The sequence below is a fragment of the Marmota flaviventris genome, chromosome 13, assembly GCF_047511675.1.
Source record: "Marmota flaviventris isolate mMarFla1 chromosome 13, mMarFla1.hap1, whole genome shotgun sequence".
NCBI lineage: Eukaryota > Metazoa > Chordata > Mammalia > Rodentia > Sciuridae > Marmota > Marmota flaviventris.
The window spans coordinates 76532433-76604521 of NC_092510.1; the positions used below are offsets into that span (position 1 = coordinate 76532433).

Genomic DNA, 72089 nt, shown 5'->3' on the forward strand with positions numbered 1-72089 from the left:
TTCTTTAAAAGTTTGTCAGGTTATTTTTGAAGAACCAAAGGTCAGACAACATGGTAGTAGAAATGAAATATTCAAAATGTGCTAATCATTTCACTTTAAAAATATGAACTTTCTATCATTTAGCAATTCGTCCCCTTGAATTTAAATATTCTCTCCACAAATGCAGCAACCTTTCCTTTTTCTGCAAGTCCTTTCATTTTTTTTCTTCTGTGTTAAGTTTCAGGGGGAGAGGATTGACTCCTGACCGTATAAGAGCTACTTCGGCACTCTGAAATTATAAAAACGTATTCAGGGAAGAAGGGAATCCCTCCTAATGCCCTAGAGTAGAAGACCAAATTTTTCTCTGAGGTCCTGATTTATAGCTTTATCCAAGTCCTTGTTATTGCTGCTGACTCCCACATAACTAAGGCTCCACTAGCTGCCCAGATTTCTTGACAGTTTAGCTACTTCCTGCCAGTGTTGAGGCTTCCAAAACATTTTATCCATGATAATGAAACAAGAACTGCATTTATTTTAGTCTGTTTCTAATGTCACTCCAGCAGGTAGCACTGGCTTTGTGCCTTTGTGTCCTTTACTTACCTGTAGATATCTGAGGATCCAGTCATAAGTCAGCTATTAGTGATTTCCTCAAGTACCTCTGTACCACATTTAGCAGAAATTCCTTAGCATATCTAGCATGTACTATATGTAAAACAAATAGATATCTCTTTATTTTAAGCAATTTTAATAGTTTTGATGGGAGCATTTAGATGTGTGCATTCTTAAAATACACAAAAGTCCTTATCCAGCAAAAGTGCATTTCAGTATAAATCTTCATCCATTTGACTTAAGGAGATCAGTTACTATTAATCTATCAAAATAGTTGTAAAGGCTAATAATGTTTGTCTTGATTTATATTTTTATCCCAAAGGATAGTTTATTTCACAATATTAAAATCTACATTAGGATATGCTAGTAGGTTTAAATTCTTTATTCAGAAAAGTAATGAAAAGGTACAGAGCTGAAAGTAGATGTATAAGATTCAATAGAGCCAATATAAGTGAATAGGTGTGGAGATGCAAGAATCAGGGAGGACAAAGTGTATTAAATTGATATTAGGCCACTATCCATCGTTGACATTCTAGCACAAGTGGGTAGTACATCAAATTACATAAACGAGTTCTTTCTTTTTATTTTTTTTGTAGTTGTTGGTGCATAAAATGCCTTTGTTTTATTTGTTTATTTTCATATGGTGCTAGGGATGGAATCCAGCGCCTCACACATTGGTAGGCAAGTGCTCTGCCACGGAGGCCCCAGTTCCATAAGTTCTTTTTTAAACAAAACAAAACAAAAAAATCATAAAAATCTAATTTTACTTCTTTAAACTGAAAAACAATTTCAAAACATAGGCTTGTTTTGGGTAGTTTGAAACTGGTTGAGATTATTGCAAAGCCATTTCAGGGCTGAGAAGGCAATTTAATTCATGTTCTAAAATACATGGTCTAAATAAATGTGTTATCCCTCCCCCCACAAGTCCATATATTGAAATTCTGACTTCCAAAATAACAGTGGAAAGTGCACCAGTAAAAAAGACTGGAAAGCATTCCCCACCACACACTGACAACAAGCTCCTAGTTCTTGACTTCCCAAGCTTCCAGAACTGTGGGGAAATCAATTTCTGTTGTTCATAAAGTAGCTAATTTTGTTATACCAGCTCAAAAGAACTAAGGCACTCAAAAATAGTATGTTGGCCATTTTTCTGTACCTTGCCTTGAATAGCACCATAACCATTTTTAATCTAAGCCCTTTCTAATTCGTTAGCATCAATGTGCTCAAGTGAGTACAGCTGAAAACCATGCTTTTTGTTTTTAGTAAAGAACAGTATACACTTGTAACAGTATCATTTACCAGTAGTACTGGATTCTGTAAATATTTAAGAACACTTGCTCTGCAGCTAGACTGCCTGGGAACAAATCCATTTCTCGGTTAACAGTTGACTAACCATTCTGCGACTGTTTACACATCTGCAAAATGAGAACAATGTCAAGCTGGCATTGTGGTGCAGGCCTCTAATCCTAGCCATAGCGTCAGGTGCAGCAGGACGATCACAAGTTTCAGGCCAGCCGCAACAATTGAGACCCTCAGCATCTTAGCGAAATACTGTCGAAAATGCGCCCTGGGGTTCAATTAAAACAGTTTCAGGAATTGCATAGAGTCGCTAATTCGTGTTTTTAAACGCGGACACAGCCTGACACACTGAACTCAGAAAGCGCCAGCTGTACTGAAGGACCTCCAATAAAACTTCCTGAAATGTTAGGCCTTCCATTGTTTATGATGACATAGTTTTTCAGGGTAAGGAGTTGAACAGTAGGCCTAGCACCTACTACCACCTCATACAATTTTTCCGGGCTCAGATCGAGTCCGTGAGCACTGGATTCCCCAGGAGACATGGAAACTTCAGGTGACAAGGCTCGCCATTCAGAAGTCAACCAGGGGCGGAGCCAGAGGCCCGAAAAGACCAGCGCCTCCGTGGCCCAACAAAGTACAGCTTCCATCTTCCCAAAAGCTGAGCAATCCGAGGAGAAACTAAGGCTTCTAACATAGAATGACAACAGACGATTCACTCCCCTGCGCCGCAGCTCTCAGACTTAAGCACTACAGAATCCCGCTAAACTCCGCTCGCAGAAGGCGGAGTCTGCAGGAGGCAACTTTGGGGCGGAAGGGGCCTGAGGCGGGGCGGGGCGGGGCGGGAGAAGCATGAGGCCCCCAGGCAGAGGCTTGGGGCTGCCCAGAGTGCGCCGGACGCCGGTGAGAATATACACCTCCTTGTCCTGTAATTCCCGGGCTCAACGACTTTAACACGCCATAAATTCCACTGTCGAGATTATCTTTCCTATCGCCCTGTCACTTTGATCATTCGAGTGGAGGGAAAAGGTGAAACTCCAAATTCAGGCAGATCCTAGCCGCCAGCAGAGGAAATAAGCCGCAGAGATGGGGTCCTTTGCTCGCGCCGAAATTCAAAGGCTTAAATAGTTCCGGCGCGGGTGCTGTAAAAGGCTTTGGGATAGTACCTGCTATGGTAGAGTTTGCCTCATAGCACCCAAAGCCTGGTGCGGTTATCCCCTTTCTTCGTCTTCGTGACCCGAGGGAGTTTTGGTGGCGCCCCAAGCACAGGCGGCCTGAGGCAGTGCCGAGGTAGGTGCGTATGCGCGGCCGGTTGGGCCCGGCCTGGTATCCTGGGGGAGATGGAGCAGGAGGAGGGCGAGTGGCCAGAAGGGACCACAGCGATAATTAGGAGTAAAGACTGGTTCCTATCTAGGCTTGGAATGGGGCTAGGAGGTGCAGAAAAAAGCTGTCGGGAGGAGAGGAAACAATCTGAGTAAAAGCAAGAAGCTAGAAGATGCGAGATTTATCTACCCTGTTAAATACTTGCTGATTTTCCCGACCCTCAGAGTCAGACACTATTCGGGTATGCAGTGATGGACTTAGGTGAACATGCTACAGAACCTTGAATTGTGATTAGTTGGGTAAACAAATGCTGTTTTAAGTGTTAACTGTAAGTGCTATGAAGGAAAAAGAAAGCCTAAACAGGATGGGTAGAGGTGCTCTTTTACATAGGAAGGACTCCACCCCAGTAAAGGGCAGAGTGAACCATGCCACCATCAGAGAAGTATGTTGTGGGTAAAGAGAATGGGATGTGAAGGATGTGAATCAGTAGTCTTTGTTAGAAAGAATATGATGAAAGTTGAAGGCAAACTGTAAAAGAAAGTACTAGTGGTCATTAACAGCTTAAATGGTTTAATTTCCAAGTAGAGACTAACTATCTTTTAAAGTAGGAGAATGATACCTTTATCAGATAGGGTGGTTTGACAGCTGTTTTATTTCTGTTACCCTGTCATACCTGTTTTAGTTTCTCTTACACATTATAATTTTAGGTTTGCAGTTCACTTAAGTGGTGTTATTTCTGTTTTGTACAGACCTGGTTTTGTGGTTTGTTTGATGCATCACAGAGGTTTACTGGCACAAGACGGTATTGAAAATGCATATTAAATCAATCATTCTCGAGGGATTTAAATCCTATGCTCAGAGGACTGAAGTTAATGGTTTTGACCCCCTCTTCAATGCTATCACTGGTTTAAATGGTAGTGGTAAGTCCAACATATTGGACTCCATCTGCTTTTTGCTGGGAATCTCCAACCTGTCTCAGGTAAAGTGCAAACTTTCTGATTTATGTGAATTTAAGTTTGGCAAGGGAATCCTCACGCAGCTTTGGAGACTCTTGCCAATGTTTTCTTCATTTGCATTGTTTTACTTAATGTGAATTATATCATATGTTAGTGAAGCCCCTTCAGGAAAGCATTATTACTCTGTTGGAAGAGAAAATGGAAACTCAGGCGTTGCTTAATGTGTTTGGTAGTAATACCCAAACTCAGGCATTTTGACTTTAAGGCAGTATCACTCCAAAATCTCTGTTTGTCCCCTCTAGTATTATAATGCCTTTTAAGGACATACTAATGGATTGAATGACAAGTGAAATTCATAGGCACTGTCTTCCCTTCAATCTTGCAAGTTAACTTTTGTTAAGAATGAATTAGAAAGTTCAAAGAGTTCAATCAGGAAAGGCACTCATTGAGTTGTTGTCCATTGTCCTTCCTTTCCTTGCCAGTGTATGCTACTGCCTATCCTTATTCATGAGTGGGTTTTCCAACTGTAGGGAACCCATTTTTAGTGCTGCTTTATACAATATAGAGATTTGTAGTTGATACACTTTTTTTCTTTTGTTACAGGTTCGGGCTTCTAATTTACAAGATTTAGTTTACAAAAATGGGCAGGCTGGAATTACCAAAGCCTCAGTGTCGATCACCTTTGATAATTCTGACAAAAAACAAAGTCCTTTAGGATTTGAAATTCATGATGAAATCACAGTAACAAGGCAGGTGAGTGATTATTAAATATTTGGATACCGTAAGAACTCTGGTGGTCTGATGCATTACTTGTCAATATAACTTTGCAAAAAGTGCTGGAGACAAGCCAGGTGCCGAAACGCATGCTTGGAGTCTTGGGAGGCTAAGGCAAGAGGATCGCAAGTTCAAGACCAGCCTCAGCAACTTAGTGAGGCCCCAAGCAGCTTAGCAAGACCCTGTCTCAAAGTAAAAAAAAGGGTTGAGGATGTGGTTTAGAGGTAAAATGCCCCTGGGTTCAATCCCCATACCAGAGAAATTGTTGGAGACAAGGTTTATGAGCAAAACTGATGCATCAATACTGAATCAAGTCCTTAAGAGTAGTTTCCTTATAAGGTCATGTACTGCATAATGTCAAGTCAGTCAGTGATGAACTGCATATGTGATGGTGGTTCCATAAGATTATATCACCTAGTGATGATGTAGCTGACTTAGTTTAGTACACTCTGAAGTTTGCACAGTGATGAAATTGTCTAATGATGCATTTCTCAGAAAGTATCCCCAGTCATGTGATTCTTAACGGTATTAAAATTTTGATCATGCAAGTTCCACCATTAACTAAGAGGATTGAAAGAGATCTGGAAAGTCTTTCATCCATTATAAGAATTTAACCATATCTGAATTGTAAACCATACTTCAATCCTTTCTGGCTATATACTTAAATACTCCAAAAACCTGATCTTGCTATCTTCTAAAATAACCCATTCTGGTTTTGGACCAGTCTTGTTAAAAAAAAAGTTATTTAAAAATCTGATGGAAATGTGAAACTGTCTTATAGTTGTGTACTTTAATCTTGGTGCTTAAAAACAAAAGTTTTGTTTTTTAAAATTCCATTAACTCATTTTCTGTCTTCATACTATGTCACTGGTAGATCTCTTCTCTATTTTGATAAATACTTATGATTTTTAAAAAAATGGCTACATCTTTAAAAAATGGCTACATTTGGACAGAATCTTACTCTGTTATTAGAATAAACTAGGTTTATTCTATTTTAAATATTTTCTATATTTAAGTGATCTGCCAATCAAATGTTTTCTTAGGAAAACCTCACCAGGTCTTTCACTTGATGTTTGTTTCTACTTCCTTCACTTGCCTGATCCCATCAAATATTAATTAGTCTCCCTCTCTCCTCAATCTTTCTTTTTGTTTTTATTATATATTTTAATGCATGATACCTCCAGATCAGTGTGCCAGAATTGGTCTAGTAAGAGCAGAATTAAGACTTCTTCCATTTCAATACTCTACCTCTGTTTTTCCCATTTGACATTGCAATGTTCGTAATAAATTGTGGATTCATAAAATTTACTTGAAATCACTGTAAAATTTTTTATGTGTGCTATGTTACTGCCATTTCTGCATATATGCAGGGTTTTTTTTTTAAGACTAATAAGAACCTTACATTTGACCCTTATTTTATTTTTTTTTTAAGATGGTCAATGTTTTCAGCTTGTCAAAGTTTTGTTTTTTTAAAATTCCATTAATTCACACTTATTCTCTATATTAGAACTATGTCACTGGTAGATACTCTCCTCTATTTTGATAAATGCCTATGATTTAAAAAAAAATTGACTACATTGGGACAGAATCTTACTTTGTTATTGGGCATTCATCAAATAATATCCCTTTTGGAATTGTTCTTAATACTAATCTACCTAATTTTAACTGTCCTCATTCAGATGTCTTTATCAAAATTTACCTAAAGTCCTTGCCAAATTACTTAGGAGCAAGCATACTCAGTTTGTTGTTCAGATATATTAATATATGTACTATCAATCTAACAATCCTGTCAGGAAAGACATTTATTTAATATTTATTAACATTTATTCAGTATTTATTAATTTCTTGATGTATACTGAATGTTCTTGAATACATTGGAGTATACATACAGAAAGAAATATGAGATAAAGATCTTGAATAAAGGCCTCAGTATCTAGGGGGTGATCATATCCAACATAACAATTTAAATGCTACGGTAAAGTATGAGCAAGCCAGTTTCTGGCATGCCTTGTTCTTAATGAAGCCATGTTGAAGCTCCATGGCTGTCTTTAAGTGGCCAAAATACATGTCTTAATTCCTTTAAAAATTTTGTCAGAAAATGATGCCAAACCACTTGTATAGCTTTTAAAAGTATCTGACTTCTTTTCCCTTTGAAAAGTGGAGGAAGAGGAGTTCACCTTTGAGTGTGGAAAAATTGCAGAAGAAAGACCAGGAAAAGAAAGCATGTTTTATACTTTCATGGAAGCATAAAGGTAGAAGTGATCTTAGAGACAGTTCAATGCAGGGGAGGTTAAGAGAATTGTGCATGATTACATAGGTAGTTAGCAAAATTCCCCGAATTAGAATCTAGTTGTTCTGAATATAGTTAGTAATTGTTTTGACCATGACACACTTTTCTACCATTTACTTGGGATTGATTTTGTTTATTATTAATTGGATAGAACAAATAAATGTAAGGTAATATATGTAATTTATCATTTTAGAAGAAGTTGGGTATATACACTTATGTTTTTAAAAATGCTTCCTTTTTAGGTGGTTATTGGTGGCAGAAATAAATATTTAATCAATGGAGTAAATGCAAACAACACCAGAGTACAGGATCTCTTCTGTTCTGTTGGTTTGAATGTTAATAACCCTCACTTTCTCATCATGCAGGTATTTTGTTTGTGGTCCTTATGTCTTTCGTAATGGTTTTACTATTTTTAACTTATTGCAACAGATGTGCCATTCTTTTTGGATTTATTTTTTATTTGTGTTTATTGTTTTTATTTCCATTTTTAGGCACCTTTTAAGAAATGCAGTTAGTTAATTGTTTGGGCACCTTTTTAAGAAATGCAGTTAGTTAATTGTTAGTAATGTTTTCTACCATACTATGGACATTTGAATTTTAAAGAATGTCTAGGAATTATTTTTCTTGACTTATTTTATTACTCTAAGGACAATAGCTCTAATGGTAGAAATGCTATCATTGTATATTTTTAAGTTATTGGGTTAAAGCATCTTAACATTTATGGTATAAAAATCTGAATAATTTTTCTGTTTAGAAACTCATGTAAATGAAAAATAAGGCTGATACTAAGTTGCACTTAACATATCACTTGAAATCTAGCTGTCTTTTGAGAGCGTCCTAGCAAGGTCACTGGCAGGATCCTAATGGAACCATGTGTTTGTCCATTTTATGTTGCTATACCAATACTATAGACTGGATAATTTATAAACAATAGAAATTTATTTGGGAAGTCCAAGAGCATGGCACAGGCCTCTGGTGAGGGCTGTGCCATCCTCCCAACATCATTTATTCCTTCATAAGAGTAGAACATAGTAGAACATAAAGTATGACATAATTATTTCTTAATACATCCTACCTCTAAACACTGGGTTGCTTAAGGGAATAAGTTTCCAACACACAAACTTTGGGGAATATATACAAACTGTAGACCAAAATAAAAATATTTTCATTACATATTAGCTTCAAGGCTGAAAATTTACTTCTAGTGAATATGTATCCTAACAAATTCAATTCTGGGAGAACTGGATGTGCAGATTTTTGTTTTGTTTGCTTTCAGTAATGAACAAATTTAATGTTCTGGCATTGAAATAAAATATTCTATTTGAGTTGTACAGGTTTGTTGTATATTTAGTGAGGGCTATCAAAAAATGTAGAAACGTTCACAACTCTGCTAAAATCTATATACATACTTAATCTGTTGTAGAATTGTATACTCCTACAATTTTAATATTAACTATCTCAGAAATGAATTAACTGTGAAACTGAAACTGAATTAACTGTGTTTCAATTATTTAGTTGTATCATTTAATAACTCAGGTAATTTGTATCACTGATAATATAATATTCCACAATAGCACATTTCTAAAATTCTAGAATTATAAAGTTCCTTTAGTGTCATGCCTAACAAAAGTAACATCTTTTCATGAAAAAATACCTCCTCAATTGGTATATTGAGATATAAGAAGCCCCCCTACAGATAAATATTGAATGCCATTAGTTCACATTTTATAATTTGTTAGTATTGTAGTAATTTTGTCATTTTATTTTCAGGGTCGAATTACAAAAGTATTGAATATGAAGCCTCCTGAGGTAAAAGTACCATTTGTGGGTAGTAATTAATTATAGCTATTGTTTCAATCTTCTAGGAAACAAAATTTAAAAATAATTTTATGCATTAAAATTCTTGGAAACATTGTTTAGTGATTATAAAGGAAGTTGTTTGTTGAATATTTAGCACTGTACTCAATATTAAAAGAGTTTTGACAGCATAAAGCAACCTTGCTCAATTCATCTTCCATGTCAGGATTAATACTATAGAAAAGCTTAAGAAAGAGCCAGACATGGTGGTGCATGGCTGTCATCCTAGCGACTTAGGAGGAGGCTGAGGTAGGAAGATCACGAGTTCAAAGCCAGCCTCAGCAGTGGCAAGGTGCTTAGTAACTCATTGAGACCCTGTCTCTGAATAAAATACAAAATAGGGCTGGGGATGTGGCTCAGTGGTTGAGTGTCCCTGAATTTAATCCCTGATAACCACCCCCACCCCCTGCCAAAAAAAAGAAAAGCTTAAGAAAAAAGATTAATTTGCAATTAGTTCATTTTGTAGAATAGGTTATTTAGGACACTGAGACTTAATTTTCTCTTGGAACCACCTTGAAACAGTTGGTGTGAAGGAATGAATATTATATATATGAACAAAGGCTTTTCAAATTTTTTTTTTTTTTTTAATTGAGAAGAGCCAGTAAGATGGATAATTGATAATACTAGTCTGTTTGAGTACAGGGCATGCTTATTTTCCATAGATAACAGCTGAGGGGAAAAACTGCTAATTTGAAATCTACGAAATATATGTTACGTAGCATGTTCCAGGAAAATTGCCATCTTATAAAATTATGATTGATTCATATTTTCCTTTTTCACTGTGCTTTTCACAGCATTGTTTTGTTTAATTCTCAATGCTGCTGTGAGACATTGTCAGTACTCTGGAGGCAAGAACTGAAGCACAGAGGAAATTAAGTTATATGTAGTAGTCGTTAACACATGTGCCACAATTGGAAGGCTAATGTTGTGCCATACTTCAGGCTTGTTGGCAAAGTGGCTGAAGTCTGACTTGAAAGAATTTTCAATAGAAACTTCCTAAAATGAAAGAAGAAAGGGGTGTTCTTTTTATTTTTTTACTTTTTTTAAAGTGTGTAATTGAAGGGAAAAGGAGGAATTATTGGCTTCAATTTCAAAAGAGAGAAACCTTGGAAACTTAGTGTATAGCAGGTTTGACTTTAGAATAGGAGTGAGGTCAGAAATGTTTCTTGAATAGAAGAGTTGTGGTTAATAGCTACATTTTTATCTGATAGCTTATGATCTTTTTAAGCTCTTATTTTGGTAAGATGCTTAGGGAGGTCAGTCTGCAAATGATATAAGTAATGTAAGTTCCAGTGAGATGCATTGTTTGGGGCTCTTATGATATTATTATAATTGTCATTCCAGATTTTATCTATGATTGAAGAAGCAGCTGGAACCAGAATGTATGAATACAAAAAAATAGCTGCCCAGAAAACTATAGAAAAAAAGGAGGCTAAGCTGAAAGAAATTAAGACGGTAATTAAATTTGTATAAAACATTTTTGGAAAAGAGTACCCTTTTGCATTTGGAGTTTCTGCTGTAAAGAGGGAAATATTTTTTTCTAATCAGTTTTCCAGTGTTCCAGTCTACTTTTCTTTTTAAAGTTTTGTTAAATGGTATTTGACATACTGAAAATACTGATATTCCTCCATTTTTCAGATACTCGAAGAAGAGATTACTCCAACCATTCAAAAATTAAAAGAGGTATGTATTTTGTATATAAGGAGAGCCAGTTAGAATGTCTCTTACAATTGGTGATGTATCCAAAATTAGGCAAATAGGGATGAAGTGTATACTGTTTCTTGGGGATTTTCCTTGAGAAGAAATAAGGAATTTAAGTACTCCATAATAGCCTCTGCTTGTAGAAAGTATGTATTCTGCATCTCTTAAGTCATGATTTTGGACAATAATCTTCCATTGCCTTGGAAAATGATATGCTAGATTTTAATGTTTTATTAAAGAGGAGCAAGTGTGATTTTCCTGGATAATTAAATGTAGTACTATAGTACTGTAAAGTAGAACTTACATAATTGATACTGGAAAAACTGAAAAATTATGATCTTGAAGGTATCCCCTTGATATGGATAATCTTTCTATATCTGTTAGTATGAACAGGCCATTTAACCACTCAGAATTTGTTTCTTCATCTGCACATTAGATACTTAACTATGTATCACTTGATGAATTTCTGGATTGTGTATAGAATTCTTATTACTGCCAGTTTTTGAACCATATATCCATATTTCCTTGTTAATTCCAATTGCCTCATGTTATATTAGAAAAATAGGTCACACGGAATTCATTAGAAATGGTATAAAGCTATCTAAAAAGTCAAGAGTTTTGATATTATTTAAAATTTCCTAAAACTAAAATGCCATGATCATTTAAGACAAAAATTTATCATATCATGTAATGGGAAATTTGAAACATGATGCTGTAGTTTGATTCTTTCCAAGTTTGTTTTGAAAAGTATGAATTTTGAATTATTTATTCTGATTTCTCTTTCAGGAAAGATCTTCCTATTTGGAATATCAAAAAGTAATAAGAGAAATAGAACATTTGAGTCGTTTATACATTGCTTATCAGTTTTTACTGGCTGAAGATACTAAAGAGCGCTCAGCTGAGGAGTTAAAAGAAATGCAGGATAAAGTTGTAAAACTTCAAGAAGCATTGTCTGAAAATGATAAAAAAATAAATGCACTTAATCATGAAATAGAAGAATTGGAGAAAAGAAAAGATAAGGTTGGAACATATAAATTGTTAAATTACTCTGAAAAATATGTACAATAACTATTTAAGATTTTTTTTTTTTTTTTTAATATACTATGGATTGAACCAGGGTATTTAACCACTGACCCAGATCTGCACCTCTTTTTATTTTTTATTCTGAAACAGGGTCTAACTATTAGTGGCTATTTAGGATTTATTAGGCATTGTTCTTAATGTAGGATAATAAAATGGCTTATATAATAAATATTTTATATAGAAATACAAGAAAATTAAAGCATGAATATATTTTAAGTAATTTCAGTTGTGTTTATTTGATTATAGGAAGTTGGAGGTGTACTCCGATCTTTAGAAGATGCTCTTGCAGAGGCTCAACGGGTTAATACTAAATCTCAAAGTGCATTTGACCTCAAGAAGAAAAATCTGGCAAGTGAAGAAAACAAACACAAGGAGCTAGAAAAAAATATGATTGAGGTAAGCAAAAAAAAAAACTTTAATATAATTCTAATGTATATTTATTAATATTGTGTTAATATTTAGTGTCTCTACTGTGAGCTAAAAATAATTGTTTGAACTGGAGATATACTAGTGATAAAAATGGTTAAAATTCTCAGCCTTGTGGGTCCATTTGGGAAAATGATTATAATGAAATAAGTAAAATATATAGCACGTTATGTAGCAGTAACTGATGTGGAAAAAATATCAAAGTAGAGGAGAAAGTTTGGAGTTCAGGGGAAGGAGGACATAATGTGGTATTTTAAATTGGCTAGCTATTAAAGTATGAACTTGCCATTAGCCACGGTGGAGAACAGAAAGAACAGGTTTACATGAGGAAAATAAGTGAGCATAAAAGGCTTGAGATTTCCTGTTAGATATCTTGAGTGGTGATGTTGATTAGGTAGTAAAATATATGAATATTAATCCAGACTAAAATACAGATTTGGGCATCATTAGTATCTAAGTGATATTTAATTTCATAAGACAGGATAAAACTATCAAAGGTATGCGTATAGATAAGAAGAAGTTTAAACTTCAGGCAGTGCACTAATTAACCATGTAAGTTAGGGTACATGAGGAAGAGTGAGCAAAGAATAGAGAAGATACAAAGAAAATCATGCCAGTCCATAAGTTGACCTACAGCCCAAGTGAAAAAATATTTCAAGGAGAAATGGCCCTGAGATCCTGATAGAGTGTGTTCATACTCCCACAAAATGACAGCAGAAAAATACATGCATGGATATAGAAAACTCTTGAAAAAATTTCTGAAAAGGATAAAGAAGGAGCTTACTGAAGGGTAATATAGAAGTAAGCTTTTTTGGGCTTGATTTTATAAAGAATAAATTATACATTGATGGGAAAAAATTTGGTAGTCAAAGCAGCATTGGTGATTCAGGAGAGAGAAATTGTTGAATTCTTAAAACAAGCTCCCTCAGTAGGTGAGAGTAGGATAGAAACTGGTGTGCAATTAGAACAGGTAGCCTTTGCAAGGGGCAGAAATAGGTCATTCCCAGACACAAGAAGAGTCAGTATGTACTATCATGCAGGCAGATGAATAAGTGTGTGATAGAGCTTTTGGAAGTTCTCTTAAGTGTGATTCTGTTGTCCCAGTGAAAGTATGATTTGCCTTTCCTATGGGAAAGAATTAACTTATTTGAAAATAAAATATTTATTTTTATTGTAATATTAGGTATTGCTTCATGTAAATACAATTATCAACTTAAGAAACACAGGGATAAAAATTTAGACAAACTGTCAAAGCAGTATGAATGTGTGACATAGCATTTCTGTTTTGGCTTCCAGTAGCTGAAATCAGTTCATTATTTCCTTTTCTAATCAGGCTTATAAAGCGCTAAATATGTGGACGTGCCTTGATTTTGGCTGATTTTTCTTTAATTTTGCCAGGCCTTTAAGTTTCAGATAGATATACTGATTGTTCCTCTTTCATCTCCTTTTCTGTATCTTTTTATTCTTCTTGATCTCTCAATGTTAGCATGCCACAGCCTGGAGTACAGACATCTTTACTTCTTACAGTCTCATTTTAGCCTAGACATTGTCTACAAGTTGATGCCTTCCAAATCTAAACTAGACTTAACTATTTCCCTGAACGCTGTGAAGAAGCAGGCTGTGCACTACTTATCAGCTTGTCTGAGTCCTGAAAGAACACACTCATACACAAAATACTACATGAGGTTTGTTTATTGCTTATGGATAGTCAGCAGTGGACAACAAAAGCCTAGAATTTATTGTGAACTAGTTCCCAAGGCTCAATAAAGGTTCCCCAGAGTGGATGGGATCTTATCCACCTCTCAGCCACCTTAGGAAGTAGCCTGTCCTAGGGTGATGCGTGGGACTGGGCTAAAGAATTGAAAGACAGTCTATTTCTGGGGACAGATTGGAACAAAGCCCTGAATTTTCCAGCCAGTCCCTTCCCAGATCAGGACATTGCATGACCATCACATTCTTAAGAACTATAAGCCAGAAAGAGGAAAATTGAGTTAGTCCAAGGCAACCTGGAAAACCATCATGCAATCCTCCTGACCCAGATAATCAACCCCCTGAGCAAAGCTAGTCCATTTCATATGCCGATGGATCTCCTAAAATCTAGAGGAGGAGGAGGTTTGTCTCTTTGAGTTGATGTGTAATATCTTAACTAATACACAGTACAGTGTTGTGAAGCCATAGCCAGAATACGTTTCATTAGGAGACTGCAGCAAGCAGGATGATCAGGCCTGGGTGGAGCACTGACCCAGATTAGATCCTGGGAATCTAAGTACTGAGTTGCTGAAGAGGTCAAAGAAGGATCCTGATGGTAACACTACTATCTGCAGCCCGTGGGCTTGCTTTTGGGTCTCTTCTACTTGGGCTTCTACCATATCTGAGGTCTCTATACAGATACACCAAGAGATGCTGGTACTTGAATACACTTCATTCAGCTTAATAAAAACTTTAGATTGTCTAAAAGGCGGTTGAGATGTCTCCTTGACTGCCAAGGCTGGGAGAGAGGTGAAGGCAATATCTGCCATGGTTGAGGATAGGTTTCTTCTCATTTTCTCATGAGAATTACTTCTGTGTGTGATTCCAAAGATCTCATAAAGCATATAAACCCAGAGTGGTTTTATACTTCCTGGTAGGTCCCCTTGTAAGCCTGACATTCAGCTTTAGGCTGATGACTCAATACTGCATCTCATTCCTAGGGGTGATATCTAAGGGCAAACCAACCACACCCAGTGTGTAGAATCCCACTGTCTGTGAGCTTTCCAGACATGCCATTGAACATCCTTGGTTTGGCTAACCCCTAGACTGCCCACAGAGAAAGCTGTAGATCTGGGATATACACCCTTTATCTCCATTTTATTGTTCAGTGGCCCACATATGGATATGGGCCTCATTCATGACCTAACTGCAGAAGCTCACTTTCCTTCATACAGAATTGTTCATGAAGCTCCTGCACATGGGATTAGCACAAGGCCAGTTCTTGTTTTTGTCATTACTACTAGGATATTTAACCATTTAAGCATTCTGCCTCAAAATACCAGCCCTTTTTATTTTATTTTTTAATTAATTAATTATTTTTTTTTATTTTTTGGTACCTGGGATTGAACCCAGGGGCACTTAACCACCGAGTCACATCCCCAGCCCTTTTTATTTTGTGACAAGATCTTGGTGAATCATAGAGTGCTGCCAAGTTGCTGGCCCCAAACTTGCTATCCAGCAGCCTCAGCCTCCCAAGCTGCTGGGATTGTATGCATGCACCACCATGCCTGGCCTAAAATACCAGCCCTTTAAGGTTTTGTTAGTTTGGGTTGTGACATTTTGCTACAGAGTCAGTTAAGTTAAAATGGATTATTTCTGGCTCCTTTCCATGTAACTGGTGATATATTCTCTCTTGGTAAACCAGGGTATGGAGTCTGTTGGTATACACTATGGGGTTAAGAATGCTGGTAAAGTTTACTACTTGTAGGACCAGAGGGTCACTAAGGTCTGTGACAGAAGAAGGTCTGCAATAGCATATCCAACATTTTGTTAGGTACCTGCAGTGGCCATAGCTTAGTTCTGTGCAGCTGCCTCCTGTGGAAAAAGCATTTTAACTGCCTCTCCACCCCCATTACTCCCCACGATCTTGAGTGTTTTCTGCCTGTCAGGGGTTAAGCTGAGTTGGTATAGTGACATAGTTATGTGCCCCTATCCTAAGGCTACTACCTCTATGAGCACCATTGCCCATGTGGCTTTATCCAGACTTCAGTCTTAATCAGAAGATGGTTATCTGTTAGCCTAATGGTAGTCACCAGTCCATTAGGGGAAATCACATACTATACAAACTTGATGTGTCTGATCACATTGCTCTATTCAACTGAAAGGATCAGATGTACTTGGTCCTATCCCTTATACCTATGGGATCCTGTGGAGAGGAGGCACCCCTGGGGAAGCATTGCCAATTTAGTTAGGAGCCCCTTTCTGAGGTAATATGGCAGCCTAATCCCGTAAACCACACATGATGCCTGGGACATTTACTCCTAAGTGAAAAGGGAGGGAACTGGTTAGCAACACTAATATTGAGATTTCATAGGTGCAAGAGCATGGTTGGTAAAACAGATTGGGATTTCATAGGTTTATCCAAATCAGTTGTTGCCTGGTCTCGCTCTACTCCTATTAAGCTCAGTATTTCTCAACATGCACTGCAGTGTTGTGTTTCTCTAGTGTTGGAGTGCAGTATTTGTGTTCATGCTGTCTTAGTCAGAAGGTCATACTAACTAGCAGGACATCCAGATGTCTATCAGTTGTTGCAAAAGTCATCTGTCCGATTAGTCAGTTGTTTCATTACTTGTGAATGACAGAGTACCTGGAAAGTCCATTAATATTCTGCGAGAGAGTGCCTGTTGTCATCTTGCTTGTGTAGTCAGGTATGTTCCTTGGTCAGACTTGACATTGGAAGGGGTATTCAAAACATAATGTAAGTTCTTTTCAAAGATGAATGGCTATGGTAGCCTTCACTGTCCATATGAATAAGATACATGTCTCTTCAAGCAGCAAGCTGTTGATGTAGTCCTTGTCCCCGTATAGGGGATCCTTTAATAGTCCAGTTGCCATTCTCCTGACCAGATGGCTAGGCTAATAGCAATAGCCCATGAGTTGGTGAAAATATAGCAGGATGGTTTGGATGTTACTACTGCTTGTAGTTTGGCTCATTGGCAGAATGTCCAGACTTCAGTTTTAATCAGAAGATGGCCATCTGTTGGCCTAATGGTGGTCACCGTCCTGTAGATCCTTTGGGCTTTGTTTCACAGATCCTTCAGTAAACCATGTCATTCTGTTAGTAGGTTTATCTTAAAACTTAGTACCCAGATAGCCAGAGGAGGAGCCAAAACATTCCCCTATGGGTCACTTGGTCTCTTCTGGTAAGCTTAACCATAAGCTAGTTCATGGAGATTGCTTGGCCTGATCTTGAATATACCATTTTCATTTGAAAATTGACCTTGAGCCTTCCAAATTTATTGATGGGGTTTGTAAGAACCCAAGAAAGAATATGCAGTTCAGGTCTCACAGTCACATGTGGTGATTCAGCTTTAAGGTTTTTATTTAAGGTGTTTATTCTTCACGAGTGCATGTTAGCAAGCAAGTTACCCATCAAAAAGGGATATATATTTGCATCATGCAAACTATATGTCTCAAAATCCAGTAGGCTAGCAAATCCCTGTGGTAATTTTCTCTTGCCACAGACCCCAGTCCGCATACATGGAGACTGAAGGTAACTTGTAATTCCATCTGGCTGGCCAGCTAAAGGTTTTAAAAGCAGCACTTGGGCCATGACATGTTGAACTACTTACAAGGCTTGCTTTCAAGAGTCCTGCTCAATATTGGCAGTTTCACTGAAGTGGTCAAAAGAATACTCATGTGATGCACCATAATCACCTAATCACAATAAATGGCACCATAATCACCTAATCATAGTTGTGCTATGCCTAAGTGGCATATCAGCCATTAGGCTTTCTTCCTATATGTGCCATCAGGGTGAAAAATTCTTGTTAAATTATATTTGGGATACTTATCTGACTTATTAGTCTCCATGCCTTGAAGCCCTTTTTGACCAGTGACACTAGCTGGTGCTTTGTAATAGAGTAGTTTGTAATATTTTTGTCTGTAGCAGATTTTGAATTAACAAAGTTATGCCCTGTTTTCTACTTAGTGCATGGTGGCACTTTTGCTAAATAGCTATTGGGTCTTTGCTAGCTTCAGAAGTGATTATGCCCCATTGTTATGACTTGAGTTCTTGGCTATGAGGGAACATGTCCTCATAGGTGATGTTTTGGGCCACAAACAGTCAAAATGTCAAGGTGAATAATGTATTCAGCAATGGAAATTTGGTCACTGGCACCCAAAATGATCTACAACCAAGGGCCCCACCCACAACCAATAAGCACCTGGCTCACTAGATTCATCCCCAAATCTCCTGATATAATATTTATTTTTTCCCCTAAGGAGATCTGGAAATACTGTCATAAGTCTCCAGTAAACAAGAAACCCTGAAAAGTTGGAATTCCCTTATCTTCTTGACGGGAGTATAAGGCCATTGTGCTCCAGTAAGCCTCTGGAGATCTTGCTTCCACTCTAAACTGTACTGTTTAGTGGTTTAGATCTATAGTGTACCTTTATCAAATCAACACTTTAGTCAGGATGTATAGGGGTTCCCAGCCTTTCTGCATATCTGTCCCCAATATACTATCTATTTCTGTGAAGGCCTGCATTTTTTTGTTTGTTTGTTTATTTACTCCCTCTCACCTGCCTCAGGGTTCATCCGATTACCCATTTCCTGGGGTCTCTGTCACTTGGCATGAACAATTCATAAATACCCCCAAATCAGGGGATCATGTACTGAACTGCCTCATTTCTGTATTTCCCTCTGCCTTAATCCATGCAGCCAGCTTATTCCCATCTATAAGAAGTGACCTGTGTCCCACTTACTGTGCCTCCTTTCCCATAAAACATCCAGGTGTATGTCCAGATCTTAAATCTCCCCTTACTCTGCCAGCTGGCTTGCATCTCTGCTGTGAGCTGGGTTTTGAGGGGTTGGGAGTGGTATGGCCACTCTAACTTTGGCAGTAATATAGACTGGACCCTACTGAATTGTGCCAATTTTTATGAAACAGGTTTATTGTGTACCTGATTACCAACTTCTCAGTGTTCAATAAATAGTCATATACTTAGTAGATATTCATAATAATTTATAGTAGATATTCTTATATAATTCATAATAGATATTCATACAGTTATATAAAGCGAATTTATTATTTACAGATGGGTAGTAATTGACAGCAGAACCCTGAGATTCATGGTGGGAAAGCTGCCAAGGGCAGATGGGAATCTCATGTGCATGCCCCACTCAACCTAGATCTAAGGGACTCCGGAAAGTAGCTTGCCTTGAGATTTATATCAGGGTGAAATTTATATCATATCACCACAAGGTGACATGAGTTGCTGGGTTAAAGCATTAAAGATATTTCATTTCTAGGCTGGAGGGTTGGAGACTAAAATAGAGCATAGGCTATTTAGGCCCTTTCCTCCCTATTTTAGGATGATGTTGTTGTAACACATTCTATGGTTATTTTTGAGAGCTACATCTGAGAAAGGGAACTGAACTGGATCATTCCATGGTCACCTGGAGAATTGTCCTATAAACTGCAGATTCATTTGTTCAACTAGCCACTTAACTTTTTTTTTTTTTTTCAGATGAGTAACAAAAAGTATACAATTTAACATATCCACAATGGATATGTTATATATATAAATATAAATTTTCCACACCAATGTAAATGCGAATTATTGTACTTTCCATATGTCAATAAATAGCACCATAATCACCTAATCACTTAGGCCAGAAATCCTAGGGTCCCTCTGAATTTCCTTTTTTCCTCTGAAGCTCCTTAATGAGTTCATCAGCAAATTCTGTTGACTCTAAAGTATGTGCAAAATACAAGCACTTTTTATCACCTCAGTCAAAGTCATGTGTATAATTAAATATAAAGCCTGTATTATGTGTTTCATGCTATTATATACTCTTCATGCTATGACTCTTGGCTCCCTCTTAACATTCTTTTTCTCTGCTGCAACTGCAGTTCTTCAAATGCCCAAACATGTTCTCAGGGCTTACAGGTACAGTGTTCACAGCTATTTACATGATCGCTTTTCTTCATTTAGTTTCTATTTAAATGTCAGCAGATTCCCTTTTTCTTAAATTAATAGTTGCCCTCAGTTTCTTTCCCTTGACCTTGCTTTATTTTTTGCCATGCCTTCCACCTTAGAATATATGCTCCCTGAGGATAGGGTCTTAGTTTGTGTTTTAAATATCTTTGAACAATACTCAGTATATAGTAAACACCTAATAAATATTTGATGAACCATGAACTATTCAAGTAGCCCCAAATTCCTGGTCATTTTTAGTAAACAAGATAGCTAGACTTTTCAGTGCTATTGCTGTCTTACATAATGTCAGATATCTGTTTAATATCACTTAAGAGAGGTTTTAGTAGTTCTTTCCCCACAACTATTTAATAATTAAATTGTGTGCTCCCTTAACACTTTATAAAGTATTTTAATGTATACACTCTTACTTCTAAAATCTCTGCTTTTAACCTTAGTGTAGGATGGCTATTATTTCAACACTAAAACTTTAAGGACTATGTTTAGTTTCAAGTAGATTATTTAAATGTGCAATCATTTTTTAGCCCATTGTTGCCTAGATTTTACTATCACATATGGGATAAAAATATGTCAGGGAGTGGAAGAGTTACATCCCCCAAACAGCAAAGTTCAGAATGGGAATTCAGTACTTAAAGTTATAATGATTATTTTCCTTGTTATTACATTTGTTACAAAATTTAATGAAGTAAGAGTATTTGTGTATAAATATATATTCTTAAAATAACAATATTTTTCAATTTGAAATTTTCCCTGAAGGACTCTAAAACTTTAGCAGCAAAGGAAAAAGAAGTTAAAAAGATAACAGATGGGCTGCATGACCTTCAAGAAGCAAGTAAAAAAGATGCTGAAGCTTTGGCTGCTGCACAGCAACACTTCAATGCTGTGTCTGCTGGCTTGTCCAGTAATGAAGATGGAGCAGAAGCAACTCTTGCTGGTCAAATGATGGCCTGTAAAAATGATATAAGTAAAGCTCAGACAGAGGCCAAACAGGTAAGTAAAGACATTAAGCACTTTGTAGTTATGTTAAAAAATGTTGAAAATAATCAGTTCAATGTCAAGAAACTTACTTACACTATTCAATCACTTTGTATACCTATTACAACAAAATTTAAATTTGTTGATTGTTAAATATTGATGATTTCAGATTTTCAACCTACTATAAGACATGAATTGCCATAATTGAATTTGTAAGTGCAGTAAATAACTGTTCATTTTATAGTCTTGTTTGGAATATTGAAGGTTAGTCATTTCTCATTTTTTTTGGCTGTAATTTATTTGTTTTATTGACATCATAAAATTTAAGTCTTAAGCTTTAAAAGGTAAACAAAACTGTTCTCTCTGCTGCTTTACCATTTCTAGTTCATAAAATATTATTTTTCATTGCTCAATGCAGCTCCTTTGCTGTTACTAGACAATACAGAGTACACAAATACAAATATGAGCACCTAAGTGGAAAGGAAGGGAACTAGAGTTAAGATTTCTAGCTTTCTGATATGTTTTTAATTTAACCAGTTACTAACAGTATTTGTCAACTTTATTAACACTCTTGTCATATTTTATAGATATTAAAAATGTGGACTTTAATTAGAAGTTATTTAATAACTTATATTAATGATACTATCTCCAAGTAATTGAGGAGAAAATACTGGGAAGTGACTGATCTTTTGAAATACTATTTCATGACACCAAAGAGTTACATTTTCAATGCTAAGGTCTCTTGATTGAACTAGTTGAACTCCGTGGCCATTTGATTACTAGCTCACTGTGTACCTCATGTAGTCTGTTACATTTTTCTATGACAGGCCCAAATGAAGTTGAAACATGCCCAACAAGAATTAAAGAATAAACAAGCAGAAGTTAAGAAGATGGATAGTGGCTACAGGAAAGACCAAGAAGCTTTAGAAGCTGTAAAAAGACTTAAAGAAAAACTTGAAACTGAAATGAAGAAGCTAAATTATGAAGGTTTGTTTTAAAGACATGATAATCAAATCATTAGGAGGTAGTGAATATTAATAGAAACTGATTTAAAGGAAATAAGCAAATAAAAAACATTTTTTACCCTATTAACAGGTATTAGTATAAGTATTTATAAATACAATCACAAAAAATCAAGTATTAAAGATCCCTTTGAATTTTCAAGAACTCAGTATGGAGAATTTTTTGCTTTAGTCACTTGAAACTCAGAAATGTCTTTGTGTATTTTTATATTAGTAAGCATTCAATTCATGTGTTATTTCTTGAAAATTGCATCATTTATTGTTGGAAATAATGTCTACTTGACATTTGATAGAAATTTGAATGTTAAGAATGCTTCTTTATTTAATATTTATCCGAAATTTATATTTTGCTTTTTAGAAAGCTTTGGAAATAGAGGTTGCTTATATTTTCCTTAACATTGAAGAGTTTCTAAAACTTTGTATTAATGTACTTATGATTTACTCAGAAAATAAGGAGGAAAGGCTTTTGGAAAAGCGCAGGCAACTGTCTCGTGATATCAGTAGATTGAAAGAAACATATGATGCTCTCTTGGCCAGATTTCCCAATCTTCGATTTGCATACAAGTAAGAGATTTAGACCTTATATTTTAGTACAGTAATAACAAAGATATGTTTTTATTTAAGCTGAAAGACCACCTAAAACTTTTGTTAATACCAAGATTTTTGTATGAAAATTCTTATAAATTGCATTTTCTTTTTTGGTATTGTATCTTTAAACATTTATTAAAATGTTTCACACATCTGTAGGGGGGAATTCTTGGGCAATTTAATGGTTACTGATTTCACTAATCTTGAATTAAAACTCAAATGAAGGGAATTTAATATAAGTTCAATGTCTTTCTGTCATTACTGTTAAATATATACATTTATATCTTATAATTTGTTTTGCTACAAGGGTTTTATTTATGAGTAGAGTAAACATATATTACAGAGTTTAGAACAGCAAAATTCTTAGTTACATTGAAAACTAGTTGAAATAGATTTTTTTATTTAAAAATAGTGGCTGATTATCATCTGGGACATTTAAATTTTTTTGTTTTAGTAAAAATGTAATTTGTTTTCATTTTAGTTTAATATGCTGCCCAAAAGAGCTTTTAACTAGGAAAGTTTAAATTTTTCTATTTTGTTGCCTAAGATTAATTTTTCTCAACTTTTCTTTTAGGGATCCAGAGAAGAACTGGAACAGAAATTGTGTGAAAGGACTTGTAGCTTCTCTGATTAGTGTTAAAGATAGTTCTGCAACCACAGCTTTAGAATTGGTAGCTGGAGAACGACTCTACAATGTTGTAGTGGATACAGAGGTAAATTAATTTTAATTAAAGTAAAATTTGAAATAGGTGTTTTGCTTGAAGAATCACATACTGCTACAATAGTTGGACTTTTTTTTTATGTTTTAAAATTTTCTCAGGTCAGTTATCTCTATATGATGAAATTAATGACCTTTTTTTTTTTTTAAGTATTGGAGACTTGCACATGGTAGGCAAGTGTTCTACCATTGAGCTACATTCCCACCCCTTTTTATTTTTTATTTTGAAACAGGTCTCCCTAAATTGCCAGGCTGGCCTCAAATTTGCAATCCTCTTATTTCAGCCTCCTGAATAACTAGGATTACACGCATGTGCCCCCATACCTGGCTAAGTCAGTGACTTCTTGATAAAATTTCATGTTTACTCAGGAACTCAGAATGCACATTGCCAATCATCGTTTTTAAATTTTTTTTTCCCTGTGCAAATTTGTGTTGATTTAAATTTTTTAAATGATCTAGGAATAACCTTTTTTAATGTCATCCACCCACCCTCATATCATGGGTACATTGGATTTACCTGCATTTTTCACTTCTCTTTTTTTCTCTTTAGAATGTTCTTATTTATGTCAGTGTTTCATAATAATTATTATCAAATATAATTCATTGTGTTTTTTACATTTTATGTTTTTTGATGTATTTGTAACATGTGTAACATATTTTGATACATACACATAGTGCTACTATAATCAAACATACATATCTATCACCTTGCATGATTGCCTTTTTGTTTTTCCTATGGTGGTAGGAGCACCTAAAATCAATTCTCTTGCCCAGTTTTTTATAATCAATATAATATTAACTATAGTCCTCATGCTGTATATTATATTTCTAAATCTCTACACTTACTTATCCTGTATAACTGCAAATATGTACCCTTTGGCCTACAAGTTACTTCTTTTCATTTCCTCCCCTCCCCATCCCTAGTAGCCTTCTATTCTACTCTAATTAATTACATTTCTTTTTTGTTTTATTTTTATTTTAAGATTTTGCACATCTAGAAATTACACAGTATTTTCCCATGTCTGGCTTGTAGCACTTAGCTTAAATTCTTCTAGGTTCGTTCACGTTCTTGCAAATGGCAACATTTCCTTTTTTAAGGCTGAGTAATAATTCATTTTATATATTCTTAATCTTTTCATTTGAGATAGAAGATTTAATATGTTAATTTTTCTCAACTTTTCTGTTAGGGATCCAGAGAAGAACTGGAACAGAAATTGTGTGAAAGGACTTATAGCTTCTCTGATTAGTGTGAAAGATAGTTCTGCAACCTGTTGTAGAACTTGACTAATAATTATTATCAAATATACTAAACTGTTACTTTACTATGGATTCCTAAACTTGTATTCTTTCTATTTTAATGAGTTTTTTTTTTTTTTCATTAATTTTTTTAAAATTTCAAATTCTTGTTTTAGGTTACTGGTAAAAAGCTACTAGAAAAGGGAGAATTGAAGCGATGTTACACTATAATTCCACTCAATAAAATTACGGCCAGATGTATTGCTCCAGAAACTCTGAGGGTTGCTCAGAATCTTGTAAGTCTTATTTTATGTCATATATATATTTAATCTTTTTTTAACGTAGGCATCAATTTGGGAGGATATAGTCATACAGAACCACAACATTTTAATTTTGTTACCATTTTAAAAAATTAAGATAGAGAAGACTTATTATTATTGACTCATGTGCAATTAGATGTCAAGAAAAGTAATGAAGACACTAGAATAGAAGAAATGAAGGCTGGAACTCCCTTTGATACTTTAAAAATTAGTATTAAGTCAAGTCACATGACTATTAGGTGATAGTGAAAATTGCATTCCTAGTTTCTGAATGGGTAGAATTGAACTTTCAGAAAATTCTGAAATTCTCCAAGATGTGATCTGCTCATGATAGTAACCATTATGGAAGGCATCCATAATTCTAGATTGCTATTCAGCCCATTCAACTGCTAAAGTAGATCTGAAGTGCGATGACAGTTAATAAGAAAACAGATATGTATAAGAAAATATTTAAAAAGTTGTTATGATGTATAATACTTAATTATGAAGCTAATCAATAACATTAAGCAGCAAAATTAGTTTGTTATTGAACAGGCATTTGAAGTGCATGAGTTTAAAAGACAGTTCTATAAAACCTATAAATAACATTTGTAATTAAGATATTAAGTGGATATCTACTGTCCTTATTGAAATTAAGAAGTTTTCAATGAAAATTATTTGAAAATGTTGCTATATTGAAAAGTGTACTCTCAGAAGAGGAAAGATGAATGCAGAGTAATTGAAAGATGATGTTTTTTGGTTTGTACTTTCTTTATTTAAAAACAAATCAACATTGGATTAGGAAGTAAGTTTAGCCGTAGGTCAAGTTCTTATGTTAAAAGTTAATTGAGTTTCCATGTAACAGCAAAAACACTTCTCAGATCCTGTATAGCCAGACCTGTTGAATGGTAGCTACTATGTAAAAGCAAATAAGTGAACACAATATTAACTAGAGCTGTCTTTGTTGTCATTTCTGCAGCTGTTAGTAAGGGATTTAAGCCTTTTTTTTTTTTTTTTTTTTTTTGAAAAGATGAGCAGAGGTTGACATTCTTAACAAAGATCGTGTAAAGGCAGTTGGATCAAAATAGAAGACTGACAAATCCTTCTATTCTTTTTTACTCTCATTTATTAAATGTGTTTTTATTTCTATAAGTGGTCATTAGCTACTTTAAGATGTTTAATTTGAATAAAAAAATATTCACTGTGTACCAACCAGATTACTAATGATGGAAAACAAAACATTATATATTGTATTGATCCAAGAGTTTAAGAAATTTGTGTTTACTTAGTGCATTTTAGATTTAGGAATTTGGTATTGGTTCCTTCTTGATAGAAATTCTCCTAATGTTTGATAGTTTAGCTAAAGATTTTTATATAGTAATAGATCTTTCAGTGTTTAAACTTTTTTTTTCCTTTTTTTGACAGTACTAGAGATTGAACCAGAACCATATGCTAGGCAAGCATTCTACTACTGAGCTATACCCCCAGCCCTACAGTTACTTTACTAAACTTGTATTACTTAAATCTCTATTATAGTATTTCTTACTATCTTATAGAATAATATTTGAAAGGAAAAATAGTAGGGTCTATATGGCATATCTATTCTTTGGCTCATAGGTTGGTCCTGATAATGTTCATGTGGCTCTTTCCCTGGTTGACTACAAACCAGAACTTCAGAAAGCAATGGAATTTGTCTTTGGAACAACATTAGTTTGTGACAGTATGGATAACGCCAAAAAAGTGGCCTTTGATAAAAGGATAATGACTAGAACTGTAACTCTAGGAGGTGATGTATTTGATCCTCATGGAACATTGAGTGGAGGTAAGTTTTGTATCTTTGTTTTTATAGTTCTGTATAGTAAATAGGATGGGGCTTTCTGGCTGCCCCCCACCCTTTATTTTTAAAATAGGGAATAGTAGAATTGAGATTATTCCCAGTCTTTGATTATAACCAATTCTAGCATCTAGGTTCAACACTTAAGATCAAATATATACTTATTTCCAAAGCCTTAATTAATATAAATCCAAGGATCAAATTTAACCTTTAAATACTGACCATGTGATATTGGGAAATTATACAGTGTCATACTCCTCAGGAGCTTTTGGGTATTAATCAACTTTATAACTTATTTGTGTCAAATCTATTCCTATTTATTCTTGCTTTTTGTCTTATCAGGGTATTTCAGTCACTGGAATATTGATATTAAGATGTTCTTGCTTGCTTGCTTCTTACCTTTTGCCCATCTGCACTCAAGGAAAATGAAGTCCTTTAATTAATTTTTTAGCCTAACCACTTTCTTTAGGAAACTTGTTAACTCACATCAATGCTGACACTGTTCCTGTTAAAAGTAAAAACCTTTAACATAGTTCCTTAATGCCTAAGGCAATTCTTAGTGAATATCTTCTTGTTCTAATACTTGTCGTATCAATTTTCTATATCTGTATCAAGTGATAATATAAGAAACAGGGAATAATACTTACTCTGTATTAGACAGTGTTCATATTGTTTTCCAGTACAGTAGCAACAAGCCATATGTGATTCTATGTTAATTAAATTAACTTAAAATAATTTCCTCACTTGCACTAGTCACATTTCAAGGGCTCAGAAACCACAAACTGTTAATGGGTAATTGGACTATGCATATATTGAACATTTTTATCACTTTATAAAACCCTATTATTTTGGCTTTAAATAATTCATTTAATCTCTAATAACAGCTATAAGGTGGGCATATTACTATCATCTTCAAAATGCAGTTGAAAACATTAAGACAAAGTGATTAAATAAATTGCTAATAAATAGCAAAACTTGGTTTTCTAATTCAGGAAGTTTGATTTCACAGTTTGTGTTTTTTACTTTTAACCCAGTGAGCAATATAATGCCTCTTGAGATATCAGTGAGTTATTATCTTAGTAGGACAATTAAATGAATTCCATGTTCAAGTATCAGATTCCTCAATGTGAGAAATAAAAAGGCTGGTGGTCTATTTTCAGAATGTAGCATTTAGCCTTAAATGTAAAATTGGGATGTAAGAATGGCAGCCAGAATGGAAATAGAGTAGGATGGAAAGTTATACAATAGCACCATAGCCTATGGATGTGGCAGATCCAAAGTCCATTTACCTGAACAGTACCTTGAGAAACAGGAAATAGAGGAAGGGGTCAGTGTAACCAACAGAGATAGAAATCTCTCTGTTGAGAAATAGTAACTTAGGTAAAGAAGTAAGAGCTGTGTACATGTCAGAATGCATTCACCTCAAGAAGACTTTCCTGCCACAATGAACCAAGGGAGGTGGGAACAAATAAAGGTATAATAAAATTCCTTAAATAACCCAGTTAGCCATTCTGAGCTCCCCAGCCTATATAGCCCTACCATTTGCCCTCCCTTTATATTATATTTTTATAATTTTATATTTGCCAGACTTAGTTTGGTAGTATACTTTTCTTTTTAAAGAGATTTTTTTTTAATATTTATTTTTTAGTTTTCAGTGGACACAAGATCTTTATTTTTATGTGGTGCTGAGGATCGAACCCAGCGCCCCACGCATGCCAGGCAAGCACGCTACCCCTTGAGCCACGTCGCCAGCCCGGTAGTATACTTTTTTGCAGAAGTAAAGTTCACCTTGCCGAGCTACTTCTGACTATGTGTCTGATTCCTTGTGGCACTGGGTATTTCTACAACCAGTACACATTGAAATGACTTGTCTCTGTAAATGGAAGATAAACTTAGTATGTTTATTAAATATCTAAAACAGGAGAAACTTTTTAGATCTCATTTATTTAGATGTTCTTAAAAGTTCCTACATAATAGATGGCAAGTATATAATCCCATATCTTATTAACGTAATAGCATTACTAGTTGACCTTAGCATTCTCCCATGAAACCAACAGTTTTCTTATCAATGGAATGATTCAAGACTGATGATTATGGGTGCTTGTACACTAACGTAAATTCAGTGTACTCTTTTGCTGTGCTGTATCAGAGCTTAGACCAGATTATGATGTGGCAACAAATAACCCCCAAATCTTAATAGCTTACAATAGTTTATCCCATAATCATATTACATTTACCCTGTGCTGTGTGTTGTTTTCATTCTGTGATTCATACTAAAAGAGAAGTAGTCCCTATCTTGAACATGCTTTTCTCATGGCAGAGGGAAAGCAAGTGGTTAATTATGTATTGCTTTTCAAAACTTATTTTTAGAAGAGGCAAATTTCCCATTATATTGGCCAGAGCAAATCACATTACCAACTCCAATATCAGTGAGGTAGAAAGTGGGCCTTGGGAGGATAGGCAGTGGTTATTTAGAATAAATAATATACCACATCTACTTAGAACTGTTTCTTATCAGTTGTATGTGTTATTCAGTTTTGGTGATGGAATGAAATCTGTATCTTTGTAAGTTCACGAAGGATTTGCTGTTAAATTCTTTCCATTATAATTCTCTTAGGAAATACTTTATTGTTTAATAAACTATTTCATTTTGCCTCTGTCAGGTGCTCGATCCCAGGCAGCTTCTATTTTAACCAAGTTTCAAGAACTCAAAGATGTTCAAGATGAGCTGAGAATTAAGGAGAGCGAGCTACAGGCTCTAGAGGAAGAATTGGCGGGTCTTAAAAACACTGCTGAAAAGTAAGACTTATGTTTTATTAAGCCATATATGTATCTCAAAGATTTGTGTGGCAGAAAATGATACAAAATTTACTTCTGTTTAAACAAATTCATAACTTTGGTTTTGTTTAAAATATTTGAATAAATTGAGAGTCAAAAGGAATGTTTTGCAAATTTTAATTAAGCAAAAGGAGGAAATAAAGGTGAAATACTCTGCTCTCCCTACTGATGTATACTGTTGGTATACTCTTGGGGTTGTTGAGGAAACCCTTAGGTATTCTGGAGTCAGATATCATAGGATACTTGAGTTCTTGATTTTATCTTACTCGAAACAGTGGATCATGAATCAGGTGTCTGCACTAAGTTTAGCAGCATTCTGGCTGTCCCAAGATCACTAGGTTGCTGGAGGAGGAAGTAAAGTTCATGTCAAGGAGTCAGCACTAAGATTTTAACTTTCCCTTACGGTGTTTCTTCCGTGTGAGTGTAGATAAAGGTATGCATGTGTACTCAGCAGTACTTCTTTTCAGTTATAATTTAGGTGTATGCATATTTTCACTTTGTAATCTTTTTTTGTCACTTAACATTTTCACTCAATTACATATTTGTTGAATGCCTTCTATATGTACCATGTACTCTTCATAGCAGTAAATCTTGATAAATCTCTCTTTATCTAGTTTTCATATAGTTGAGGAAATAAGATAAATTGGTAAAATATGTTAGATAGTTCTAAGAAGGAAAGAGGTGCTGATATTTTGATTGGATGGTCATGAAAAGCTCACTATGAACATGACTATTGAGTAAAACACCTGAAGGATAATTGTGAACAGGCCCTGTGGTTATCCAGGAGCGTCTCCACTCACTTTATAGTTTCATCAGAAGTACTGTAAATGTAGAAAATGCATTGTTTGAATGTTTAATTGTAATTTTTTTTAGTCTCTCTGAAGACAAATAGGAAGTGATGAAAACATTCAGAATTCACAGTATTGAATAAATGTAAAAAATCTAAATATATGTTCAATTTGGGGGAAGGGTACATTGATAGCATTTAATTTTTGAAGTTATCAAAGCTTAAAATGATACCAAGACTCTTGAGATATTGTATTATGAAAGAAATTTTCATATTTAAATTGGCCATTTCAAAATACAGATAGTATTAAAACGGCCTCTTTCAGATGTCACAAACATGTAAAGCCTTCTTCATTTTACATTTAGTAACAAAAATTAACAAGAGAGTAAATGAACTTTTTCTGTGTGAATGATGCAACAAAATTTTTCTGTGCCATGTAAAATCTTTCTCAAGGCAATGAGTTCAGTTACATTTGGCTTGGATCTGTTAATTTTGTTCAGTTAGTTTTATTAGATCATTTGTTCTGTAACAAATGTGGCACTGAAAGAAAGAAAATAGATTTAGAAAAATATAAGACTATAAGCATCATCTAAAGCTATTCTTTCATATTGTGTTAGGAAATCAGTGTACATTTTTCTTCAAATGTCCATCTCACATTTTTTACATGTCTTGAAGTTACTTTAATTATTGGTGAGCAAGAGTTTCAATCACAAATATTCAAGGTAGTGTTAATATTTTATGAGTTGTTTCCTTTTCCCTCAAACTTCATCAATTTCTAGTGACACGGTAATCTTGTGACTCATTAACTTAAAATTTCACTACAACTGAAATAGCCAAATATCTTCCAAAGAGATGACTAAGCCGTCAGAACCAAGGTAGTATTACAGGATTTGCACAAGGAAGTCCATTACAGATGACTAAGGTCAATTCCATGTTTTCATAAACTCTCATTACAAAAAGGGGAATATTAATATTATTACTGTTTAAAAATGGGAATAAGTAGGTAACTATATTTTTGAGACTTTATGTAATTTTAGGAATTGTCTTATTTTTGTGGTAAGTATTTTGTGGGTAGTTTTGGATATGAATCAGCAGGAGAGATTATTTGTGAGAAAACTTATTTACTCAGAAGTTATTTTTTATTATTATTAAGACTATTTTTATAACTATTTTGGTGACCAGATCAGACTTGAGTAGATGCCCCAAAATCTTGAAAGTCATCAACTTTTCTTGATAACTAGTTGTATCTAATATTGTTTATAATGTATGTGAGTTTATTTTAGGTGAGAACCTGATTTTGAATGCATGTCTCGTACACCAGGAAAAACATTTATTACAAACTTCTTTTTCTAAGGTATCGCCAACTAAAACAACAGTGGGAGATGAAAACAGAAGAGGCAGATTTGTTACAAACCAAGCTTCAGCAAAGCTCATATCACAAACAACAAGAAGAATTAGATGCCCTTAAAAGAACAATTGGTAGTATCAAAATATTTTGAGCTTAACATGTTTATGTTAAAATTCTTTACTTTACATTTTGAAGATTCAGTTATATTTAAGACACATGTGGGAGCATTTTTTAATTTTTTTTTCATACTGAGGATTGAACTCGGGGGCATTCGACCACTGAACCACATCCCCAGCCCTTTTTTGTATTTTATTTAGAGACAGGGTCTCACTGAATTGCTTAGCACTTCACTGTTCCTGAGGCTGGCTTTGAACTTAAGATCTTCCTGCCTCAGCCTCCCAGGCCTCTGGGATTAGAGGCATGTACCACCATGCCTGGCTTATGTGGGAGCATTTCTGTAGATTAAATCTAATATGGAACTTCAGGGTCTTAGGTCATCTTCATTATATGTCACTAGAGTTCTGTTCATTTTTAGCACTGTTCATTTCCACCAGTGGCATGTGAAAGTATTCATTTCTTCAGATCATTTCTAGACTTTTAAAATTCTCTAGTCTGCTGATTGGGAAGAGATAGCACATCAGCATTTTAATAAGTATTTAATTTTGGGATCTATTTTTGTATATTTATTGCATTGTTGGGTTTCTCCTGTGAATTTTCTGTTTCGCTCTTTTCTTTTTCTTCTGTTAGGTATTTTTTTTTTTCTCATAATTACAGTTTCTTGTAAGTTATGTGCATTACAGATGTTGTTGGCTTATTATCTTTTAACATTGTTTATAGTATTTTTGTCATATGAAAGTTTTTAATGTTAATTATATTCAGTTATGGCCATCCCCCTAAATAAGTGCAAACCTTCTTGCACTTTTCATCAGATTTGTATATGAAAATTTATTTTTGTCATTCCTCCTACAATATCCACACACCTGTTTCTCCATTAGTATTTTTATTCTGCAATGAAAAGTAGTGTAAAATATTGTTTCAACATGGCTTCTAGAGTTCCGTTTGCACCTAGGACCTAACACTTTTATGTGTTTCAATTGTTACATTAACATTTCCATTCTATCTTGTTTTTGTTACCAGGGATTGAACCCATGGGCAGTTAACCACTGAGCCACAACTCTAACCTGTTATTTTTATTTTTTATTTTTATTTTGAGACAGGGTCTTATTGAGTTGCTCAGGGCCTCGCTAAATTACTGAGGCTGGCTTTGAACTTACAATCCTCCTGCCTCAGCCACTGGAGCCATTGGGATTACAAGCATGTGCCACCAAGCCCATCTTGCTCTTTTATTTTTTTAATATTTTTTTCATACTTTATCCTAGATATGTTCTCACAGTGTTTCTCTAATGAGAGGTTCCTTGAATGTGTATAAGTGGGCATTTAAAATCACTGAAAAATACCATGGTTGTCCTATTAGTTCTGATTTTAGGAATTAGGTATATTAAAAATATGAACTGTGGGATTAGGACATAGCTTAGTGTTAGGATGTGTGTTTTTCATGTACGAGGCCCTACACACACACGTGTTTGTATATGTAAATTATATGTATATGTATAGATACATAAATGTACACATATACACATGTGTATATGTATGTATATATGAATTGTGATCTTTTTGGTAAGTTACTCAAAAACTTAAAAGTAGGTAAGTTGTAGGTAAAATTGATGTTACTGATTAGAAATAATTTCATAGATCTTTAGATAATTGAAATATGGCTCTTATAGTATTTGTTTCACTATACAATCTTTAGAATATGGTTATAATAGTTAATTTTTTTAAACTCTAGCTTCTCATTTTTCAGGCCATTATATTAAAAGTTGAATTTATAAGTCTGTCCATAATTGTTAATTTAATTACATTTACTACTTTATGATCCAGAGGAAAGTGAGGAGACCTTAAAAAACACCAAAGAAATTCAAAAAAAAGCAGAAGAAAAATATGAAGTGTTGGAGAATAAAATGAAAAATGCAGAAGCTGAAAGAGAGAGAGAACTAAAAGATGCTCAGAAAAAACTGAATTGTGCCAAAACAAAGGCAGATGCATCTAGTAAGAAAATGAAAGAAAAACAACAGGTAAGCTTTCTTGAAATGGAACCAATCTTTTAAAGTCAACATAAAGCAGAAAATGGTAGAACATCATGGATTAACCTTATTCATTAATATTGATCCCAAAATCTAAAAGTGAGTTGTGTTATTTAGGAATTTGTAAGCCAAAGAAAACCCTGTCATTGAGTGTCTCATGTGCATTTGGGGTGCATTAACTTACAAATTTTAGGTAAAGAACAAAGTAGCCTCTTGGTAATTGCTTCTTTCGGGAGTTTATGATACAGTGGAGCTGTATCATATCAGAGATTCAGCAAGTTGATGTTTCTGTTTCATAAGTAATTACATGAATGAAAACAAAGTGTGCTGTGTTTACATTGAATTGTAGACTTGTGGTACTTCACAGTTTTTGAATACTATCAGAGCTGGAATTTGAACCTCTCTTTTTGTCTCCTAATACTAAATCTTTCCTATCATTTCCATCCATCTCTACCTTTCAATTTTTCTTAACCTAACTTAAGATTCTGTTATTAAATAGCAGCACAAAGTATTTTCTAGTGAATTGAAAGTTCATAATGGTAAAAAGAAAATTAAGAAGATGACTTTTTTGCACATTGAATAATTTTTTTTAAAAAAAACTAATTCATCTGTTAAGTAGAATTTTGTATTATTTTCCTTATATGAATAAAAAGACAAAGGAATCAATACAGTTATTTAAATCCATAAAAATTAGGGATTTATAATTTAAATAAAAATTATAATTTGTTCCTCATCTTTTAAACATGAAATTATACTTCCATTTTCCCCTTTTTCTGGGGAGGCAGTTTAACATGTGTTTTTGGTAGTTGAGTCGTTGATGGGTTAGTTGACAATGAGGCTACTGTTAATTTTTAGCCCTATATTTATTTGTCAACAGTTAATTACTTGTGTGAATACCTAGATATTGTGTTTGTTTAGGAAGTTGAAGCTATCACTTTGGAGCTGGAAGAGCTCAAGAGAGAGCATGCATCCTGTAAACAACAGCTTGAAGCTGTAAATGAAGCTATCAAATCCTATGAAGGTCAAATTGAATTAATGGCAGCTGAGGTAGCTAAAAATAAGGTAAGATTTATCAAATTGGAGAAACTGAGATACACGTTAGTTTTTCTGTCTTTTCACTCTTGTCACGGTTTGAGCATACGGCAAAAAATGGCGATTATAGATCCAGAAAGAACCCTGAAATAACATCAATAATTGTTCAAGTCTCAGTCTACTCAGAATACAAAATACACACTAGTTTGGACAAGCAGAGTTTAAAGAAAAAAATTATTATCTGTAGAAGTTTGGGATGATGGAAATTGATCACTAAGGTGTTAAGAGAATTCTTAAAAAATGAAGAAACAACAAAAAGAGGAAATAGCCCCTAGGGCTGAGGAACATATTTGATAAAGAGCCCCATTCCACTCAGAGGGCTGTGGACCAGATCTAGTTGCAGAAGGCATAGCTGTGGCCCACCGGTGGTGATGTTTTCTGAGATGTCAGCAGAAGCTGTCCACAGTGAAGTGCTGCATGTATGTGGTACCTACTTGGAAATAGATTTCTATAGAACACTGGCCACAAGATGGTGTCCATCCTGGAGACTTGTGAAGCCTCGTGCTATGAGGCCAGATGCAACTGCTTTTGTTAAAAGCATGCTGGAACCAGCTCAGAGTCCCTTCTTCCTACACTGTCCTTATGGTAACATTTACTGATGAGGCTTAGTATGGTTGCAGATGGGAAGGGAGAAATGTTCCATTCTCAGAAGCAGGATAATGAAGGGTAGATTTTGAGTTGAGAGGATTTCAAATGTTATAAAGACATACTGTTACCTGGAAGTCAGTATTACAACAGTCTGTATTAGAGACTGCCCTTCATGAATAATGAATATGCTCTATCACTTTTTGTAGAATATTTAATTCTGTTGATTTCTGTTTGTACTTTCCTTTTTGTAATACCACTTTCATTATCAAGGTTTCTTTCATCAGCTATAGATATTATTTTTTATAAGTAGTATATCTCATTTGAGTTTCATGTGAACTAAATGTACATGGCAGTCAACAGGGGACTTTGGTTCATTTACAAACACTTTCCCTTTTGTCAGATGCTTCTATATTTTTTACGTTTTTCCCCTTGAGATGATTGTTTTGGAAAATGCATTTTCCTCTTGGTTTTAGTCTTGGCTACATTCAATGTCTTTTTTGTTTTTAACACATTTATAGCATAAATAGAACAATAGAATAACAATTTTAACTACACTTTTTGATTATAAAATCACAATTCATCTCACTTTGTTTTGTTAGTGATTGTTTTTCCATTTCTATTCAGTTTTATTTTTTGCTTTCAAAGTAAACTTTTTGATTTTATTTTTTTTATCTCATTCTGTCCCTCTGTATTTTCTGCTAACATTTCATCAGCATCATGTTGTAGAATTTTTAAAAAAGGATGTATTAGTTTTCAAAGAGAAATGTGAAAATAATCCCCCCCTTTCTTAATCTAAAAACCAAAATCAAAATATGAACATAATTCCATTAAAAGGGTATTTGTTTCTTTTTAACAGAAAACTATAAAATGTTCTCACTTAGTTTTTAAAGGTTGTTCATTCAAGTTCTGCATTATAAATTATTTCCTTTTGCTGATAGGAGTAAATAATCACACTTGTGGGAAGCTAAAAAAACAAAAACTACCTACCTACTAACTAATCATATTGAGATAAACAAGACTGAAACTTCATTTCTGTTCAGTCTTAAGTGATAGATTTCCTTCGTATTTTTCTACCATTGTAAAAAAGATTGGAAGTCAAATCTGCAGTATATTCTTTATACTCCAGATAGAAGATAATCTTTGTAAACATGTTTTTGTCAAGTGTAGTTTTAGTTAATAACCCTTTGTCTTTATTTCTTTTAGTTAGCAGAGTTTTATTCACTTCCTTTTTTTTGTTCTTGAAATGTTTTTAAAAAGCTAAAATATCTTTTTTTTATTTACTTTCTTTTAGTTATAGATAAACACAATATCTTTATTTTTATGTGGTGCTGAGGATCGAACCCAGTGCCTCATGCATGGTAGTCAAGTGCTCTACCTCTAAACCACAACCCCAGCCGGCTAAAATATCTTTTGAGGTTTTAAGGTGAATGCCAGAATTTGCCTTCCTGTGAAAGACCTCTAATGGTACAATTTAGGCAGGAAATTAAATCATACTGGGACCATTTAAGAGCCTGACATGGAGCATTTTTTGTTGCTCAAAATTATCTGGTTTTCTGATAAGTATGCCTAAAAAATACCTGAACTTTTACTGGTGTTTGTAAACTACTTTAAGGAGGTCTGTTCTTCCTTAGAGTTTTTTGGCAGTTCGTTCTATTTACTTGTTTTTGCCCTTTGTTTTTCCTCCAACCTAAATATAAATTGAACTAGGAGTTTTCTGCTGTTGGTGTTGTGTTTTGTTTTCTTGTTGTTTCAAATACACATTTGTGTGAGTTTGGAATTATATCTTTACCCAAAAGGATATTTAAGATCTAGGAGGAAGCAAAGGTGTTTGTGAATATTGGTATAGTAAATCCCAAGGACAGTTAGCATTTCAGAAGTTAAGCAGCCCCACCTTTGGGAAGCATGATAGTAGTGAAAGTCAGGTCAAGAAATTTTTTCCCTGGGTGTGGGTGGCCCACGCCTATAATCCCATTGACTTGGGATGCTGAAGCAGCAGGATCCTGAGTTCAAAGACAGCCTCAGCAACTCAGTGAGACCCTTTGTCTCTAAATAAAATACAAAAAAGGGCTGGGGATGTGGCTCAGTGGTTAAATGCTCCTGAGTTCAATAAATGGTATCAAAAAAGAAAAAAAAAAAAGTTTTTCTTTGTGCCATAGGTCTCTTCCTTCCAAAACAGCTTTGCTTTCTCTTCCATTTCTCTGTTTTGACCCCTGCGTTAGAATCAAATGCTGTGACTTTCTGTTACCTTTGGTAAGATCCAGATGCTTTATATTACAGAATAGAGAAGGAGCAAGACCCAGCCTCCCTCTCTTTTCTCTGATCTTTGCCCTTCCTGTCATCTGGGAGTCTGTTACATTATCTTCTTGTTAACTACCCAGAATATTACTTTTTTGAGAGACCTCACAGGTCAGCTTCCAGTAGTCCCTCCTTCCACCCAATTAATTCCATCTACACTATATTAATCAAAAACTATTATTTTCTGTATGAACATTGTTCCCCAGCCTGTTTTACTTCCAGTGGTGATCATCCCTTTGTCCTGTGTGTCAATTCATTGTCATCTTAATGGTGATATAAAATGTAGAATATTAGATGACCATCTGATTGTAATCACATTGACTTCTTGCTAGAAGTCTGTCAGACAAGCTTTTAGTAAAATAAAAACATTTACATTATTCTTTAATTTTTTTTCTTTCTTTTAGGAGTCAGTAAATAAAGCTCAAGAAGAGTTGACCAAGCAAAAAGAGGTGATAACAGCTCAAGACCATGTAATTAAAGCTAAATATGCAGAGGTGGCAAAACATAAGGAGCAAAACAATGATTCTCACCTTAAAATTAAGGAATTAGACCATAATATCAGCAAACATAAAAGGGAAGCAGAAGATGCTGCGGCAAAGGCATGTTTGTGTTTATTTTTATCATTAATAATCAAGTTTTTGTTTCTGGGTCATTGAAAAAATTCTAGTATACTGCTCAGTGAAAAACTTTATATAAAAGGCAGAACAATAGCCTAACATAATTTGAGCACACACTATTTTAACTGCTTCTCAACAGTACTTACTTTCAACAAATGTCACAAATGTTTTATTTTTAAATTTAATTTCAGATATTTGTTCCCATCAATAAGATGTATTTATTTAATGTTTAATGGTTTCCCATGTGAATAACTGCTTTTATCCCTAAATATTGATAGAACTAACTATTAATGTACTGGAATGATAAATATTTCATTAACTTTATTTCAAATTCAACTTATATACATATTTATTTCACTGAATTTTTATATGTATATATATGTATGTATGTATATATATATACACACACACACACACACACACGGACACATATATAGGCATTGTAAAAAGACTTAATTGCCTTTTACATGGTCTTATAAAAGGATCAGTTTTTTTTCAGTTTTATTAAAAAATCTGATGTTTTACAAAAACAGTTATTTTGAGATTATTCCACAGTTTTTTGGTCACTTTTAAAACTTTCTTTCTGTGTTACAGTACCTTAAAGAAGAAAACAAAATTTTGCAGAAATTTGTTGTTTAGTTGAAAGGCTACATCCATATGGTCTTAACTATTCATTCATTATATTTTCCTATGAGTGTATAACACCCTGCTGCTTTTTTCACACGTGGGATCTTTTTAAGCATCCTGAAAGTACAAAAACTTTAACTTCAAAAGAATCATCAAGAACATACAAAATAGTCTTTCCACCCTCTGAAAGAATTATAGATGCCCATATAAGTTCACTTCTTGGCTTAAAAAAAATCATAATCTTCCACTTCATTACTGATGATTTCTTTTTAACATAATAGTTAGTGGTAGTAGAATCACTGAGATATTACCAATACCAATATTACTACTAATCGTTTTTGATAATTGAAAATGTTAGTATTTGTGATTGCTGGAGTTTTTTTGTTTGTTTTGGTTGTTGTTATTTTGTTTCTGTTTTGCTATTTAGGGGATAGAAGGAGGTATTTGCCAGTGGAGCTGCTAAAATCTTTGAAACATATTTTCTTTGAAAAACATTTAGGCATGCCTGTTAATAACAGCTACTATACTGGGCACTGAAGATATAAGAATGAGTAACACATATGGAATACTTTCACAGGACTTAAAAGTCAGCAAGATGATAGACTTTTGTAAATGATAATTTTGCTTTGGGGCCTAAGGATAAGCATATACCCATGAAATTAGTGATGGTTGACAAGTTGATAAGGATTAGATTCTACCATTTAGCATGAATCTTAATTCTTATAGAAGAAAGCCTTTAATAACTATAATTTGAATTTTTTTTCATTGTATTATATGAAGAGGTATTAATACTGTGAAGTATTATACTGAAGCTAGCGGGAATAATAGAGAGTCAACATTAGGGCAGTTTTTTTCCCTCAGACTTTAATCTTGGTAGAATTATTACATAGGCTTCCATGATTTTACTAAACCTGTGACTTAAGCATTTTGCAGGAATTTTAGCTCATCACAAGTTGTTTTTTGAAGCAATAGATTCAGTTTGGTAAAATCTGAAAGTCTCTCTCTAAAGGAGCCTGATCTAACTTACCTTTTTAATGGAGATATTTTGTGTATGTACTTTAAGGATCTTAATCCAAAAATCTTAATTGCTTCAAAATCCAAAATCTGACATTATTCCACATCTTATGTAATGTGTCATAGTCAAAACAAAGGCACATTAAAAATACATAAAATTAACCTTCAGATTATATGAGGTATGTATGGAACATAAATGAATTTTTTTTTTTAAAGACTGGGGTTCCTTCCCCAAAATATCTCATTATGTATATATAAAAATATTCCAAATTATTTTTTAAAACACTTCTGATCTTAAGCATTTTGGATAAGTGATACTCAGTCTGTACCTTATAAAAATTTCTGTGAGTTGACTCCTCTTCTAATGCTAAAGTAATAGGAAGATCTCTTTCTGTAAGATCTGTTGTTTCTTGACCCTGTGCTCTAGGTAAAGATATTCATTCTTATTTCTGTCAATGGTGAACCTCAATTTTTCAGATGATTATTGTATTTTTTTCTCCCGAATATTTGATTTTAAGTTAGTAAATATTTATGAAACTGGTTTATAAATGTTTTTTAAACAATCATAGATCTTTCTGTTTTCATATGTGGCTAGGTATCCAAAATGTTGAAAGATTATGACTGGATTAATGCAGAGAAACACCTCTTTGGCCAACCTAATAGTGCCTATGATTTCAAAACTAATAACCCCAAAGAAGCTGGTCAGAGACTTCAGAAGTTGCAAGAAATGAAGGAGAAACTAGGAAGAAATGTCAATATGAGAGCTATGAATGTACTGACAGAAGCTGAAGAGCGAGTAAGTCAATTTCCTATGGATATCTGAGCATATTAGAATGAAGTAGCATTGATGGGCTCTGTATGACCTCTGTGAAATTATTTCATCCAACTTTTGCTTAATGCCCTAGGTACTTTGTTTTCTATTTCCCTTTTTCCCCCTTTTCTTCATTTCTGATGACTTTATTTTTTTACCAGTTGTTTTTCTGTTCTGCTGTACCTTGCATGATATTTCCATTGTTTTTTGCTCTTTGCTGTAAACATGTAAGTAAAAAACACTTATAGATCCCATTAATTCCTTAGTTCTGGCATAACCACTATTTTACTACTCTCTAAATTGAGCAGCATCTTCTAGGTCATAATGCTCTTGATTACTTAATAGTTATCCATTTCTCCTACCCTGATAAAACTCTAGAAAGGGAATTTTAATGTCTCCTAGTAATGAACTTGGAAAGTCTTGCCACGAGAAAAACCCTGTGGGAACCACAGTCCCCACTCTTTGGGACACCGTAGGAAGAGGCAATCTTAGAAATTTTGTGTTAATGTCTCATACTTTCCTTAATTCTACAAAATTCTGTTTAAATTTTATATTAAAGTAAATTGAGAAATCTGCAGAAGTGATAGTGTGTATGAGCTTGGTTACTCCTAAGAAATTTTGTTATAAGTCTTTAAAAAAAATATTAGTGACATTTCTGTATACAAGCAATCTGATATTTTACATACCAAACAGGATAATAGTGCAGGTGCTGTGATCTTCTCTATAAAATGCTGGTTTTCATTTTTCTACATTATAGCTTTAAAAGTGTGGCATATTTGTGGAAGGAAATATTTTATCTAAATATGAGCTGCACACTATTGTAGAATTTACATACTTTTTGAAAACAATGATACCTAGGCCTTTTTTTTTTTTTTTGGTAAGAATTCATCAGGTCTTTTCTCCTTATCAGAGATGAAGACTCTCTTGTTGATCAGCAGATGGCTTTTTTTTTTTTTTCCTTGTGGTTTTTTGGTCTGTTCATGTAAGAAATTACATGGACATATGCAAAAAAAAAGATATAAAAATACGAAGAGGAGGTTGGCCAGTAAGGACTGGGACAGTGAGAAAGAACAAGACTGGCTGGAGTTACTAACAGAGAATATGGAGTTTCCTTGAAATGTGCAGCTTAGAGGAAAAATGGGTTAGGAAGCATTTTAGAATGTTTTAAGGCTGTTCATGATATAACTATTCCACTGCAGCCTCCCTCAAGGGAAGAGATGATGTTTGAATTAAAAATCCAGGCACCCATAATGTAGATACAGGAAAGAGCATTCTAGGAAAAAAAACAAAAACAATGAAGAGAATAAGTTTATCATGTTCAAGAAGCTGAAAAAAAAAAAAAATAAACAAACATGGCTAGATTCTGGGGAAGAGTTTGATGCTTTAAAGTCAGAGATAAATAATAGCCAAATTCTATTATTGTGAAGAATTAAAATTTTACTTATGTTATTTCTAAGACTTTTCCTTTTTATTCAGAACATTTACTTGAGTTTACATATGACACATTTTCCTTTTTGCTTTGATTGCTAGGAAGATAATATAATACTAATGGTTAAAATATTTTGAGAAATATTCCTAAAAATTCTCACTTCTAATAATTGAATTTTACTATAAACATTTGGGTGATATATTTACTTTACTCATAATTTGTTTTGCATTATAATTCTTAGTACATTGTACCTTTTGGTAAATAGGATTGTATGTATTATATTTAAAATAATGAAACCTCTTATTCCTGAGTGAATTTCAGAATATGGAGGAAACTTTGTATTTACCAAATATGCTTAAAAATTATGCTTTTTAATCTCACAGTATAATGACTTGATGAAGAAGAAGAGAATTGTAGAAAATGACAAATCCAAAATCCTTGCAACTATAGAAGACCTTGACCAAAAGAAAAACCAAGCTCTAAATATTGCTTGGCAAAAGGTATTTGAGCCCTAAAATGCTTTCTTTCATTCTGTATGAGTCAAGGGTCAACATTGGGTATATATTCTAAGAGGAATTTGATATGACTAATTATGTTTAAATGAGGCCTATGCTTACGCCTTAATTTAAACTTAATAGACTTTAAATGCATTTTATCTTTTTGAACTTGACGGTTTTTGTCACTCCATCAAGTCGTGTACTATGGTTCTTAAGCAGTATTAAATCCTGATTTTCTAGCTTTCTCTATTTCTTACTAGTATCCTCATTTACCAGGACAGCATTACTTTTGAAGGAGATTCTATTCATTTTCTTTACTTCTTAGGTGTCTGTAGGCTTTTAACACATTGAGGAAACCTTGGATGCTATTCAATTTCTGTTGTACTCCACTCAGCTTCTGCTTGAAACTAGAAATAGTCAATATCTATTTCACATGGTCGAAGCTCTGCTTATTGAAACCAGAAACCCTTTTCCAAGGATGTTTCCAATTCTACCATCTTCAGCTTCTCTTGTTCAGACTAACAAAAGTCAAATATTAGTTCTTAAACGTTTCCACAGCAGTTTTTTTAAAAATATATTTTCAGTTGACATAATTACAATATGTAGTGATCAGACCCCAGGTAATGGACATATCCATTACCTCTGACATTTAATATTTCTTTTTTGTTGGAACATTCAAAATCCTATATACTAGCAATTTTAAAATAATTGCTGTCAGTCATAGTTATCCTGCTGTACATAGAACATTAGAATTAATTCCATCCTGCTGTACTCCTTATACCCATTAACAATCTTCTCTTCATCCCTCCTTACCCATATCCTTCTAGGTTTCTAGTAACCACTATTCTAGTCTTTCCTTCTCTGAGATCAGATTTAGCTTTCATATAAAAGCCAGAACTGTATTTGTCTTTCTGGGCCTATTTCATTTCACTTAACATATGTCCTATTCCTTAGATGACAGAATTTTATTCCTTTTTAATGGCTGAATTAATATTCCATTTATTCATCAATACATACCTTGGTTGATTTCTACCTAAAAGTTTATCAATTTGGTTTATTGATTTTTGTTTTTTGGGTTTGTTTTTTTTTTTTAGTTTCTTTTTTATTTTTAGAAGCTGCCATCTTTGTTATTTCTTTCCTATACTAATTTGGGGTTTTGTTTGTTCTTGCATTTCTGGTTCCTTACAGCACATTGTTATGTTGTTGGAATTTGTATTTGTTTGGTTTTGATGTAGGTACTTCCTGTGTAAACTTCCTTCTGAATACTGCTTTTAGTTATTGGTATGTGTTTATATTTTTCAGTTTTCTTAAGAATTTTTTTGGGGTGTATTCCTTTAATTTCTTCATTGACCCATTAGTCATTCATGAAATGCTTTCATTTGTATTTGTACTGTTTCTAAAGTTTCCCCAGTCATTGATTTCTAGTTTTATTGTATATGGTTAGAGAAGATAACAAATCCAAAAATCACAGCATGCTAAGACTTGTTTTGTGACCTAACATATGGTCTGTCCTGGAGAATGTTCTTTATAATGATGAAAAGAATATGTTTTCTGCAGTTATTGGATGAAATTTCTATAACTCTCTGTTAGGTTCAGTCAGTCTATGGTATGATTTAACTCTGATGTTTCTTTGTTGATTTTTTTTTTTTTTTTTTGGTCTGGATGATTGGTACATTGATGAAAGTACAGTGTGGAAGTCCCCATCTATTATTAGTCTCTGTTTTAGATCCAGTCAATAAGTGTTGCCTTATATAATTGGGTGCTCCAGTGTGGAGTGCTTGTATATTTACAATTGTTATTTCCTCATGTGAAATTGATTCCCTTGTCATTATATAGTAACCTTGTCTCTCTTTACAGTTTTTGATTTGAAGTCTATGTTTTCTGTTAGAAGTATACCTATTCCCACTTACTTTTTGTTTTGATTTGTATGGTATATCCTTTTCCTTCCCTCTATTTTCAATCTGTGTGTCTTTACTGGTGAAGTAAGTTTCTTCAAGGCATCATATTATTGGGTCTAGTTTTGTTTTTGTTTTTTAATCCATCAGCCAGTCAGTATTTTAATTGGGAAAATTCATTTAAAAATTCAAGGTATTATTGATAAATGACATTATACTCCTGTTAATATTTTTATGTTCATTTGTATATCCTCTGTTAATTTATTGTTCATCTTTGTGGTTCGGTGGTTTTCTGTTTGGTAAGATTTTTGTTTTTGTTTTTTTAATCACATTATCTACTCTGTTAAGTTTTAAAATTTTGTGTTTTCATGATTGTACTTCCCATTCTTTCACTTCCAGTGTCGAACTCTAAAGCATTTCTTGTAGGTCTGATTTGGTGATGAATTTCCTCTGTTTTGTCTCGAAAAGTATTATATCTATTATAACCTTCATTTCTGTTGAGTAGCTTTGTTGGGTATAATGTCCTTGGTTGGCAAATTTTTCTTTCAGGACTTTGAATAAATCATCTCATTCTCTTCAGGTGTATAAGGTTTTTTTTTTTTCAACAGAGAAATCTGCTCTTCATTCAATGACTTGATTTTTTCCTCTTACTGGTTTTAGAGTTCTCTCTTTATCTTATGCTTTTAAGAGGACCTATTCTGGTGAAATCTATTATTAGTCTTTTGAGCTTACTGGTTTTGGATGTCCCTGTCTTGGAATGTTTCAGCAGCTATTCTGTTAAGCAGGTTTTCAGTGTCTTTTCCTTTCTTTTTTCCTATGGGAACACCTATACGGTGAATGGTTGCTCACTTAATGGTGTCCCATAAATCTCATAAAGTTTCTTCTTTTTTGTCTTACTAGGTTCTTTGACAAGACCTATCTTTAAGCTCAGAAATTTTTTCTTCTGCTTGGTCTAGCCTGCTTTTTATACTCTACACTATATGTTGTGTTTATTGAGTTCTCCGAGGTTTATTTTATGCTTCTTTTATGATCTTTTTACTGAAATTTTCTATTTGTTTAATGAATTATCTTCCTAATTTTGTTGTATTGTCTGTATTCTGTAGTATCTCATTAAATTTTCTTAAAAATCATTTTGAAGCCTTTTTCAACTAGTTCTTGGATTTCCTTTTCTTTTGGATCCATTGCTGGACAGTTATTATGTTCCTTTGAGGCCATCATGTTAGCTTATGCTTTTATATGCTTTCTGTGTCTGTACATTGATATTTGTGCATCTGGTGGATCAATTAATTGCCTATACCAGTTTATTGGGCAGATTTCACAGTGTCAGACTTTATCCTAGCAATGTTTCTAGGAAGTCAGTAGGATAGGGTGTATTGAATTTGGTTTCACATGAGTGTCTTGGTCTGTTGTTTGTGTACTTTCTTCAGTTGAAGTCAGTGTAAGTGTTGTCTGTCGGTGTCCAGTAACCTAAGCTACAGGGGTTGTGGGATTGCATTCACAACTGGGATGCAACCCATCTAGGTAAGATAGATTTTTCTGGTGACTGGGCACAGTGTGTCCTGCCGTAGGTATAAGCATCAGTTTCTGCAGGATGTTTAGGGTTGCTCTGGTGGGCAGTTTTAGTCAAGGCACAGCTGGTACAGCAGCAGAGATGTGGCACCTGTCATTTTCTGAGGATCAATGAGGTGGGCATAGGTTGGTGAAGTACAGTATGCCCAACAGCAAATAGGACACTTTTCAGTAGCTCATACTGGTGGGTCCAGATGGGGGACCCTTCAGTGTCCCTTGGCTGCATGGCTGACTTTATAGGGAATCTGGGTGGCAACCTGTGCATCTTTTTCCTGGGACTGAAGGATGTTGGGTAATCTGACTGGTTTGCAGGATTGGTAAGGGCAGCTGCCTGTTTCACAAGTGGCCTCTTTCTACTATCAACTTCTACTGTGTAGGATGTTACTTAGATGAACAGTTACTCTTTAGATGTTGTTCCTTAGTTAAGGCTGTATTCAGAAGTGCTGCTTGTCACCAAGAGACTTCCTAATTATATTTACATTTCAATTTTGTGTACGTATAGTTGAATTTGGAGATCTCCCTGGAGAACATGACTGTCAAATTCTGAAGATTTATTTTTGCGGGAGGGGAATATGGGTTTGTATGTATGTATACCCTCAAATTTGCTTTAAGTTATTAAGTCACGTCTTTGAAGACAGGTGGCCAAATTCCCAAATCATTGATTAGGTGTGTATGCACAAAATTTTCCTGTTACAAACTAGAATTCTGTCCCTAAATTCCTGTATATAGTATCTTTTTTATATTTTTTTTTTGAAGGGTTTATCTTTTTTTTTTATTATTAGTTGTTCAAAACATTACAAAGCTCTTGACATATCATATTTCATACATTTGATTCAAGCAGATTATGAACTCCTATTTTTACCCCGTATACATATTGCAGATTCACATCAGTTACACATCCACTTTTTTACATACTGCCATACTAGTGTCTGTTGTATTCTGCTGCCCTTCCTATCCTCTACTATCCCCCTCCCCTCCCATCTTCTCTCTCTACCCCATCTACTGTAATTCATTTCTCTCTCTTGTTTGTTTTTTCCCCTCTCTCCTCACTTCCTCTTATATGTAATTTTGTATAACAATGAGGGTCTCCTTCCTTTACCGTGCAATTTCCCTTCTCTCTTTCCCTCCCTCCTCTCGTCCCTGTTTAATGGTGATCATCTTCTCATGCTCTTCCTCCCTATTCTGTCCTTAGTTGCTCTCCTTATAACAAAGATGACATTTGGCATTTGTTTTTTAGGGATTGGCTAGCTTCACTTAGCATAATCTGCTCTAGTGCCATCCATTTCCCTGCAAATTCCATGATTTTGTCATTTTTTAGTGCAGAGCAATACTCCATTGTGTATAAATGCCACATTTTTTTTTTATCCATTCATCTATTGAAGGGCATCTAGGTTGGTTCCACAGTCTAGCTATTGTGAATTGTGCTGCTATAAACATCGTTGTAGCAGTATCCCTATAGTACGCCCTTTTAAGGTCTTTAGGGAATAGTCCAAGAAGGGGAATAGCTGGGTCAAATGGTGGTTCCATTCCCAGCTTTCCCAGGAATCTCCATACTGCTTTCTAAATTGGCCACACCAATTTGCAGTCCCACCAGCAATGTACAAGTGTTCCCTTCTCCCCACATCCTCGCCAGCACTTGTTGTTGTTTGACTTCATAATGGCTGCCAATCTTACTGGAGTGAGATGGTATCTTAGGGTGGTTTTGATTTGCATTTCTCTGACTGCTAGAGATGGTGAGCATTTTTTCATGTACTTGTTGATTGATTGTATGTCCTCCTCTGAGAAGTGTCTGTTCAGGTCCTTGGCCCATTTGTTGATTGGGTTATTTGTTATCTTATTGTTTAATTTTTTGAGTTCTTTGTATACTCTGGATATTAGGGTTCTATCTGAAGTGTGAGGAGTAAAAATTTGTTCCCAGGATGTAGGCTCCCTATTTACCTCTCTTATTGTTTTTCTTGCTGAGAAAAAACTTTTTAGTTTAAGTAAGTCCCATTTGTTGATTCTTGTTATTAACTCTTGTGCTGTGGGTGTCCTATTATGGAATTTGGAGCCCAACCCCACAATATGTAGATCGGAGCCAACTTTTTCTTCTATCAGGCGCAGAGTCTCTGATTTGATGTCAAGCTCTTTGATCCATTTTGAGTTAACTTTTGTGCATGGCGAGAGAAAGGGATGCAGTTTCATTTTGTTGCATATGGATTTCCAGTTTTCCCAGCACCATTTGTTGAAGATGCTATCCTTTCTCCATTGCATGCTTTTAGCCCCTTTATCAAATATAAGGTAGTTGTAATTTTGTGGATTGGTCTCTGTGTCCTCTATTTTGTACCATTGGTCCACCTGCCTGTTTTGGTACCAGTACCATGCTGTTTTTGTTACTATTGCTCTTTAGTATAGTTTGAAATCTGGTATCGCTATACCGCCTGATTCACACTTCCTGCTTAGAGTTGCTTTTGCTATTCTGGGTCTTTTATTTTTCCATATGAATTTCATGATTGCTTTATCTATTTCTACAAGAAATGCCATTGGGATTTTGATTGGCATTGCATTAAACCTATAGAGAACTTTTGGTAATATCGCCATTTTGATGATGTTAGTTCTGCCTATCCATGAACAGGGTATATTTTTCCATCCTCTAAGATCTTCTTCTACTTCTCTCTTTAGGGTTCTGTAGTTTTCATTGTATAAATCTTTTATCTCTTTTGTTAGGTTGATTCCCAAGTATTTTTTTTTTTTTTTTTTTTGAGGATATTGTGAATGGGGTGTTTTTCCTCATTTCCATTTCAGAAGTTTTGTCGCTGATATACAAAAATGTCTTTGATTTATGCGTGTTGATTTTATAACCTGCCGCTTTGCTGAATTCATTTATTAGTTCTAGTAGTTTCTTTGTAGACCCTTTTGGGTCTTCTAGGTATAGAATCAGGCCTCCCTCAAATAGTGATAATTTAAGTTCTTCTTTTCCTATTTTCATGCCTTTAATTTCTTTCGTCTGTCTAATTGCTCTGGCCAGTGTTTCGAGAACTATATTGAATAGAAGTGGTGATAGAGGGCATCCCTGTCTTGTTCCAGATTTTAGAGGGAATGCCTTCAATTTTTCTCCATTCAGAATGATGCTAGCCTGAGGCTTAGCATAGATAGCTTTTACAATGTTGAGGTAAGTTCCTGTTATCCCTGGTTTTTCTAATGTTTTGAACATAAAGGGATGCTGTACTTTGTCAAATGCTTTTTCTGCGTCTATCGAGATGATCATATGGTTCTTACCTTTAAGTCTATTGATATGGTGAATAACATTTATTGATTTCCGTATATTGAACCATCCTTGCATCTCAGGGATGAATCCTACACAATCATGGTGCACAATTTTTTTGATGTGTTTTTGTATCAGATTCGCCAGAATTTTATTGAGGATTTTGCATCTAGGTTCATTAGAGATATTGGTCTGTAGTTTTCTTTCTTTGAGGTGTCTTTGTCTGGTTTCAGAATCAGGGTGATGTTGGCCTCATAGAATGAATTTGGAAGAACTCCCTCTTTTTCTATTTCCTGAAATAACTTGAAAAGTATTGGTATTAATTCTTCTTTAAAGGTTTTGTAAAACTCCGCTGTATACCCATCCGGTCCTGGGCTTTTCTTGTTTGGTAGTCTTTTGATTGCTTCTTCTATTTCATCCATTGATATTGGTCTGTTCAAATTGTGTGTATCCTCCTGACTCAGTCTGGGCAAATCCTATGACTTAAGAAATTTATTGATGTCTTCACTATCTTCTATTTTATTGAAATATAGGTTTTCAAAATAATTTCTAATTGTCTTCTGTATTTCTGTAGCATCTGTTGTGATATTGCCTTTTTCATCCCGTATGTTAGTAATTTGAGTTCTCTCTCTTCTTCTCTTCATTAGCATGGCTAAGGGTCTGTCGATCTTATTTATTTTTTCGAAGAACCAACTTTTAGTTTTGTCAATTTTGGGGGAAAAAATATACCACGCACACGGTCCTCGTAAGCAAGCAAGCAGGGGTGGCCATCCTCATATCGAATAAAATCGACTTCAAGACTAAGTTAAACAAAAGGGATAAGGAAGGACATTATATACTGTTAAAAGGAACCATTCACCAATAAGACATAACAATTATCAATATTTATGCACCAAATAAGGGTGCTGCGACGTTCATAAAACAAACTCTCCCCAAATTCAAGAATCAAATAGACCACAACACAATAGTTATGGGTGACTTCAACACACCTCTCTCCCCATTGGACTGATCCTCCAAGCAAAAGTTGAATAAAGAAACTATAGAACTCAATATCACAATCAATAACCTAGACTTAACTGACAGATATAGAATATATCAACCATCATCAAGTGGATATACTTTTTTCTCAGTAGCACATGGATCCTTCTCAAAAATAGACCATATATTATGCCATAGGGCAGCCCTCAGTAAATATAAAGGGGTGGAGATAATACCATGCATTTTATCTGATCATAATGGAATGAAACTGGAAATCAGTGTATATAGTATCTTACTGTAGCAAGATAGGGGAATACCAAGTAGCTTTCTCATCTTTTTTTTCTTTTGGAATACAGTGCTATTCCTGGCCCATCACACTCATCCTTTTTGATTATTAGATGAGGGATATAGAAAAGAATCCTTTAACATCTTCAACTGATCTGGTCCTTCAATTTTATTTCTTCTTTTCTCCAAGACCTCATCTTGCTTTATATAGGTATTTAGTTGGTGACCCTTGACCCATCTTACCCTGTTAATCAACAGGAGGAAAAAATTTACAAGGGAATATTTTTTTGTTGTGTGTTTGCTTCTCCAACTTTTGTATTTTTCCCCCATGTGAAATAATTGTGTTTTTCTTGAGGATTCTTGTAATATGTTCTATAAAAGCATGAAAACTTTGGAATAGAAGTAGAAATGTAGCCTCTAATTTCCTCCCTGAAAGGTACGGTATGTCTTAGTAAATTGTTTTAGTTCAGGTCCAGATATTTCTGTCGTTATGGGCTAGCCAGTCTCTGCCATAGTGCTAACAACCATAGACAGTTTCTAAATGAATGGACATGGGCAGATGTCACATGAGATAGTTAGCCAACCTCTAAATTAAAATAACATATAACAAAATGGACCTGATGAATATCATGTACATATACAAGTAATTAATCGTTCTTAGAAAGCATTCTGATGTTTTAATATGACTTTTTTAATCCAGGTAAACAAAGACTTTGGGTCTATTTTTTCTACTCTTTTGCCTGGTGCAAATGCTATGCTTGCACCACCAGAGGGACAAACTGTTTTGGATGGTCTCGAGTTCAAGGTTGCTTTAGGAAATACTTGGAAAGAAAACCTAACTGAGCTTAGTGGTGGTCAGAGGTGAGTAACCCTTTACAATATTATAATAGCCCATTCTCTTTATTTTATTGTAATCCTTCATTTCATTACCTTCCAATTGTATTTGAATTTTGATTTGCTTAACTACCTTTATATAGAGAACTTAAGAAGCTTAACATGAGATTATTAATTTGGTTGGACTGATTGATTAAATTAGTAGGCAGTAAAGGAGAAGAAAGAATAGGCAACTAGAAAACTAAATAACGTATGAAAAACAACTTTTCAAACATGGGAAAAATGAATAAATAGTTAAGGACTATGAAACATGAAAGAGGAAGCTGCAGTACTGAGCCTTGTGCTTACCCTGACTTTCTCCTTGGTGGCAGTTTCTGGGTATCAGAAGCAAGGAGGGGAACCCAGTAGAGCTCAGTATTCTTACTAAATTGAGGAGATATCAATTAGAATTTTGGGAAGTCCAAGAGAATACACCTTAGCATTAAGTCTAGACTGTCCCTGAAACGAAGGCCACTATAGACAGACCCTAAGAAACTTGACAATGACCTTGAAAGGATCAATGGGATCTGCATGTTATTTAATTGTTTGTCAGAACAAAGTCCAGTTCTCATTTATAGGAAGACGATAAAATTAACTCACTATTCAACCTCAAGGTTTCCTTGAAAATCAAGGAAATGTGATGCTAACCTAGAGAAAAATCATCAGTAGAAACAGACCCAGGAATGACAGAAAGTATGTAACTATGAGACAAGTTAGATTATTATTTTTTTCTTATGTTCTTGAGAAACAGAAAGAAGCTATTAAAAGGAATCAAGATAAATATCTGTGTATAGAAACATACCTGAAATGAAAAATTCACTGCATGGGATTAACAGCAGATTAGACACTGTAAAAGAAAGATAAGCAAACCTGAAGGCATAACAATAGAATTTATTCAACCTAACTAAGAAATTTTAAAAAACTGAAAGAAAGGGCTAGGATATGACTCAGTAATAGAGTGTTTGCCTGGCATAGCCAAGGCCCTAGATTTGATCCTTTGCACTGTAAAAAGATAAACAAATCAAAAGGGAAAAAACAATATCCTGTGGAGAGATGCCTGATGTACATATAACTGAAATTCTAAAAAAAATGAAGACATGTGTGTGTGTGTGATATATATATATATTTGAAGAAATTAAGGCCCCAAGGCTTCCATATGTGATAAATTCTGAAAGCCACACATCTGTGAACACAGAGCCATACACACAGTGGCACAGCAAAGCATATATAAAGTTGCTGAAAACTCATGATTAGGAGAAAAATTTATAAGCAGCCAGTGGAGAAGACATATTATTTGTGAATAATAAAGATAAGGATACAATGATTTTAGATTTCTAAAACTATGCAAAACAGAAATTTAGAACATCTATGAAGTGCTGATAGAAAATGCCAACCTGTATAATTATTATAAAAGAAAAATTCTTCACACTGAAGACAATTTAAATACTTTTTCAGACAAAAGCTGAAATAATTTGGTATAACAAACTATGCTAATGCTTATCAGAAGTTCTCGGGCAAAAGGAAAGTGATATTAGATGGAGCCTTCTGTCTACATAAAGTAATGAAGATATTGGGGAAAAGATGAAATGTGGAATTGAAGGAAGTTTCTCTGAACTTAACAGTGACTCAGAAGATCAGCATACTGATAGAAATTTAGTTTGTTTTATCTGACTTTCTGCCTGCAAACAGTCAAATAATTAAAACCTCCTGTATGGGAGGATTAGAGGAACTCTAGACAGGGGAAAGGAGAGGGAGGGGAAGGAAGGGGGAAAGGGAGTAAAAAAGACGGTGGAATGAGATGGACATCATTACCCTAAGTACATGTATGAAGTCACGTATGGTGTGAATATACTTTGTACACAACCATGCTCTGTATGTGTAATATGAATTGTAATGTATTCTGCTGTCATATGTAACAAATTTGAGTGAAAAAAATTTTTTAAAGAAATAAAAAATGTTGCATTTGAATCTTAAAGATTTTTTTTGTATGACTTTTCAGATAAATCTCTACTACTATTACTAGATTGCAGATTTCTTTCTTTTTTGCTAAAAAGTGGTCAAATGTTTATGTCTTTTCTTCTACCAATCTTCTCTTAGGTCTTTAGTGGCTTTATCATTAATATTGTCTATGCTCCTCTTCAAACCCGCTCCAATTTATATCTTGGATGAGGTAGATGCAGCCTTGGACCTTTCTCATACCCAGAATATTGGACAGATGCTCCGTACTCATTTCACGCATTCTCAGGTAACAACCAGGAAAAAAAAAAAAATGTCTCGATAATAGTTTGAGTATTTGGTTTTCTAAATTCTTTAGTAAGTATCCAATGTTAGTGAGATGTTTAAGTTTGAAGGGTACTGAAAGTATTATATGTCTGCTTAAATAAGCTTGAGTTCAATGGTCATGGAAGGAAAAAAGTTTTGGGGTCCCTATAAAGAAAGAACCAGACATTAAAATTGTTGATTGTAGCATAAAGGAATTTGGAATTGATTCTTGATGTAATTATTATCTGTTTCTAGCTGACATAGAATACACAATCTGAACAGAACTCTTAGTATACCCTTAACAGAAAAATCAGAAAATTGTGTGGTGTTCAGTGGGGTAACTTTGTTTTTTTTTTTTTCTGCCTGAAATCTGAAGAAAAGTCCCTTGAAGCTAAGAATAGTTTATTTTTTTATTTTTTATTTTTTTAAAGAGAGAGAGAATTTTAATATTTATTATTTTAGTTTTCGGCACACACAACATCTTTGTTTGTATATGGTGCTGAGGATCGAACCCGGGCCGCACGCATGCCAGGCAAGCGCGCTACTGCTTGAGCCACATCCCCAGCCCCGAATAGTTTATTTTTATTGTACTATTGCTATAGGAACTGTGTCTGCCAAATATAGTTGCATAAATTATGCATTGTACAACTCTGGGGGCTTCATTTATCATTGTTTGTCATACATTATTTATGGTGGCATTTTTGGGACATAAAACTGGTGTCTTTTCTTAATTATATACAGTTTACATTTGGGTTAGAGATGGGGCTGTGGAAACTTGTAGCCTTGTTATTATTAAAATGTATATAATAAAATTTTACTAAGGCAGTTAGATCTAGGAGCAGAACAAAAGCGGCAACAAGCTGTCAACCATCAGGAAGTAGTAAAATTGAGCAGCGAAAGTACTCAGGGTAACATTGAGACTTCTAAAATCAAATGTGGAAACTAGTCTAATATCAATATTTTTTTCTTGGCATGTAAGGGCATGCATTTTCTTGGAGTCAAGTATTGGGATGAACTCTTTCAAGAATATTACAATAATTTTTTAATGCTGTTTTTTTTTTTTTTTCTTTTTCCCTTAAGTTCATTGTAGTGTCCCTAAAAGAAGGTATGTTCAACAATGCAAATGTTCTTTTCAAAACCAAGTTTGTGGATGGTGTTTCTACAGTAGCCAGATTTACTCAAAGTCAAAATGGAAGGATTCCCAAGGAAACAAAATCCAAAGCAAAAGGACCCAAATGAGCATATGATGGAAGTTTAAAATGCAAACCTGCACCTTGACCTGTTTTTCAAACATAATCTCTTAAGAACTTGGGATATAATTTGTTTATATAATGTTATTTTGTTACTTAACTCATATTTTTTCTTCCTTTTTATTATCACTTATAAATGAGCAGATTTCTCTTTTTCACAATTAACATAACTCTGGTCCAATTAGTGTGGTTGTGATTTTATATCTATCAACAAATGCTTGTTCTTAGTGCAAGTTATTTTAATATGTTTGTATTAGGGAGCCTGAGAATACCTAGTTGGTAGTAAATTCTATATGTAAAAGCAAAAATATAAAGAAAAAGATGAAGTTAAATTACAGGATAAATATAGCTGACAGTCAGCTTTTAATTAGTTTAATTACTAAAGCAGTATTAGTGTATTTTCTATTGCTGATAAAAATCATTTAGGTAAGGAAAAATTGTAAAGCAAGTAGCTGAACAACAAAAGGAGCACAGAGTTATTATGCATGCACCAAGCTATTTGAGGATAGTCTCTTGTGGACACAAGGCCAGATCCTGGGATAGGAGACAGATCTTGAAAGATTTCCCATTTTAATGATGTTGAAATATCATGTTTTTGTATGTACAATAATTGGTTTCTGCAATCGTAAGTAGGGTTTTTTTATTTTTTTTAAGCTTTATGAGTATTTAAATGGAGTTTGGAAAGAGGTGTGTTGTATGGTGCTTTCTGTGGGTTTATGTGCAGTCTCCCAATATATTTTCAAAGATTATTGGCACTCTTTAATATTCTAATCAAGGACCTGTTGGTGAATGAGAGTTTAAGACCCAGTGGACTAAATCAAATTGATCTTTCTCTTGAGTCTGATAACTATGAATAAATAGATCTATCTCTCCTACTAAATTACTCAAGAGCTTGATGATTATCATAATTCTTGGTGCCTTTTGCTTTCCATTTCAAAGAGGTGAGGGTAAATTTCTTTAGAATTGGAAAAAGAAAGTTATTACACACTATAAGACTACTATCTATATTTTTTTATTATGTCTTTGTACAATGCCAAAACAGTGTCTCTACTATGAATCCTAATGTTTTGATGTGATCTAATCTTATTGTGGATGAATTATTTGGGGCCATATCCTTTCCTGATACTTGGCCTTAATTCTTTAGTTATTATCATCCTTTCCCTGATAATAGGCTCATATTTCCTGACCCCGGATTTAACATTGCTCATTCTTCATTCTCTATACATATCTCAGATGTTTTAATAATATCCAAATAATTGATATTTGGGGACAGATTGGAAAGGATTTGATCTGGAGAGAGTTCTGTCTACTGTGGAAGGGAAAGGAGATGAAGCTATAAATACTGAGTTACAGAAGGTCCAGTATCACAGGTAACAGACCTAGAGTTTGTTTCCTTTCACAAAAGTATTCTAATGTGTTGACCAAAATAGCAGTATCCATTCCCACTATCACCAAAAAGTATACCAGCAAAATTAGTCAGTATTATTTATTTTAATATTTCTGATTAAACAATTATAAAATGGTACCTGATTGCTGTTTTAGCTAGCATTTTAACAATAACATGGGGTTGAATATTTTGCCATTATGTACTGATTTTCCTTTCCTGTGGTACAATTTTCTGCTTGTGTACTTTCCTGGTTTTTGTCTTGTATATATTCTCACTATGAAGATTCTCAAATATATTAAATTTTTGTGAGTAATGTTGTTGTTTTTTAATTAGAGGGAAGACATTAAGAGAAATGGGGACATTTATTTTGTACAACTACAATTGATCAAACACTTTTCATTTATATATATTTTCATATTCATAATAACAGTGAGATAAAAACTGTTCTCAGTATTATATAATTGAGAAAAGTTGAACTTGCTCATGGTGATAACAATAAGAGGCAGAGCCAAAGTGTGGATGTGGCAGTTAGTTCCCAAAACCTGTGGATATACTATTTGAGTATCCCTTATCTGAAATGCTTTGTACCAGAAGTGTTTCTGATTTTGGAGTATTTCATAGACTACTGGTTGAGCATCCTTAGTCCCCAAATCCAAAATGCTACAAAATCTGAATTTTTTTTAATAATATACTTAGTTGTCAATTAATCTTTATTTATATGTGGTGCTGAGAATCGATCCCATTCCCGCACACATGCCAAGCAAACACTCTACCACTGAGCCACAACCCCAGCTCAAAATCTGAAATTTTTTTGAGAATCATTTAGTTCTCAAAAGGTTTTAGATTTTTAAGTTTAGGATGCTTGACTTTGTTGACATCTTGAACATTTACATTTATTGTTCAGACCTAGATATCCCTGTGTGAGCAATATGTAAAAAAATGTAAATATTTTCAAGAACTTGAAACATTTAAAGAAAGCAATTCTTATTGCTGCCATTTTAGTATATTTCAGGGAAGCTAACAGGAAATGCAAAGCAAGACTTTAAAATTCCTCTTCCAATATGATGGAGTGATCTATTAAGCCAACACATCAACAGATAATAAGAGATTATGGACAAAATAACCAAAAAACAACTATGTGGTACTTAAGCAAAAGTTAGAAGATTATAAATGGGAGAGAAAATTTGGAGGCACAAGCTAAATTTAATGTTTTAGCACGTTTGACCTAATTGATCCTGGCTGGATTGCCATGATGCAGCTGTGGGACATTTAAATGATAATAGAAAATGTACTGTCTTTCCTAACTACTGAACTAAAGGACAAGCACAGATGATGATGGTAAATGAACTCGGCCTAAGCGATTGACTCCTAAACTATGGGGTTTTGCCTACTTCAGTGGTTCTATAGTGTTGGTCAGAGATTAAAATGATTAAATCTTTTAAATATGCTAAATATTCTTAATCCTTACTATTTCAAACTCAGTGTTTGGCTGCTTACACAATGGGGCATAATTTGTCCCTACTCTATTTTTGTCTTTGTATGAATTGCATACAGGGGAGAACTTTGAGCTATAAAAGAGAATAGATGTGACTAGGTTTACAACATCTTACTTAAACAGAATCCATTATTGTCCTTCAGGTTTAAGCAAATTTTCCAAAGAAGTGCTCACCCATCCCCATTATAGATGACATTTTGTAACATCTACTAGGAGTACAGCTGCTTTTAAGGCAGGTAGGATCATTAAGTCTTGTTCCACACCAAACTCACTGCTTTTAACCATAGTGTAGCAAATAAGGTTTGTGTAACAGCATGTTCTGATGACATTTTTACCTAAGAAAATGAAAGGCACTGAAGAAAAGATACTTTGTTCATCAGTGAAACTTCAAATTATGTCCTATGGGGTTGAGAAGAGCCAGGTGACATGAGTTTCTGGCTCCTACCAGAGTTGTTTTATGCTATCACCAGAATAGTTTGTAGGAAATGTATGACCCTAAAAATATTCAAATAAAGTTTGAAAGTTAAAAATACTACTTTAGACTAGATTGGTATAGTATATAGTCCACCTGTGTGTCTGTTTTTTTTTTCCTATCTTACAGTGCCAACAAAAATGGAAATGGACCAGATATTGGTTGTTACTCTAGTCATGAGAGAAATCCATGGGAATGATGGCTTTCTATTTAGATAATTGGAGTGTGGTGCAGGGTGTTCTAAAGATGATGTTACTAAAAGTAAAAAGTAGTCATGAAAGTTAACTCAGAATTTTAATTTATTCTGTATCTATATAGGTCTTATGATTTGCCAACTACTGATAATAATATGTATTCTCCAATACATACCCTTCCCACTCCTGTACCCTAATCTCCAATAGGGAAAGGACGGTCACAGTCTCCTTTAAGTGTAAACTCAAAATTTTAATTTATTCTATATCTATGTAGGTCTTATGAATTGCCACCTATTGTCAATTGTGTTAGCACTTTAAAGGAGACTGTGACTGCCCTTTCTCTATTGGAGATTAGGGTACAGGAGTGGGAAGGGTATGTCTTGGAGAAGAAAGGGAACAAATACTTGTAATACATTATAGTAATATATATATATGCATTTATTGATATATGCATTGAATGCATATATCAATAAATGCAAAAAGGGCTGAAAAATCACAAAGATAGAGGCTGGGGTTGTGGCTCATGGTAGAGGGCTTGCCTTGCATGTATGAGGCACTGGGTTTGATCCCTCAGCACCATATAAATAAATAAATTAAGGCATTGTGTTATGTACAACTAAAAAAAAAAATTTAAAACCACAGAGGTACAGCTATTTGGGGGGGATGGTGGGGAGGGGGGGCTCGGGTCCCGAACTCTGAAGCACTCAACCACTGAGCCACATCTCCAGCCTTACTTGTATTTTATTTAGCGATAGGATCTTACTAAGTTGTTTAATGATGATGCTGAGGCTGGCTTTGAACTTTCAATCCTCCTGCCTCAGCCTCCCTAGCCGCTGGGATTACAAGCATTTGCCATCACACCAGGCCAGAGCATTTTCTTTGAAGAGATTTCATAAATTGGTCTTGATTGACAGGTGAGTTTGGTGGTTTATTAGATTATGCAGTTATAACACTGTTAGAACTGTATTATATCATGCATTCATTGAAAGAGGTACTTGCTACCTTATATGTTAGATTAAAAATGTGAGAATTTTAAGACGAATGGACAAAGTATTCTGAAAGATTGACAATCTAGTTCAGGAAATTCTGACTTCACAAATTTGGGGATAGGTATTTTTTCCCCTTTTGATTTGTAGATCTTAGTATAATTTCTAAATACAGTTTGATTTCATAAAATATATATTGAATTCTTCAAAAATTCTTTTTGTATCCCTGAATAGTAACTTTTTGTTCCTTTAACTAATTTCAGCTTTATAATACCAATACAAAACTTGTCATTATAGCTTTAAAAAGCAAACAAACAAACACAGTTACTAGATACTAACACAGTGTGTCAGTAACATTTTAAAGAGAGAACACATGAGGATTCTGAAAAGAACACCTACTTGATAGGACCCACATAGGTCCTCTTGCAGCCCTGGATATAAAGAGTAATACAGATATCATCTACTGACAGTAGATGAGTTTGCTGATGAGAAAATGTTGTGATAGTATGGAGAGATAATACCTTTTTTTTTTTTAAAGAAAGAGTGAGAGAGAGAGAGAATTTTTTTTTTTTTTTAATATTTATTTTTTAGTTTTCGGCAGACACAACATCTTTCTTTGTATGTGGTGCTGAGGATCGAACCCGGGCTGCACTCATGCCAGGTGAGCGCGCTACCGCTTGAGCCACATCCCCAGCCCCAAGAGATAATACCTTTTAAGCTCTAAAATTTACAAATTAGTATGCCTGTCAATTTTACAGATACTTTATCCTCACTTAATCCTAGCAACAATCATGTAAAGTAGCAGGACTATTCCAATTTTATAATATGTGCTGCAACAGAGGCAGGTGAAATAACTTGGTCAGGAATGACAGGCAGAATAGAGAAAAGGTTTTTATTTTATTAGATTTCATTATGAGAACTATTTTAAGTGCATCATAGTGTTGTGGTCAGTTTTCTTGTAACATGTTAGAATTCACAAGTTGTGCATTAAGAGCATGCAGATGGCATTGTATAAATTATGAAATGTGTTAAAACTTTGCTAGGAAATAATTTATTTTAACAAGACTAAAAATCCTTTAACATTTAAAGAGTCATTTCACTTAGGAAGAAAAACTAAGAGATCCTTATACTTTGTAGTAGAAATGCCAAACAATTGCATTTATTCATAAATAGGTTAAATGAATCATCCATCAGGCAGAACACTTAAAAGTCCTTGTTATGTCAGGGAGTAGTGAAGTTATTTAATGCATGACAAGAACTCAAACTACAGGATAATTCACAGCCATCCAAGTAGAAATAATCTAATAAGAAAGACTATTAATTATTCCTTGCTGGTTTTTTTTGTTGTTGTTTGTTTTCTTAAAAGTCATGACCCTAATTTCTCAGTAATGATTTAATACTCAATATTTTTGTGAGATTTAGGAAAACTCCTAAACACTTTGAGACTGAAGTTTCAATAAAATTGAAGTACACTTACTTCATCCTTTTTCTCCCACTTGTAACAACTAAAATCCCCAGAAAAAAAAATTCATAATGCTGCTAGTGAAAACACTGAAAAGTAAATAATAGCATATTTGGTAAGGAAATTAAAAAATGAAGAATAACCAGTAGTCTTGAATTTTCTCTTTTGTTCTCCCATATCTATCTATTTTTCTGGTCAGAGGAAGAGGAAAAGGGGCATCTAGAATAGTTGTACAGAAAATATTCAATTAAAAAAAAAATTTTGCCAGCCCAACCCAATGCAGGCTCCAGAAATGAAGTTGTACTTGGATAGGAATGATAGCAGTGGTAGCCATATTGGTACCTAAAACCATGAGATAAAATCCTTCTCTGATCAGAAGAACTTGGAAAAGACATTACTGTGGTGCAAAAAGTGTGAAAAATTCCAGTATTTTTTTCTTCTTTTCTCTCATTACTTTGCTGCTATGTAGACTGTCACAGAAATTTTTGGCAGTATGGGACACTTCAGCTTACTAGCCCAAAGACTGTGAAAAAGAATCTTGGAAATAATATGGAAAATATCAGACAGGAGCAATCTATAATAAGAGCAACCTCTAAATCTTATATAAGGTCATGTGCTCAACCATGAGCTGCCCAAACCTAGCACTGGCCTGAGGTGCTTTTTTTTTTTTAAAAAAAAAAAATTAATTTGTTTTAATTAGTTACACATGACAGTGCAATGATCTTGACATATCATACATTTGAATCAGATGGGATATAATTTCTCATTTTTCTGAGTGTACAGGTTGCAGAATCACATTGGTTATCCAGTCACGTATATACACACAGCAATAATGTCTATTTTATTCTGCTGTCCTTCTTTCCCCCTTCCCCTCCTCTCCCCTCCCATCACTTCTCTACCCAATCTAATGTGACACATTTTTTTCCCTCACATCATCATATATGTATTTTGTATAATGATAAGGGTCTCCTTCTATCTTCCATGCAATTCCCCTTCTCCCTCCTTTCACTCCCACCTCTCTTCCCTATCTAGAGGTAATCTTCTCATGCTCTTCCTCCCTACCTCCTTTTGAGTCACCCCCCTTATATCAGAGAAGACATTCCACATTTGTTTTTTTGGGAATGGCTAACTTCACATAGCATAATCTGCTCTAATGCCATCCATTTCCCTGCATATGCCCAAGTTCCTTAATAACACACCTATAGCACAAGAATTAAAACCAAGAATCAACAAATGGGACGAATTCAAACTAAAAAGTTTTTTCTCAGCAAGAGAAATAATATGTGAGGTGAATAGGGAGCCTACATCCTGGGAACGAACTTTTACCCCTCACATATCAGATAGAGTTCTAATCTCTAGAGTATACAAAGAACTCAAAAAGTTAAACACCAAAAAAACAAATAACCCAATCAACAAATGAGCCAAGGACCTGAACAGACACTTCTCAGAAGAGGATATACAATCAATCAATCAAAATACGAAAAAATGCTCACCATCTCTAGCAATCAGAGAAATGCAAATTAAAACTACTCTGAGGTGCTTTTCTACTGTTAGATCCTTGATAGGCACAAATAGTACTGCATACATTTTAGAAACTAAATTGACATCTAAATTACAGCCCACAGAAGCCAGATTAACACTTAGAGCTGAATCCAATGACAGCTGCTAAAAACAAAATGCCAGCATTCTCTGAGGAATATGATAAAACCTAAATCTTAGTATTTATTAAGTTTGGGATACAATGGAACATTACATAATATATCCCCCCCCCCAAAAAAAAATCTCAAAGATATTGGAAAATTCAGATGCTAACTCAGATGTCCCACATGTTGGAATTATCAAACATGTGGAAGCAGGAATTTTAACTGATTATAACTGCATTTCATAAAGTAAAAGTAAGTATTTTTCATTAAAATGAGAAGATTGAAATTCTCAGCAAAGACGTAGAAACTATAATAGGGGAAGGAAAGGAAGAAAATGAAGTTAAATGAAAAAATATAATAAAAAGTTTAAAAATCATTTACAAAATTGATATAACAGAGAAAAGAAGTAAGTTAAAGACAAATCAGTGGAAATTTTCCAATCTCAGAGAAAAAATGATCGGGGAAAAACACTGAACAAAACCTTATGGACCTATGGGATAATATTAAAATATTAATCTTAACACCAGCAGAAGCTCAGAATGAGATTAATGCAGAGAATTTTATCTTAAATAGTGGCTTAAAATTTCCAAACTTTGCTGAAAAACATAATTCGACAGATAGAAGGAATATTTGGCAAAATTTTAAACAAGATAAGTGCAAAGAAAATTACATTCTGATAGATAATGAGAAAAATCTTAAAATCGGCCAGATGAAAGTGACATGTTACATGTTACTCATATCAATTTGAGTGACCTTGGATTTCTCCTTAGAAATTATGGGTGGCAAAAAAAAAAAAAAAAAAAAGTGAAACAATACAATGCTGAGAAAAAAAGAAATTCCTACCCAGAATTCCCTCTGCAGAGAAAATAGTATTCCGAAATGAAGGACACAAAGACATTCTAAGATAAAGAGAATTCATCTTCAGCAGACATTTCATGAAAGAACAAAGTTGTATAAGCAAGATGATATGAAAAGGAAACTTGGAACTTCAGAAGGATGAACAAAAAATAAATACATAAATGTAATACCCTTTTCTTTTGTTCTTGAAAATATGTGTAACTATGAAAAACAAAATTTATAAAATTGTTTGATGGGGTTTTCAATGGGGTTCCCCCACTACTCTCCATATATATATATATATATATATATATATATATATATTTTTTTTTTTTTTTTTTTTTTTTTTGAGACAAGGTCTTGCCAAGTTGCCTTGGCTGGCCTTAAATTTGATCTTAGTTATACAAATGTTCTCCAAAGCAATATCTACCCCACTTAATCAGCCTTCAACCTGTCATAGCCATGACCAAAATTACAAGTCATATTGATATATGAATAAGCATGTTTAATATGGATAGTGTTACATTTGATAGGAAGAATGGACTTAAGACTTTATTTTGAAGAATTTGTGAAGCACCCCTGGGTTCAATACCCAGTACCACAAAAATACACAAAATATTTTAAAAATACCACAAAAATATTTTAAAAAAGACTGAAAATTGTGTTAGTCAAAGAAGAGCTCTAAATTTCATTTGGAAAAAAAAGTATGGAGATTCCTTGGAAATCTGAGAATGGAACCACCTTTTAACCCAGCTATTCCTCTCCTTGGACTATACCCAAAGGACTTAAAAACAGCATACTATAGGGACACAGCCACATCAATGTTTATAGCAGCACAATTCACAATAGCTAAACCGTGGAGCCAACCTAGATGTCCTTTAGTGGATGAATGGATAAAAAAAATGTGGCATATATACACAATGGAATTGTACTCAGCATTAAAAAAGAATAAAATCATGGCATTTGCAGGTAAACAGATGGTGTTGGAGAAGATAATGCTAAGTTAGCCAATCCTCCCAAAAAACAAATGCTGAATGTTTTCTCTGAAATAAGGAAGTTGACTCATAGTGGGGTAGGGAGGGAGATCATGGGAGGATTAGATGAATTCTAGATAGGGAAGAGGGGTGGGAGGGAAAAGGAGGGGGCAGGGGATTAGCAAGGATGGTGCAATGTGATGGATATCATTATACAAAGTATATGTATGAAGACTTGAAATTGGGTGTCAACATACGTTTGTATACAAACATGAAAAATTGTGGTATATATGTGTATTAAGAATTATAATAAAACAAAATACATGTATAAAGACATAAATTGGTGTGAACATACTTTATATAGAGATACAAAAAACTGTGCTCTATATGTGTAATAAGAATTGTAATGCATTCCACTGCTGTTGTGTATTTATAAAAATAATAAAATCAATAAAAGTTTAAAAAAATGAAATTCTATATTTAAAAAAAGATTGAAAATTGTCTTTGTCTTTTGTAGAACTTATAAATATTAAGAAGCTAGTTACTTTTTTCATTGCTTCTTTTTACGTAGTCTTTATTTCCTTCCCTCTTGTTCATATCATTTTAAGTTCTTTCTTCCCTTTCCACCTTCCTTGCCCTGTCATATATAATGTATATGACAATTATAAAATATGGTAGAGTTTAAATAAGAAGACTGAAACATCAGTTGTGTATACTGAAATATCTATAGCAATCACAAAAAATAAAGTCTTAAGTCAAAAGCCATGCAGGTTAAAAAAAAGGAATAATAAATCATAATCCAGAAATACACACAAATCAGGAAAGAGGAAATTGGAAAAAAAGAAAAACAGAAGCATAATGAGAACACAAAATGCAGACCACAATTCAAACATGAATAATTACATTCAACAAAAAAATTGTCTAGACACACTAAGACATAGTTTTTTTCAGATTCAACTAAAAAAGATCCAACTATATGCTAGGATAGTAGTGCACTAGGGAAAAGCAAATGAGCAAATATTTTATGTAATGGTGAACACAGGATCTGAGCTGTGTTGCTATATACAGACCTAAAGTATCATAACAAATTATTAAAATGGGGGCATATGGAGGCTAGGTAATAAATAAAAGGTTACGTAACCCATATAGTGGTGATTTTCTTCAATTCCAAAAATATGTATTTTTGTGGTACTGGGTATTGAACCCAGGGGTGCTTCACAAATTCTTCATCCCCAGCCCTCTCTCTCTCTAGACATCTCCCATCCCCCACTATATATATATTTTTTTCTCTCTCTCTCTCGTATTTGAGACAGGGTCTTTCCAAGTTGCCATGGCTGGCCTTAAACTTGTAATCCTTTGGCCTCAGCCTTCTGAGTTGCTGAGATTATAAGTGTACACCATTGTGCATGGCTCCAAATATAATTCAATAAACATGCTTGATAATGGTCAAGCAATACATTGATTCCTTGACCTGTGGAATAAAAATTATCATGTGAAATTCCATATGGAAACCTCTTGATGACTGCAAAACTCCCAAGACAACAAAACAATAAATAATTTCATATCCCATGGGGCAGGCAGAAATTAGTGCCACTCAATTTACACAGGGCATAGGGTTAGTGGTGCCGGCCACTAACCCTATGCCCTGTGTAAATTGGTCTCTATAAAAAAAAATACAGACGGATCTTGGAAAATGACATTAGACTTTGGTAATCCTAACCAAGGAGTAGCCTTTATTGTAGAATCCAGGCCAGATTAGGTATCTTTGTTTGAGTAGATTAAAACAATCTTAAGTAGATAGAATATAGACATGGATTTATCAAATGTGTTTTTTTCACCATTCTCAAAATAAGGGATCAGAATTTTTTTAAAATTTAAAATGGAAAAGAGACATTGTATGTTACAGTGTAACTTCAACATTAAGAAAATTTTCCCTTCTGGCGTCACAATATGATGCGATATGCTCTGGACGATATAACCATTTGCAGAATACCATGTCAATTCACTATATCAGTGGTAATTAGGCAAAATGAGCAAGAAGTTGATGGCATATTAGAGACCTTATTATGAAATATGTATTCCAGAGGACAGAATATAAAAACTACAAAGACTGAGGGCATGCTACATCAGCAAAATTTTAGTGGTCCAGTGCTCATGGCGTTCCAGGATATCCCAGAATAGAAGATACATTTTTACAACTTGCACCTCCCATCACAATGAAGGAAATAATGCCTCTTAGGCCTCTTCAGATTCTGAAAGCAGAAAATTGAAAAATTGGGGATAGTGTGTTGACCCATACACAAAGTGACATGAGAACTTCAAAAGTGACATAAAACAGGAAAAGGCTCTATAGCAAGGGGAGGCAGCCTTGCCACTTAAAATATGACCAGGCAGATCATATTGTTAATCATACCAAACATCAACCTTGGAAAAATATAGCATTGGCATTTATGACCATCACCAATGGAAAATTCACAGCAGGATCCCTAAGGCAAGGCCATGCCATTCATAGCAGAGACTTTAATATTTTCTGAAAAACAACTGTTGAGCTATCAAACCCTTCTAGAGTTGTAGCACCTGAGAGTGGGATACAAAGTAACCACATATCCTCATCTGTCCATCTTAAGTTAGTATTACCAGACCCCCCAAGTCATACAGTCAGATGTGCCTGGCAATGATCCATTTTAAGATGAAAGTGGTACATCAGGAACTGAGCACAAGAATCCTATCAGTGAGCCCTAGCATCTCACATAATCCACCACTCTTAGATAGTACCTTTCCCTTAAGTGACTATGTGACGGGAATCACTATGACATTTTCCACAGAGAGGAAAAGTATAAGATTGGTTCATAGATGAGCCAGTTCAGTGTTAGCTGATGCAACCTTAAATTGAAATAGCTATACTATGAGTGTCCTTGAAAGATTCTCCCAAGTAAAATTATCCCAAAGGGCAGAGATTTGAGTGACATACCTGTTCATCTACTTTGTGTGGAAAAAGAAGTGATCTGACTTTAGAATATATAGTCTCATGGGCAGTGGTAAGTGCCCTGGCTACTTAAGGGCTTATATAAAGATGGAAGACTAAGCACAATCAATCCTCAGAAAGAGGCACATAGATAGAAGTATGTGGGTGAACACAGAAGTGGGGACTGAGTGTGAAGATCTTTTTATGACATGAAGATTCCCACCAGAGTACATCCACCAGTGAAGACATACCAAATAACCAAGTAATCCACAAGATTCTATCAGCTTGCCTAGCACTAGCACAATATGCATAAAATATAAAAGGGTCGATGCTTTGTCCATTAGCAGTGGTTTTACTTATATCACTGAGCTAATGGTGCTGCCTAGGGGTAACTAGTATGAAGATGGGGGGTCCAACTGATGAAGGAAGGCAAGGAGTTTCAGCTGGGGCTCTGAGACCAGCTGCAATGACTGCAGTTTGTCACTAACCGTCTTCTTCTATATAACACAGTTTAGTCAGTCAGAGCAGACTACTGGAATCCATAGAAGTTGCTCCCGATTGTACATGAAGAAGTAGATTTGATTGATATAAAAGGTGGATTTGTTCAAAAGAGGATTTTTGCCAGAGGTTGGGAGTGCTGCTGGCTGACAGCCTTTAGCTCTCAGCTGTTCTAAGGTCAGGTTTAGCTGCAGAGTCATTTTACCCAAGGTAGTGTCACATCCTGAGGAGGTCCATATCCAGCAAATGGTCAGTAACAGTGTATAATGTCCATCCAAACCCAGCTCAAGAAAACCTTGAATGAATACTCTTAACTCTCGAGCAAGTTTTGAAATAGGCTGAAGCTGTCATTGGTCCTGCTTCAGAAGTTGGCTATTCCCTCTAGTCAATCCTATTTCTTTTCCCTCCCTTCTACAGAAATTGTCCTTCTGTTCCATATTTTTTTTTTATTTTAAATTATCCTTGGGTAATTCCATGTCATTGTCATCTTATTTTCTAGAACAGAGAAACATCCAGAACTAAAGTATCACTGGCCATCTACCTGGTAACTCTATATTGTTTTCCCCTACAATATTCTCAGCCTCTGCCTGTGTTTGAATGGTTTCAGTGGTATCAAGATTAAATAGTAAAGCACGACCCTAATGTTTACAGTGTCTTCCTATGATCTGTTTTATTTATTAATCCACTTCCATATGACAGGTTCAAATAAATAAAAGCTTCTAGAATGTCCTCTGCTCAGTTTTCTTGAGGCTAAATGAATCCAGTTTCCTCCACCATTCCTCATGGTTCAAGACTCCTCACCATCATAGTTCTACCTCCTCTTACAAACTGTCTAAACTACTCATTGTTTAGTATAGAGGAATCTCTTAGTTTATTTAACTATTCTGACAAAAACATCTTGTCTAGGGTGGATTTTAAAACAAAAACAAACAAAATCATATATATGGACTGGAAAGATAGTACTTCAAGTTATGTAATCCTTTCAAGTACAAATTTACCTAAAGTATCCAAACATTTTGATCATAGCCTCTTCCTCAATTATAATGATTTATCCATAAATGTTATAGTGGAAATTCTGGACCCTTTGTACAATTAATATTATTTGTATCATTACTCTGTGAAATTATTTGATAAATCAGGATTAATTTGATTTTTCATTATTTCAGTTAAAAGTGAACAACTGGTCCTTATTCTGATTGGCATCACTAATTACTGTGTGGGATTCAGCATTCTGTGCTCAGCTTCAAGGACAGCAAAAGGGTGAACAAGCTGCCAATTTGACTGACATTTCATGTTAATGACATGAATCAATACATCTCTCCTACATGGCTCATTGAAAATTATAATTGCTATTTAAAAATGTATACAAGCCATATTTTATATTGGCAGCATGTGTTTTGTGGATTGAGGAACATATGACAAGAAACAAGCATCTTTACATTGCTAAGAAATGAGGCTCTGGATATATTAAAACAGAATTTTTGAGAATTAAAATTGTCCACTTTAGTGAGAAATTTTAATAATTAAATTCTATATTTAACTGAGTTCCATAGAGGGCTGTAATCCACATCCTTTGATAACTTAAATGGTAATTTGGTTTAGAAACTGGAATGATCTCAGGCTTATGTCAGTAGGAATAAAAACTCATTAAATTAATTCCCAGTTTCTAATTTACTTAGGAAATTATTAATGTTGAAAAGATTAGTTGGGAAGAAGATTGATGAGTTTTCTCATGGAACACCGAGGTTGTAAAAAGTCAACTAACTGATTTATCATTTTTATATTGTTTGTACTTCCTATCTTAATGAACAATTTGACATTTGGTTCATTTGATTTTTATTATTTAATGGTTCACTAGGAGAATAAACTTCCTTAGAATATCTGTCTTTGGTGAGGAGTTTGTATTTGAGTTGGACAGAAGTCTGAATCCTACCTTTGTTCCCTGTTGGCTATGTGACCTTAGTCTAGTTTTTTTAGTTTCATTAGCTAATTATTCTCATGTGTAAAATGGGACTGGTAGTAAAACTCATCTCATAAAATAGTAAGCATTATATGAGGTAGAACACCCACACATGGTAAATGTTCTCAAATGGTAGCTATACTTACTATATTTTGGATAGACTATGATTCAGGAATTTTGCTGTAATTAGTTTTCTTGGGATTCTAACACAGATCTTCATTAATACTTGAAGAATAGTGATAAAGAAAAAAACCCAAAGACCATGTTTTTTTACTACTTAGCACAAAACAATAGACTATCTTGTGGAGGGAAGATTTTTGATAACTCAAAGAGAAAAATGTGGTATATTTGTCTTTTGGTCTTCAGGAGAAAAATCTAAGTAGACTACATTTTAAATATTTGACTTGAAGTAATCTCAAAATGAGAAGAAAAGGAAATGAATATTGAGTTCTTTCTGTGTAGCAAACTGATAAGTATTTGTTCAAAAATCAGTATCACTATAATTTTATCATTACTTTAATAGTAACGATAGCTGCCATTTATTAAATACCTATTTTATGCCATGTATTTTACATATGCTACTTAATTTAATCCCTACAAGAGTTCACAATATACTGATGAGGAAATCAAAGCTTTGTTTTTTCAGTTTGCCCCAAATGATATTGTTTGTCAATGTTGGCATGAGAACTGAAACTCCCTTCTATCCAACAACCTCAAAGGTATTATTGTTTCAAATTGCCTTACTTTGACTTACATTAGCACAAAACACAAAGGTGTGACCTTTTGATAGCACTGCAGAGACCACAATGAGGGAATGGATATATCTCTGGCTATGTTCCAACAGATGTCAGGGCCAGCCCCTTGATTTTACAGATGCCTTGAACTTTGTTCAGTGTTTATAAGGCACGACTCACCAATCATTTGGTTGATTCTACAAAGAAGGTCTGCAGTTGCTATAGACTTTTGATGGCAACAAGCTTATTCTAATAATTGCTATAACCAACTATAATCAGTGCTAGCATCAACTAATGGCTGCTTCCAGGGTGCTACCATTCTTGCTGAGCATACTAAAACTCATTAGTCAGTGAAAAGTTTTGCCTCTAAATAATCCTAGAGGGCACATATGTACAGTAGAAACTATGTCTTATGATGTTCTCAGGTGCCTTTTCTTCAAATAGTTGTTTTATAACTGTTTTGGAATTTTTTTCTCTCAATATACACATGATGCAAACTTTACTAGCAAAATGAGCTTCAAACTGTTACATGGTTCACCTGGAATTTCTCTGATGGGGACTCCTTTTCCACAACTCATAGACTGAAGAGTCAGTCTATGAACAACTTTAAATAACGGGCTACTCTAAATAATGGGCTACTTTTCCTGGTTTTGGTTTGGATATGTGGTATCCCCCCAAAGCTCATGTGTGAGATAATGCAAGGAAGTTTAGAGGTGGATGGACTGGGTTATAAGAGTTAACTTAATCAGTGCCTAATCCTTATCCCTGATATGCATTAATGAGGTGGTAATCTTAGGCAAGTAGAGTATGACTGGAAGAAATGGATCACTGAGAGTGTGCCTTTGGAGTTTATATTTTGTCCCTCGTGAATAAGGTTCTATGCTTCCTGCTTGTCATGTTCTGAGTTGCTTTTCTCCTTCACATCTTACTGCCATGATGTTCTGCACGTATATGGAGTCGACCATCTATGTATTGAGACCTCTGAAATGGTGAGCCAAATAAAATTTTCCTCTTCTAATTGTTCTTTTCAGGTCTTTTCGTCACAGCAACAAAAAATCTGATTAAAAACACTTCCTTACCATGGTATCTCAAAAGTGAATTACAGAATTTCTGTTTCAAAATAAATATTAAAAATAAAATATTGACCTCATAACAAAAAGAAGCATTTAATCAATTATAGGTGCCAACTAAATTTACAGTCTCCATAATGATTTGGACTTCTGGCAAGAACTATCAGTATATATCTATTGGGTTAAATTTACAATGTTTTCATTCTAGATCAGGAATAATCAATGGCACCAAGAGATACACTGAGGTCTCACAGGGGAAATTCTGTTGAAAGAACACAATATACACTATGGGAATAATATCTTTCTAAGTAATA

The 72089-nt window shown here is 34.4% G+C and overlaps 1 protein-coding gene across 1 annotated transcript; it reads left to right on the forward strand.

The window, feature by feature from the left end:
- The first annotated feature begins 3012 nt into the window (after positions 1–3012).
- On the forward strand, positions 3013–56798 carry Smc2 (structural maintenance of chromosomes 2). Its single transcript, XM_034636757.2, has 25 exons — positions 3013–3178; positions 3957–4186; positions 4767–4916; positions 7470–7592; positions 8998–9036; positions 10429–10539; positions 10723–10767; positions 11572–11805; positions 12115–12264; positions 20743–20976; positions 21789–21948; positions 22430–22547; positions 23146–23284; positions 24702–24821; positions 26442–26646; positions 29322–29457; positions 31638–31762; positions 33570–33763; positions 34691–34834; positions 38152–38346; positions 40601–40801; positions 42629–42745; positions 51414–51574; positions 53684–53831; positions 54929–56798. The coding sequence occupies exons 2-25, from the start codon at positions 4019–4021 to the stop codon at positions 55085–55087; spliced, it is 3576 nt and encodes a 1191-aa protein (XP_034492648.1). The 5' UTR covers positions 3013–3178; positions 3957–4018; the 3' UTR covers positions 55088–56798.
- The last annotated feature ends 15291 nt before the right edge of the window (positions 56799–72089 follow it).

Coding starts and splice junctions, on each gene's coding strand:
- Smc2 (XM_034636757.2), top strand. CDS start 4,019: ATGCATATTAAATCAATCATTCTCGAGGGATTTAAATCCTATGCTCAG. Junction 9,037..10,428: donor TGAATATGAAGCCTCCTGAG/GTAAAAGTACCA, acceptor TTGTCATTCCAG/ATTTTATCTATGATTGAAGA. Junction 23,285..24,701: donor ATGTTGTAGTGGATACAGAG/GTAAATTAATTT, acceptor TTCTTGTTTTAG/GTTACTGGTAAAAAGCTACT.